Source organism: Bos taurus, chromosome 26, assembly GCF_002263795.3.
Source record: "Bos taurus isolate L1 Dominette 01449 registration number 42190680 breed Hereford chromosome 26, ARS-UCD2.0, whole genome shotgun sequence".
Lineage (NCBI taxonomy): Eukaryota > Metazoa > Chordata > Mammalia > Artiodactyla > Bovidae > Bos > Bos taurus.
The window spans coordinates 12577602-12649690 of record NC_037353.1 but is presented as its reverse complement, the minus strand read 5'-3'; positions in this window follow the sequence as shown (position 1 = coordinate 12649690).

The window sequence follows — 72089 nt, the reverse complement described above, 5'->3', positions numbered from 1 at the left end:
GTTTTTCCAGTGGTCATGTACGGATGTGAGAGCTGGACTGTGAAGAAAGCTGAGTGCTGAACAATTGATGCTTTTGAACTGTGGTGTTGGAGAAGACTTTTGAGAGTCCCTTGGACTTCAAGGAGATTCAACCAGTCCATTCTGAAGGAGATCAGCCCTGGGATTTCTTTGGAAGGAATGATGCTAAAGCTGAAACTCCAGTACTTTGGCCACCTCATGTGAAGAGTTGACTCATTGGAAAAGACTCTGATGCTGGGAAGGATTGGGGGCAGGAGGAGAAGGGGACGACAGAGGATGAGATGGCTGGATGGCATCACTGACTTGATGGACGTGAGTCTGAGTGAAATCCGGGAGTTGGTGATGGACAGGGAGGCCTGGTGTGCTGCAATTCATGGGGTCACAAGGAGTAGGACACGACTGAGCGACTGAACTGAACTGAAATAATAGAATCACGGATCAGAAGACTCAATATTGTTAAGATGCTAATTCTCTCTAAGTTTATCTGTAGATTCTTTCTGTTGGTGGGAATGCAAACTAGTACAGCCACTATGGAGAACAGTGTGGAGATTCCTTAAAAAACTGGAAATAGAACTGCCTTATGATCCAGCAATCCCACTGCTGGGCATACACACTGAGGAAACCAGAAGGGAAAGAGACACGTGTACCCCAGTGTTCATCGCAACACTGTTTATAATAGCCAGGACATGGAAGCAACCTAGATGTCCATCAGCAGATGAATGGATAAGAAAGCTGTGGTACATATAAACAATGGAGTATTACTCAGCCATTAAAAAGAATACATTTGAATCAGTTCTAATGAGGTGGATGAAACTGGAGCCCATTATACAGAGTGAAGTAAGCCAGAAAGAAAAACACCAATACAGTATACTAACGCATATATATGGAATTTAGAAAGATGATAACAATAACCCTGTGTATGAGACAGCAAAAGAGACACTGATGTATAGAACAGTCTTTTGGACTCTGTGGGAGAGGGAGAGGGTGGCATCATTTGGGAGAATGGCATTGAAATACATATAATATCATATATGGAATGAGTTGCCAGTCCAGGTTCAGTGCACGATACTGGATGCTTGGGGCTGGTGCACTGGGACGACCCACAGGGATGGTATGGGGAGGGAGGAGGGAGGAGGGTTCAGGATGAGGAACACATGTATATCTGTGGTGGATTCATTTCGATATTTAGCAAAACCAATACAATATTGTAAAGTTTAAAAATAAAATAAAATAGTCATTAAAAAAAAAAAAAGAAAACAACCAAAAAACATTTTATATTTAAAAATAGCGGAGGAGGAGCCAAGATGGCGGAGGAGTAGGACGGGGAGAACACTTTCTTCCCCACAAATTCATCAAAAGAGCATTTAAACGTCGAGTAAATTCCACAAAACAACTTCTGAATGCCGGCAGAGGACATCAGGCACCCAGAAAAGCAACCCAACTCTTCGAAAGGAGGTAGGAAAAAATATTAAAAACAAAAAAAAAGAGACAAAAGAGGGAGGGACGGAGTTCCGTCCCGGGAAGGGAAACTTAAAAAGAGAGAAGTTTCCAAACACCAGGAAACCTTCTCACTGCCGAATCTGTGCCGAGCTTTGGAAGCACAGAGGGCAACATAACAGGGAGAAAAAATAAATAAACAATTAAAACTCGCAGATTGCGAGCCCTACGGTAACTCCCTCAGCGGAGAAGCAGCGCAGACGCCTGCATCCGCCATTAGCAAGCCAGGGCTGGGCAGGGAGGCGCGGCGTGGGCTGCATCGCTGAGAGTAAGAATCTGGCCTGAATACCCTGAGCGCTATCTGAGCGAAATAATTTGGGCTAGCAAACCAGACTGTGGGATATCTACCACGCGAAAAGCCAGCCCTAACCTAAGACCGCCAGGCCCGCGCACGGAACAAAGGACTGAACAGAGATAGCCGGCTGCAGATCTTCCCTCTCCGGTGACAGGCAGCCAGAGCCGGAAGGGGGCAATCGCAGCCCCAGAGAGACATTATCTATAAAACTGTAAGCAGGCTTCTTTGCTAACTAAAACTTCTTGGGGGTCTTGACGGTCAACATCTGCCTGAGAAGGTGCGCCGGTTTTACACCCAGATAACCGAGTGGCGGGGAGGAGATAAGTCGCAGCATTGGCGCTCACCAAACACCTCATCACCTGAGCTGCTCGGACCTGGGAAGAGCACAAAACTCAGGCCCAACTGAGTCTGCGCCTCTGAGGACTACCCGAGTGCCTGAACCTGAGCGGCTTGGACCTGGGAGGTGCATGCAGCCCAGGCCCGGCCTCGGATTGTTCCCGGCAGAACAACCTAGAGTCCAAGCAGTGTGTACAGGGAGGCTACACGCGCCGTGAGCGGGGGCAGACCCAGGGTGGCTGAGGCACTGCGAGCCCACGCCAGTGTTATTTGTTTGCAGCATCCCTCCCTCCCTCCCCACAGCGCGACTGAACAAGTAAGCCTAAAAAAAAAAAAAAAAAAAAAGTGTCCTCCACCGTGCCTTTTGTGTCAGGGCGGAAACCAGATACTGAAGAGACTAGCAAACAGAAGAAGATATAACAGAGGGAAACGCCTTGGAAGCTACAGGCAATAGATCAAAACCCTGTGGTTATTACGGACTACATAGGAAGGGGCCTATAGATCTTGAGAAATATAAATCTGACCAAGGAACTAACCAAAAATGAACTGAACCCACAACACCCACAAAAAAAACAAAAAAGTCCTAGATATATTTTTATTATTTTTACGATCATTCATTCTTTTTTTTTTTAATTAAAAAAAATTTTTTTTAAGTCCTCTATTGTTCCTTTAATTTTCACTTTTATAACCTATTACTTTGCAAAAAAAAAAAAGACCCTATTTTTTTCTTCTTCAGCAAACTTCATATATATATATTTTATAATTTTTTGACCTTGTTTTTGTTTGTTTGTTTTTGTTGTTTTTGTTTTTTTTCTTCTTTTCTTTAACATTGTATTTTTGAAATTCCAAACTCTACTCTAGATTTTTAATTTTCGCTTTTTGGTATATGTTATCAATTTTGTACCTATAGTTTTTTTTATATAATTTCTGTGACTTTTTTTTTTTTCTTCTTCTCTGTTTCTTTCTCTTCTTCTTTTATATAACATTGTATATCTGAAATTCCAAACTTTACTCTAGATTTTTAATTTACACTTTTTGGTATTTGATATCAATTTTGTACCTGTATTTTCTTTATAATTTTTGTGACATTGTTTGTATTTGTTTGTTTGTTTTCTCTCTTTATTTTTCTTCTTCTTCTTCTTTTTTTTAACATTGTACTTTTGAAATTCCAAACTCTACTCTAGATTTTTAATTTTTGCTTTCTGGTATTAGTTATCAATTTTGTACCTGTACTTTCTTTATAATTTTCGCGACCTTGTTTGTTTTTGTTTGTTCGTTTTTTCTCTCTTTCTTTTCCTTCTTCTTTTCTTTAACATCGTATTTTTGAAATTCCAAACTCTACTCTAGATTTTTAATTTTTGCTTTTATGTATTTGTTACCAATTTTGTACCTTTAAGGACCCAATCTTCAGGACCCGTTTTTCACTAGGGAGTGAGATTACTGGCTTGACTGCTCTCTCTCCCTTTGGACTCTCCTTTTTCTCCACCAGGTTGCCTGTGTCTCCTCCCTAAGCCCTCTCTACTCTACCCAACTCTGTGAATTTATGTGTGTTCCAGACGGTGGAAAACACTTAGGGAACTGATTACTGGCTGGATCTGTCTCCCTCCTTTTCATTCCCCCCTTTTATCCTTCTGGCCACCTCTGTTACCTTCCTCCTTCTTCTCTTCTCTGTATAACCCCATGAACATCTCTGAGTGGTCCAGTTGTGGAGTGCACATAAAGAAGTGACTACTGGCTAGCCCACTCTCTCCACTATTGATTCACCTCATCTCATTTGGGTCACCTCTAACTCCCTCCTCCCTCTTCTCTTCTCCATGTAACCCTGTGAACCTCTCTGAGTGACCCTCACTGTAGAGAAACTTTTCATCTTTAATGTAGATGTTTTATCAATGGTGCTGTATAGAAGGAGAAGTTTTGAAACTACTGTAAAAATAAGACCGATAACCGGAAGCAGGAGACTTAAGTCCAAACCCTGACTCCAGGGAACTCCTGACTCCAAGGAACATTAATTGACAGGAGTTCATCAAATGCCTCCATACCGACACTGAAACCAAGCACCACACAAGGGCCAATAAGTTCCAGGGCAAGACATACCAAGCAAATTCTCCAGCAACAAAGGAACACAGCCCTGAGCTTCAAGATACAGGCTGCCCAAAGTCACCCCAAACTATAGACATCTCATAACTCATTACTGGACATTTCATTGCACTCCAGAGAGAAGAAATACAGCTCCACCCACCAGAACACCGACACAAGCTTCCCTAACCAGGAATCCTTGACAAGCCACCTGTACAAACCCACACACAGTGAGGAAACGCCACAATAAAGAGAACTCCACAAACTGCCAGAATACAGAAAGGACACCCCAAACTCAGCAATTTAAACAAGATGAAGAGACAGAGGAATACTCAGCAGATAAAGGAACAGGATAAATGCCCACCAAACCAAACAAAAGAAGAAGAGATAGGGAATCTACCTGATAAAGAATTCCGAATAATGATAGTGAAATTGATCCAAAATCTTGAAACTAAAATGGAATCACAGATAAATAGCCTGGAGACAAGGATTGAGAAGATGCAAGAAAGGTTTAACAAGGACCTAGAAGAAATAAAAAAGAGTCAATATATAATGAATAATGCAATAAGTGAAATTAAAAACACTCTGGAGGCAACAAATAGTAGAATAACAGAGGCAGAAGATAGGATTAGTGAATTAGAAGATAGAATGGTAGAAATAAATGAATCAGAGAGGATAAAAGAAAAACGAACTAAAAGAAATGAGGACAATCTCAGAGACCTCCAGGACAATATTAAATGCTACAACATTCGAATCATAGGGGTTCTAGAAGAAGAAGACAAAAAGAAAGACCATGAGAAAATACTTGAGGAGATAATAGTGGAAAACTTCCCTAAACTGGGGAAGGAAATAATCACCCAAGTCCAAGAAACCCAGAGAGTCCCAAACAGGATAAACCCAAGGAGAAACACCCCAAGACACATATTAATCAAATTAACAAAGATCAAACACAAAGAACAAATATTAAAAGCAGCAAGGGAAAAACAACAAATAACACACAAGGGAATTCCCATAAGGATAACAGCTGATCTTTCAATAGAAACTCTTCAAGCCAGGAGGGAATGGCAAGACATACTTAAAATGATGAAAGAAAATAACCTACAGCCCAGATTATTGTACCCAGCAAGGATCTCATTCAAGTATGAAGGAGAAATCAAAAGCTTTTCAGACAAGCAAAAGCTGAGAGAATTCTGCACCACCAAACCAGCTCTCCAACAAATACTAAAGGATATTCTCTAGACAGGAAACACAAAAACGGTGTATAAACTCGAACCCAAAACAATAAAGTAAATGGCAACGGGATCATACTTATCAGTAATTACTTTAAACGTAAATGGGTTGAATGCCCCAACCAAAAGACAAAGACTTGCTGAATGGATACAAAAACAAGACCCCTACATATGTTGTCTACAAGAGACCCACCTCAAAACAGGGGACACATACAGACTGAAAGTGAAGGGCTGGAAAAAGATTTTCCATGCAAATAGGGACCAAAAGAAAGCAGGAGTAGCAATACTCATATTAGATAAAATAGACTTTAAAACAAAGGCTGTGAAAAGAGACAAAGAAGGTCACTACATAATGATCAAAGGATCAATCCAAGAAGAAGATATAACAATTATAAATATATATGCACCCAACACGGGAGCACCACAGTACGTAAGACAAATACTAACAAGTATGAAAGGAGAAATTAACAATAACACAATAATAGTGGGAGACTTTAATACCCCACTTACACCTATGGATAGATCAACTAAACAGAAAATTAACAAGGAAACACAAACTTTAAATGATACAATAGACCAGTTAGACCTAATTGATATCTATAGGACATTTCATCCCAAAACAATGAATTTCACCTTTTTCTCAAGCGCACATGGAACCTTCTCCAGGATAGATCACATCCTGGGCCATAAATCTAGCCTTGGTAAATTCAAAAAAATAGAAATCATTCCAAGCATCTTTTCTGACTGCAATGCAGTAAGATTAGATCTCAATTACAGGAGAAAAACTATTAAAAATTCCAACATATGGAGGCTGAACAACACTCTACTGAATAACCAACAAATCACAGAAGAAATCAAAAAAGAAATCAAAATTTGCATAGAAACGAATGAAAATGAAAACACAACAACCCAAAACCTTTGGGACACAGTAAAAGCAGTCCTAAGGGGAAAGTTCATAGCAATACAGGCACACCTCAAGAAACAAGAAAAAAAATCAAATAAATAACCTAACTCTACACCTAAAGCAACTAGAAAAGGAAGAAATGAAGAACCCCAGGGTTAGTAGAAGGAAAGAAATCTTAAAAATTAGAGCAGAAATAAATGCAAAAGAAACAAAAGAGACCATAGCAAAAATCAACAAAACCAAAAGCTGGTTCTTTGAAAGGATAAATAAAATTGACAAACCATTAGCCAGACTCATCAAGAAACAAAGGGAGAAAAATCAAATCAACAAAGTTAGAAACGAAAATGGAGAGATCACAACAGACAACACAGAAATACAAAGGATCATAAGAGACTACTATCAACAATTATATGCCAATAAAATGGACAACGTGGAAGAAATGGACAAATTCTTAGAAAAGTACAACTTTCCAAAACTGGACCAGGAAGAAATAGAAAATCTTAACAGACCCATCACAAGCATGGAAATTGAAACTGTAATCAAAAATCTTCCAGCAAACAAAAGCCCAGGTCCAGACGGCTTCACAGCTGAATTCTACCAAAAATTTAGAGAAGAGCTAACACCTATCCTGCTCAAACTCTTCCAGAAAATTGCAGAGGAAGGTAAACTTCCAAACTCATTCTATGAGGCCACCATCACCCTAATACCAAAACCTGACAAAGATGCCACAAAAAAAGAAAACTACAGGCCAATATCACTGATGAACATAGATGCAAAAATCCTTAACAAAATTCTGGCAATCAGAATCCAACAACACATTAAAAAGATCATACACCATGATCAAGTGGGCTTTATCCCAGGGATGCAGGATTCTCCAATATCTGCAAATCAATCAATGTAATACACCACATTAACAAATTGAAAAATAAAAACCATATGATTATCTCAATAGATGCAGAGAAAGCCTTTGACAAAATTCAACATCCATTTATGATAAAAACTCTCCAGAAAGCAGGAATAGAAGGAACATACCTCAACATAATAAAAGCTATATATGACAAACCCACAGCAAACATTATCCTCAATGGTGAAAAATTGAAAGCATTTCCACTAAAGTCAGGAACAAGACAAGGGTGCCCACTTTCACCATTACTATTCAACATAGTTTTGGAAGTTTTGGCCACAGCAATCAGAGCAGAAAAAGAAATAAAAGGAATCCAAATTGGAAAAGAAGAAGTAAAACTCTCACTATTTGCAGATGACATGATCCTCTACATACAAAACCCTAAAGATTCCACCAGAAAATTACTAGAAATAATCAATGACTATAGTAAAGTTGCAGGATATAAAATCAACACACAGAAATCCCTTGCATTCCTATACACTAATAATGAGAAAACAGAAAGAGAAATTAAGGAAACAATTCCATTCACCATTGCAACGGAAAGAATAAAATACTTAGGAATATATCTACCTAAAGAAACTAAAGACCTATATATAGAAAACTATAAAACACTGGTGAAAGAAATCAAAGAGGACACTAATAGATGGAGAAATATACCATGTTCATGGATTGGAAGAATCAATATAGTGAAAATGAGTATACTACCCAAAGCAATTTATAGATTCAATGCAATCCCTATCAAGCTACCAACAGTATTCTTCACAGAGCTAAAACAAATAATTTCACAGTTTGTATGGAAATACAAAAAACCTCGAATAGCCAAAGCGATCTTGAGAAAGAAGAATGGAACTGGAGGAATCAACCTACCTGACTTCAGGCTCTACTACAAAGCCACAGTTATCAAGACAGTATGGTACTGGCACAAAGACAGAAATATAGATCAATGGAACAAAATAGAAAGCCCAGAGATAAATCCACGCACATATGGACACCTTATCTTTGACAGAGGAGGCAAGAATATACAATGGATTAAAGACAATCTCTTTAACAAGTGGTGCTGGGAAATCTGGTCAACCACTTGTAAAAGAATGAAACTGGACCACTTTCTAACACCATACACAAAAATAAACTCAAAATGGATTAAAGATCTAAACGTAAGACCAGAAACTATAAAACTCCTAGAGGAGAACATAGGCAAAACACTCTCCGACATACATCACAGCAGGATCCTCTATGACCCACCTCCCAGAATATTGGAAATAAAAGCAAAAATAAACAAATGGGACCTAATTAACCTTAAAACCTTCTGCACATCAAAGGAAACTATTAGCAAGGTGAAAAGACAGCCTTCAGAATGGGAGAAAATAATAGCAAATGAAGCAACTGACAAACAACTAATCTCAAAAATATACAAGCAACTCCTACAGCTCAACTCCAGAAAAATAAACGACCCAATCAAAAAATGGGCCAAAGAACTAAATAGACATTTCTTCAAAGAAGACATACAGATGGCTAACAAACACATGAAAAGATGCTCAACATCACTCATTATCAGAGAAATGCAAATCAAAACCACTATGAGGTACCATTTCACACCAGTCAGAATGGCTGCGATCCAAAAGTCTACAAATAATAAATGCTGGAGAGGGTGTGGAGAAAAGGGAACCATCTTACACTGTTGGTGGGAATGCAAACTAGTACAGCCACTATGGAGAACAGTGTGGAGATTCCTTAAAAAACTGGAAATAGAACTGCCTTATGATCCAGCAACCCCACTGCTGGGCATACACACTGAGGAAACCAGAAGGGAAAGAGACACGTGTACCCCAATGTTCATCGCAGCACTATTTATAATAGCCAGGACATGGAAGCAACCTAGATGCCCATCAGCAGATGAATGGATAAGAAAGCAGTGGTACATATACACAATGGAGTATTACTCAGCCATTAAAAAGAATACATTTGAATCAGTTCTAATGAGGTGGATGAAACTGGAGCCTATTATACAGAGTGAAGTAAGCCAGAAGGAAAAACATAAATACAGTATACTAACGCATATATATGGAATTTAGAAAGATGGTAACAATAACCCGGTGTACGAGACAGCAAAAGAGACACTGATGTATAGAACAGTCTTATGGACTCTGTGGGAGAGGGAGAGGGTGGGATGATTGGGGAGAATGGCAATGAAACATGTAAAATATCATGTAGGAAATGAGTTGCCAGTCCAGGTTCGATGCACGATGCTGGATGCTTGGGGCTGGTGCACTGGGACGGCCCAGAGGGATGGTATGGGGAGGGAGGAGGGAGGAGGGTTCGGGATGGGGAACACATGTATACCTGTGGCGGATTCATTTTGATATTTGGCAAAACTAATACAATTATGTAAAGTTTAAAAATAAAATAAAATTAGAAAAAAAAATAGCTAAAAAAATGGGATGGAGAGGGAGTTGGGATGGGAGTTCATGATGGGGAGAACACATGTACACCCGTGGCTGATTCATGTCAATGTATGGCAAAACCCACCACAATATTAAGTAATTAGCCTCCAATTAAAATAAATAATTTTTTTAAAATAGCTAAAAAATGGATCATATGTGTTAAGTTGCTTCAGTCATGTCTGGCTTTTTGTGACACTATGGACCGTAGCCTGCAAGGCTCCTCTGTCCATGGGATTCTCCAGGCATCAGTACTGGAATGGGTTGCTGTGCCCTCCTCCAGGGCATCTTCCGAACCCAGGGATCAAACCCACATCTCTTATGTCTTTTGCGTTGGTAGTTGGGTTCTTTACCACTAGTGCCACCTGGGAGGCTCCCCAAAATGGATCATAGACCTATAAATCCTGAAACTACAGAGCTTACAGGGAAAGACATGGGAGAAAATCTTTGTGAACTTACTGTTTTTTTTTTCTTTTAGTTATAAAACCAAAGCACAGTCTACAAAAGAATACATTGATAAATTGGACTTTATCAAAATGAAGAATTGTTCTTTGAATGACACTGTTAAGCAAAGAAAAAGAGAACCACAGACTGGGAGGTATGTTTGCAAATCACATGGCTGACTTCTATTCAGTATTTATAAAGAATTTTCAGATCTCAATCCCAAAGTCTATCAACAGATGAATGGACAAATAAACTGTAGTATATCCATAGAGTTAAATACTGCTCAGCACTCCAGTACTCTTGCCTGGAAAATCCCATGGATGGAGGAGCCTGGTAGGCTGCAGTCCATGGGGTTGAGAAGAGTCGGACACGACTGAGCAACTTCACTTGACTTTTCACTTTCATGCATTGGAGAAGGAAATGGCAGTCCACTCCAGTGTTCTTGCCTGGAGAATCCCAGGGACGGTGGAGCCTGGTGGGCTGCCGTCTATGGGGTCGCACAGAGTCGGACACGACTGAAGCGACTTAGCAGCAGCAGCAGCAGCAATAAAAAGGAAGGGACTATGTATATAACAAATAGATGGATGTCAATGTAATTATACTGAATGAAAAAAAGTAGTCAAACAAGAGTTGCTACTTCTAATTATGTATACTTCTCCTTATGCTTCCTGTTAGGCATGTGTCTATAAAATGGAAACGAATTAATGGGGACTGAAAGCAGATCACTGGTTGTCTCAGAGTGTGAGTGGAGAGGAGAGAGAGGAAAAAAGTAATTAAAGAAGAACACGAGGACAATTTGGAGAATAATAGATATGTTCATCCTCTTTATTACAGCGACAGTTTCAATGATGTATACATATGGCAAAACATCAAATTATTCACTATAAACTGATGCAGTTAATTCTATCTCAATCAATCTGTTAAAATAATTTAAAAATATGTTTTATTGAGATATTTCAAAAATTCACACAAACGTGAAGGATATATAGCAAACATCTGTGCACCCAACACTGTTTTGACATTTTGTTACAGTTCAAGTTAAAAAAAAAAAAAAAAAAACTATTACAGATGCAGGTGAAACTCCAGGACCCCTTTCTGATCCAATTTCCCTCCTGTCCCATCGCCCTAAGTGAAATCACTATCTTGACTTTAATGATTCTGGAGCCCATGAAGGTTTCCCCTTTTTGCTTTGTGTGTATGTCCATAAATAATACATGATATACTTTTGCACATTTGCATATTGGAAATCTTTATATAAATGCTAATGTCCTCCTGAAACATGTTCTTTATATTCAACATTGTGTTTCTTTAAATCTATCTATGTTTTAAATCTATCTATGTAACATGTTACTCTAGTTCATTCACTTAGTGGTCCACTTGACTATATACACTATTTTTAAAGACTCTCCTGGATTTTAAGATGTTTTCAATCTTCCACTCTTACAATGTTGCCCATCAATATTCTTGCACCTGTCTCCTCATGCATACGTGTGGGAGCTTTCCTAGGGTATACATCCAGGGGATTTCTGAGAATCTTCAATTTTACTAGATATAGCCAAATTGCTCTCCCATGGGGGGTATACTAACACAGCATTCCTATTGCTCCTCATCCTCACCTTCCTCATCCTCACTTCACACTTTTAAATTAGAAATATAGGATCTTCAACTCTTCCAGATGAACCTAGCTTCTGTTTTCTCCAGGATCATCTTGTACCACCCTCTCTGAAGCTAGATATCTTCCTGGAGGTAGCAGCCACTGAGTGGAGCTGGGCATACACTTCTCATGGGACACTTTCTAGCCTCTTGGAATCCACCTCTGCTGCCCTCTTTCTCTCTCTCTGACCTTGAACCTCCTTTCTCTGCCACTAAAGCTCATCATTCTAGGGCATTCAATATCATCCTTTTGTGAGTTTTGACTTTATAAAAGACAAGGAGAGCTGACAGCTCTTCAGGAAAAAATCATTCAAACAAAATAGTATGAAAAGCTTGCCTACTTGGGTGGAATCATGGGGATTGAAGGTAGGGACCAGGGTTAGGAAAAACTCAAAAGCAAAATGCAAACTGATATCTCAAAAACTAATCTACCCAGGTGAATGGTACCACTCACCTTATTATCCAGACTCCAAGCCCCACATCTTGCACTAACATTTATACAATTCTCACACCCAGCCATCACATTCTGTCAATGTTTCATTCAATATGCCTTTAGCAGTCTGTGCACTGACCTCTATGAGAGACCTTTCAGTTCAGTTCAGTCGCTCAGTTGTGTCCAACACTTTGTGACCCCATGAATCGCAGACACCAGGCCTCCCTGTTCATCACTAACTCCTGGAGTTCACTCAGACTCACATCCATCGAGTCAGTGATGCCATCCAGCCATCTCATCCTCTGTTGTCCCCTTCTCCTCCTACCCCCAATCCCTGCCAGCATCAGGGTCTTTTCCAATGAGTCAACTCTTTGCATGAGGTGGCCAAAGTACTGGAGTTTCAGCTTTAGCATCATTCCTTCCAAAGAAATCCCAGGGCTGATCTCCTTCAGAATGGACTGGTTGGATCTCGTTGCAGTCCAAGGGACTCTCAAGAGTCTTTTCCAACACCACAGTTCGAAAGCATCAATTCTTCGGCGCTCAGCTTTCTTCACAGTCCAACTCTCACATCCATACATGACCACAGGAAAAACCATAGCCTTGACTAGATGGCCTTTGTTGGCAAAGTAATGTCTCTGCTTTTCAGTATGCTATCTAGGTTGGTCATAATTTTCTTCCAAGGAGTAAGCGTCTTTTAATTTCATGACTGCAGTCATCATCTGCAGTGATTTTAGAGCCCCAAAAAATAAAGTCTGACACTGTTTCCACTTTTTCCCTGTCTATTTCCCATGAAATGATGGGACCAGATACAATGATCTTCATTTTCTGAATGTTGAGTTTTAAGCCAACTTTTTCACTCTCCTCTTTCGCCTTCATCAAGAGGCTTTTTAGTTCCTCTTCACTTTCTGCCATAAGGGTGGTGTCATCTGCATATCTGAGGTTATTGATATTTCTCCCGGCAATCTTGATTCCAGCTTGTGCTTCTTCCAGCCCAGCGTTGCTCATGATGTACTCTGCATATAAGTTGAGAGACCTTTAACTCACAGTTATTTCCTGGCTTCCAGTTCCTTCCTTTCCCATTTCACTTCCATGATCCCCAATCCTTTCTACAAATGAGCACCAGGGTACTTTTTCTTAGAACACCACCTTAAACATTTCAGTTTTCTGCTTACAGGCTTTTTTAAGGCTCCCAACTGCCTGTATTTCTTTTTCTTGGGTGTGGTCTTAATCACTGCCTCCTATACAATGTCACAAACCTCCATTCATAGTTCATCAGACACTCTATCTATCATATCTAGTCCCTTAAATCTATTTCTCACTCCCACTGTACAATCATAAGGGATTTGATTTAGCTCATACCTGAATGGTCTAGTGGTTTTCCTTACTTTCTTCAATTTAAGTCTGAATTTGGCAATAAGGAGTTCATAATCTGAGCCACAGTCAGCTCCCAATCTTATTTTGCTGACTGTATAGAACTTTTCCATATTTGGCTGCAAAGAATATAATCAATCTGACTTCGGTGTTGACCATCTGGTGATGTCCATGTATAGAGTTTTCTCTTGTGTTGTTGGAAGAGGGTGTTTGTTATGACCAGTGCATTCTCTTGGCAAAACTCTATTAGCCTTTGCCCTGCTACATTCCGTATTCCAAGGCCAAATTTGCCTGTTACCCTAGGTGTTTCTTGACTTCCTACTTTTCCATTCCAGTCCCCTGTAATGAAAAGGACATCTTTTTTGGGTGTTAGTTCTAAAAGGTCTTGTAGGTCTTCACAGAACCGTTCAACTTCAGCTTCTTCAGCGTTACTGGTTGGGGCACAGGCTTGGATTACTGTGATATTGAATGGTTTGCCTTGGAAACGAACAGAGATCACTCTGTCATTTTTGAGATTGCATCCAAGTACTACATTTCAAACTCTTTTGTTGACCATGATGTCTACTCCATTTCTTCTAAGGGATTCCTGCCCACGGTAGTAGATATAATGGTCATCTGAGTTAAATTCACCCATTCCAGTCCATTTTAGTTCGCTGATTCCTAGAATGTCAATGTTCACTCTTGCCATCCCGTTTGACCACTTTCAATTTCCCTTGATTCATGGACCTAACATTCCAGATTCCTATGCAGTATTGCTCTTTACAGCATCAGACTTTGCTTCTATCACCAGTCATACCCACAACTGGGTGTTGTTTTTGCTTTGGCTCCATCTCTTCAGTCTTTCTGGAGTTATTAGAGTTCCAAAGAATAGAAAGGAGAGATAAGAAAGACTTCCTCAGTGATCAGTGCAAAGAAATAGAGGAAAACAATAGAATGGGAAAGACTAGAGATCTCTTCAAGAAAATTAGAGATACCAAGGGAACATTTCATGCAAACATGGGCTCGATAAAGGACAGAAATGGTATGGACCTAACAGAAGCAGAAGATATTAAGAAGAGGTGGCAACAATACACAGAAGAACTGTACAAAAAAGATCTTCACGACCAAGATAATCATGATGGTGTGATCACTCACCTAGAGCCTGACATCCTGGAATGTGAAGTCAAGTGGGCCTTAGGAAGCATCACTATGAACAAAGCTAGTGGAGGTGATGGAATTCCAGTTGAGCTATATCAAATCCCAAAAGATGATGTTGTGAAAGTGCTACATTCAATATGTCAGCAAATTTGGAAAACTTAAATTTGGTCATAGGACTGGAAAAGGTCAGTTTTCATTCCAATGCCAAAGAATGTTCAAACTACTGCACAATTGCACTCATCTCACACGCTAGTAAAGTAATGCTCAAAATTCTCCAAGCCAGGCTTCAACAGTACGTGAACCATGAACTTCCAGATGTCCAAGCTGGTTTTAGAAAAGGCAGAGGAACCAGAGATCAAATTGCCAACATCTGTTGGATTTTTGAAAAAGCAAGATAGTTCCAGAAAAACATATATTTCTGCTTTATTGACTATGCCAATGCCTTTGACTGTGTGGATCACCAAAAACTGTGCAAAATTCTTCAAGAGATGGGAATACCAGACCACCTGACCTGCCTCTTGTGAAATCTGTATGCAGGTCAAGAAGCAACAGTTAGAACTGGACATGGAACAACAGACTGGTTCCAAATTGAGAAAGGAGTACGTCAAGGCTGTATATTGTCACCCTGCTTATTTAACCTACATGCAGAGTACATCATGAGAAACGCTGGGCTGGATGAAGCACAAGCTGGAATCAAGACTGCCAGGAGAAATATCAATAACCTCAGATGACACCACCCTTATGGCAGAAAGTGAAGAAGAACTAAAGAGCCTCTTGATGAAAGTGAAAGAGGAGAGTGAAAAAGTTGGCTTAAAGCTCAACATTCAGAAAACTGAGATTATGGCATCTGGTCCCATCACTTCATGGCAAATGGGGAAACAGTGGAAACAGTGTCAGACTTTATTTTTTTGGGCTCCCAAATCACTGCAGATGGTGATTGCAGCCATGAAATTAAAAGATGCTTACTCCTTGGAAGAAAAGTTATGACCAACCTAGACAGCATATTAAAAAGAAGAGACATTACTTTGTCAACAAAGATCCATCTAGTCAAGGCTATGGTTTTTCCATTCGTCATGTATGGATGTGAGAGTTGGACTATAAAGAAAGCTGAGCACCAAAGAATTGATTGGTTTTAACTGTGGTGTTGGAGAAGACTCTTGAGAGTCCCTTAGACTGCAAGGATATCCAACCAGTCCATCCTAAAGGAAATCAGTCCTGAATATTCACTGGAAGGACTGATATTGAAGCTGAAACTCCAATACTTTGGCCACCTGATGTGAAGAATTGACTCATTTGAAAAGACCCTGATGCTGGGAAAGATTGAAGGCGGGACGAGAAGGGGATGACAGTGGATGAGATGGTTGGATGGCATCACTGACTCAGTGGACATGAGTTTGAGTAAACTCTGGGAGTTGGTAATGGACAGGGAGGGCTGGCATGCTACAGTCCATGGGGTCGCAAAGAGTAAGACATGACTGAGAGACTGAAGTGAACTGAACTGAACTGCCTGTAAGACAAGGTTCAGATTACTTAACCTGGCAGTCAAGTCCCTTTGCAATCCAGTCCTACCTAGACTGACCTCCATCTCCTTCCTGTATACTAACCCTCTGTTTCCAGAAAGCTGGTCCCCTTCCTCCTCCAAAGAGCTCTATCCCTTTCCAGTGCTTCTCCTCCTTGACTGCTGGATCCCTTCCTTGCAGCTTAGCTCCAGCTCTTTCTATCCCACCCAGCATGTCCAACTCTAGTTCATCTCTGAAACTCAAGCCATTCATCACATCCCTACCAAAATATGGACAGTGAAATGTAGCTTGCTTTATGATACTTTTGTTTTGATATTTAACTTTTCACATATGTATTTATATTTCTCTTTCCATTAAGGCTATTGCTTCCCAACATACGCTGCATAGACATTTGTCCATCCAGCTGTTCAAACCTAAAAGCTAATTGTGTTCAAATAATTTTAGGAAATCTGCCTACTATGTTCCTCTTTAGAAAATTCACACTGCATGTGAGCATATTAAGAGATTTTAAAATACCTGTGCCAATGAAACTTTGCTTAATTTCTGATTAATTTGTTTGCTTAATTTTCTGGTTGATAATTATCAAGAAAAAAATTTCTGGCTTATAACAATGCTAATATTTCTTAGAAGAATTTAGTGCTCCTTGGAGGAGACTCTGGAAAGTGTGGAATTGGATTATAACCTCCTTACCCATCATGGTAACCCTACTATGGTACCTAGTCTACTGACTTAGCACTTAGTAGGGGCTCAAGAAGTATTTGGAGATTTGACAAATAATCATTAAACTTTAAAAACTTTTTATTTTATATTGGAGTATAGCTGATTTACAATGTTGTGTTAAAAGAATTGTTCATGTTTTACTCACTCACTGACCTAAATTCTAAGAGTTTCTTTCTGCACAGTCTTAAGAATGCTGTAAAACAAATAAATAACCTTGCTTCCATTTCTTATTAAATTTATTGGCAGTAGACTCTGAAACTAATGGGATTTCTAAGTCCTCTATATACTTCTGTGTCTGCCTGAGAAAGACTGTCTGTGCTTATACACAGTGGGAACCCAAACAGTGCACAGAGTTTTCCACTTATATTATAGTACAGCAGACCCAGGCTTCACTTGTTGTCATTGAAATGTCTGCCTTCCCATTTTATTTCACGTAGAGGATAATTCAGGAAGAAGCTGAGAAGTTTAGACCCCTGCAAAGAAACTGACCCAGAACTTCTACACAGAGGAGTCCCACTTCTAAGCCTCATTTTTCACATTTGTGGGTTTGGATTTACTTTCACTAGCATGTGGGATGGAAAAGCTAATGATTCTAAGATAGCAAAGGAAAAATAATAATTATTTCAATAGCCAAAGCTGTGGTAGAGTTACTGGGACTTAGAAGCCATTTTAATCTTGGGACTCAAAAATAACAGAGGACTTTAAAGATGATTGAGAATAAATGGTTTTTTAAGTTAGCAGGCCTTTTAAAAAATTTTGCTTTTACTAGGTAATATAAATATAAGTATTAGCTCAGACGGTCTGCCTGCAATGCGGAGACCTGGGTTCAATCCCCGGGTCGGGAAGATCCCCTGGAGAAGGAAATGGCAATCCACTCCAGTACTCTTGCCTGAAAAATTCCATGGATGGAGGAGCCTGGTAGGCTACAGTTCACGGGATCGCAAACAGGTGTACACGACTGAGTAACTTCACTTACTGATTTCCTGTGAAAGTGAAAGTGTTAGTCTCTCACAGTCGTGTCTGACTCTTTGCAGCCTCATGACTGTAACCCGCCAGGCTCCTCTGCCCATGGACTTCTCCAGGCAAGAATACTGGAGTAGGTTGCCACTTCCTACTCCAGAGGATCCTCCTGACCCAGGGTTCAAACCTGCATCCCTTGTGTCTCCTGCACTGGCAAGTGGATTCTTTATTTCTAGAAAGCACCACTTGGGAAGCCCCTGCGATAGCTCTTCATTGTGGTACATGGTATCTTCAATCTTTCTTGTGGCATGTGGGTTCTGACATGTGGGATCTTAAGCTGTGGCACACCAGCTCTTAGTTGCAGCCATATGGAATCCAGTTCCCTGACCAGGGATCAAACCCAGGCCCCTTGCAGTGGGAGCCTGGAGTCTCAGACATTGGATTACCACGGATGTCCCAAGGCATCCCTTCTTGAAAGATGCTTTTCAAACCTTCTCGAGCCATTCTATACATATATGAGGATATATTTAAGCAATCTTTAAATGTTATTATACAATTTATACTTCTTACCCTTACTTCTTTCACTTAATATATATTGGAGATGTGTCCATTTCAGTACATATAGAGCTGCTTCTTTCTAATGGCTTCAGTATATTGCATTGTTTGAGAGTACCATGATTTATTTTATTGTCACATTAGTGGGCATTTAGTTCATCGCAAAACTCTTTGCTATTATAAGTGATGCTAATAAATATATGTGTATTTCCTTTCACAAGTGTGTGAATAAAACCGTGTAAATAATTACTTCTTATATTCAGAAATTTGATGGTCAAGAAGTACACATACTTCTAGATTCTAACGGATCCTGCTAATTTGCTCTCCTTAGCAGCCATGTCAATTTTTAATTTCACCACCAAGGTATGATAGAGCCATTTCCCAACACCTTTGTCTACATAACTGATTATGCAACTTTTAAATTTTTTTCAATATTATAGGTGAAAACCATTGTTTATAATTTAGATTTTTTTATACAATGAGTGAAGTAAATCAAAACATTTTTATATGTGAAAAGCCTATAATATTTCCTTTTCTGTGAACTGTGCATGTTCTTTTTCCATGTTCTGTTACGGTATCATCTTATTATTGATTCCTGGGAACTCTTTATACCCTGTCTGTGATATATATGAAAATAATGGACTTTCATCACCAGTGCTAGCTCCTGAAAGAGACTCAGACCATGATTTTCAAGACTGTTGTTATCTTTAACCCTGGCTTCTTAAAGATATGACAGGGACTACTTCAGAGAAGATTGATTTCCTTCCTTCTGCTTTGGCTTTATAAACTTTTTCCCACCAAAATAAGACCACACTTACATATCAGTGCATTCTGTATCTTCTTTTTAAAATTAGCCAGTAGATTTAATGATTTTTTTTTCTTTTCTTTTTTCTTTTTGGAAACATCCTTTCATGCCTTATGTTCTGGCAGAAGTGGGCTGCAAATCTGCCATAGCTAGAGGGATTTATTTATCTATTTATTAACAGTCTCCCTAGAGCAGAGGTTACAGATTAGCCACCCAAGGGCCAAATATAGCCAACGTGTTTTTTTAAAAAAAACTAATTAAGTGACTGGCTGTGCCAGGCCTTAGTTGCAGCATGCAGGATCTTCCATCTTCGTTGTGGCATGCAAATTCTTAGTTGTGGCATGTGGGATCTAGTTCTGTGACCAGGGGTTGAACCTGGGTCCCCTGCATCGGGAACATCTCTTGAAAAGTTACAAGATCTGGCAACACCGCGTTTCCATGTGACAAGTGGCTGGAGCTTGTGGGTGTCTGCCCCTTTCATAGGCCACGTGCTTCCACGTTCTTAACCAGGTCTGCTTCACACATCTATTCACGTCACCTGCCTGGTTCTGGATGCGTTCGCCTTTATAACCTCTGACCACCATTTGATTCCAGATTTTCCTCTCTCTCCTCTTTAGGAGAAAGGAAAAAAATCAATCTCGCTCCGCCCCTCCCCCCGCCCCGCCGCCGCCCCCCAGTGTCTTATCTCACTCAGACTCAGGTCTTTTCCAGTTCTGCATTCCAGCTCCCCTCCCCTTTATTCTGTGAAAAGTTGTCTCCTTGCAGCCCGTGGAGTATTTCCTTGCACTTTGCATCCTCACATTGCCCTTTCAGCATTTCCCTCAGCTCTCAGGGCTGTTTCCTGGGAGGCCTTCCAGATGGATTTGGAATGATAAAAGACTGCTCTACTAGGGCATGAATTTTAAGACACAGTTCAACAGATTTTAGCAAAGTTTTAAGAAAGATGAACGAAAGCATATTTCCCAGGCTTCCCCTGGGAACTAACAGATGCTTTAACCTGAACATGTGAACATGTTTTCTTGGATGGCGTCTATGACCCAGGACTGGCTTGTTCCTCTCCATTCCTACTACTTCTCAGTTCTGGATGTGTTCGCCTTCATAACCTCTGACCACCATTTGTTCCCAGATTTTCCTCTCTCTCCTCTTTAGACAAAAGGAAAAAAAAAGAATCCTGTTCCGCCGCCCCTTGAACTTCAAAGTCTTTTCATCAGCATCAACTACTGCCCCAACTTCAAAACTGGTCTCTGCTGCCAGTCTCTATTTTTCAGTTTTATTCTCCAGAAATAATCTTCTTAAATGTGGATCTTACTCCATCAGCCTCCATATCCTTCAAAAGCCTTCGGTGAGTGCCTGTTGCTTAGATGCGTCGTTGTCAACAAAGCTTCTGAGGTCCCTTATGACTCAGGCTTAGGGCTTCATCTCCCACCAGCTCACTTACTCATAGCCTAGGACTCTTGGCTCGTCCCTGAACACGTCTGGAGCACGGTGTTCCCATCTGATACAAATAGTGCTCTCCTTCATTGAAACACTGAATCCCTGCTCTTTTATAGCCAATGCTCTGTCCTCATCCTTCAGGATCCAAGACACTATTACTTCCTCTATATCTTCCATTTTCTTCTACTTGGTCTCTCTCTCTTGTCTATTTCTATGGTACTTAACACACAATTATCTTAAAGACTCTTTCTCCCCCATGAGATGTTAAAGTCTTTGAAGGTATGAAACATCTTATTTATCTTTATTTCCAAGATCAAACATGGTGTTTGATATATCATGGGTGTTCACTAAATGTTTGGTGAATGAAAGAAGGAACCATTCATACCTTAACTTGTGTTAATTAGCCAGTCATTTGGTAGCTTCTAGAAAATGTTTTTCTCCCTTTTCAGCCAGTAGTAATTCCTGTCTATAAACTTGAGCCAGTCACTATTTTCAGTGGTTTTCAAGTGAACTCATGATAAGGAAAGTCTCACACTGTTCTCCAGTACTGTGTACCTCACTGCCCATCCAGCTTTAGCTGTTGTTATGCTCCATCTCTTCTCCAACATCATGGAAACACTTCAGTGTCCTAAAAGAACCCTGCTGTTTAGATATGGATCTTAGCTCCTCACTCAGCTTGGGAAATCTTCCCCTACTTCTTCCTCTTCTTCATGGCAAGGCATGAGGACAGTTTGGAGGAGGTTTCCCTGACTTCACCCGCCTTGGACTATGTTAGATACCCACCCCCTACTCTGCGTGCTCCCGTGTCCATGTCTTTCAGTCACTCGGTCGAGTCCGATCTTTGCAACCCCATGAGCTGCAGCACACCAGGCTTCCCTATCCATCACCTTTCCCTGAGCTTGCTCAAACTCAAGTCCATTGAGTCAGTGATGCCATCTAAGCTCCCGTGTTGATGTTGTTGTTTAGTCACTAAGTCGTGTCAGACTCTTCTGTGGCCGCATGGACTATAGCCCACCAGGCTCCTCTGTCCATGGGATTTCCCAGGCAAGAATACACGAGTGGGTTGCTCTTACCTTCTCCAGGGGATCTTCCTGACCTGTGTTGGGAAGATCAAACCTGTGTCTCCTGCATCGGCAGGTGCATTCTTTACCACTGAGCCACTATGGAAACCTTGTGTGCTCCCACAGGTCTTATCGTACTGTGATCTTTGTCTCTTCTGCTGTCCCAGCCCCACCCTGACTCTAAGCTCCTCAAGGATAAGAATTGTCTTTTTCATCCTTTTACCAATGGTGGGAGCATAGGCTCTGGTCCAAACTAGATGTTCAATAAATGTTTGATGAATAAAAAGAAATCATGATAAAGAGAAAGGAATCTGACATATATAATTCTCATGACTATGTGAATGTTTAACTCTATCATTTGTATTTAAAGAGATACTTTTAAAATTCATATTTGTATAGACAGGAAAATCATTTCAGTTCAGTTGCTCAGTTATGGCTGACTCCTTGCGACCCCATGGACTGTAGCACACCAGGCTTCCCTGTACATCATCAACTCCTGGAGCTTCCTCAAACTCATATCAATGAGTCAGTGATGCCATCCAACCATCTCATTCTCTGTCGTCCCCTTCTCCTCATGCCTTCAATCTTTCCCAGCATCAGGGTCTTTTCAAATGAGTCTGTTCTTTGCATCAGGTGGCCAAAGTGTTGAAGTTTCAGCTTCAACATCAGTCCTTCCAATGAATATTCAGAACTGGTTTCCTTTAGGATGAACTGGTTGGATCTCCTTGCAGTCCAATGGACTCTCAAGAGTCTTCTCCAACACCACAGTTCAAAAGCATCAATTCTTCAGCAGTCAGCTTTCTTTATAGTCCAACTCTCATATCCATACATGATGACTGGAAAAACCATAGCTTTTACTAGACAGAACTTTGTTGGCAAAGTAATCTTTCTGCTTTTTAATATGCTGTCTAGGTTGGTCATAGCTTTTCTTCCAAGGAGCAAATGTCTTTTAATTTTATGGCTGCAGTTACCATCTGCACTGATTTTGGAGCCCCCCAAAATAAAGTCTCTCACCGTTTCCATTGTTTCCCCATCCATTTGCCATGAAGTGATGGGGCCAGATACCATGATCTTAGTTTACTGAATGTTGAGTTTTAAGCCAACTTTTTCACTTTCCTCTTTCACTTTCATCAAGAGGCTATTTAATTCCTCTTCACTTTCTGCCATAAGGGTGGTGTCATCTGCATATCTGATATTATTGATATTTCTCTCTGCAATCTTGATTTCTTCCAGCTTGTGCTTCATCCAGCCTGGCATTTCTCATGATATACTCTGCATATAAGTTAAATAACCAGGGTGACAACATACAGCCTTGACGTACTCCTTTCCCAATTTGGAACCAGTCTGTTGTTCCATGTCCAGTCCTAACTGTTGCTTCTTGACCTGCATACAAATTTCTCAGGAGGTAGGTTAGGTGGTCTGATATTCCCAACTCTTTCAGAATTTTCCACAATTTGTTGTAATCCCCACAAAGGCTTTGGCATAGTCAATAAAGCAGAAATATATGTTTTTCTGGAACTGTGTTGCTTTTTTGGTGATCCAACGGATGTTGGCAATTTGATCTCTGGTTCCTCTACCTTTTCTAAATCCAGCTTGAACATCTGGAATTTCATGGTTCACATACTGTTAAAGCCTGGCTTGGAAAATTTTGAGCTTTACTTTACTAGCATGTGAGATGAGTGCAATTGTGTGGTAATTTGAGCATTCTTTGGCATTGCCTTTCTTGGGATTGGAATGAAAACTGACCTTTTCCAGTCCTGTGGCCACTGCTGAGTTTTCCAAATTTGCTGGCATACTGAGTGTAGCACTTTCACAGCATCGTCTTTCAGGATTTGAAATAACTCAACTGGAATTCCATCACCTCCACTAGCTTTGTTCATAGTGATGCTTCTTAATGCCCACTTGACTTTGCATTTCAGGATGTCTGGCTCTAGGTGAGTGATAACATCATCATAGTTATCTAGGTCATGAAGATCTTTTTTTGTATATCTCTTCTATGTATTCTTGCCGCCTCTTCTTTATATTTTCTGCTTCTGTTAGGTCCATACCATTTCTGTCCTTTATTGTGCCCATCTTTGCACGAAATGTTCCCTTGGTATTTCTAATTTTATTGAAGAGATCTCTAGCCTTTTCCATTCTATTGTTTTCTCTATTTCTTTGCATTGATCACTGAGGAAGGCTCTCTTATCTCTCCTTGCTATTCTTTGGGACTCTGCATTCAAATGGGTGTATCTTTCCTTTTCTCCTTTGCTTTTCACTTCTCTTCTTTTCTCAGCTGTTTGTAAGGCCTCCTCAGACAACCATTTTGCCTTTTTGTATTTCTTTTTCTTGGGGATGGTCTTGATCACTGCCTCCTGTACAATGTCACAAACCTCCATCCATAGTTCTTCAGGCACTCTGTCTATCAGATCTAATCCCTTGAATCTATTTGTCACTTCCACTGTATAATCATAAAGGATTGATTTAGGTCATACCTGAATGGCCTAGTGGTTTTCCCTACTTTCCTCAATTTAAGTCTGAATTTGGCAATAAGAAGTTCATTCTCTGAGCCACAGTCATCTCCTAGTCTTGTTTTTGCTGACTGTATAGAGCTTCTCCATCTTTGGCTGCAAAGAATATAATCAATCTGATTATATAGTATATAATCAATATAATTATATATTAATTACAATTATTATATACAATAATATATAATTATATAATATAATCAATCAACCTGGTGATGTTCATTTGTAGAGTCTTCTCTTGTGTTGTTAAAGAGAGTATTTGCTATGACCAGTGCATTCTCTTGGCAAAACTCTGTTAGCCTTTGCCCTGCTTCATTTTGTACTCCAAGGCCAAATTTACCTGTTACTCCAGGTATCTCTTGACTTCCTACTTTTTCATGGCAAATAGATAGGGACACAATGGAAACAGTGACAGAATTTATTTTGGGGGGCCACCAAATCACTGCAGATGGTGACTGCAGCCATGAAATTAAAAGACGCTTACTCCTTGGAAGAAAAGTTATGACCAACCTAGACAGCATATTAAAAAGCAGAGACATTACTTTGCCAACAAAGGTCCATCTAGTCAAAGCTATAGTTTTTCCAGTCTTCATGTATGGATGTGAGAGTTGGGCTATGAAGAAAGCTGAGCACCAAAGGACTGATGTTTTGAACTGTGGTGTTGGAGAAGACTCTTGAGAGTCCCTTGGACTGCAAGGAGATCCAAGCAGTCCATGCTAAAGGAAATCAGTTCTGAATATTCATTGGAAGGACTGATGCTGAAACTCCAATAATCTGGCCATCTGATATGAAGACCTAACTTATTAGAAAGGACCCTGATGCTGGGAAAGATTGAAGATGGGAGGAGAAGGGGACAACAGAGAATGAGATGGTTGGATGGCATCACTGACTCAATGGACATGAGTTTGAGTAAACTCCGGGAGTTGGTGATGGATAGGGGGGCCTGGCGTGCTGCAATCCATGGGGTCACAAGGAGTTGGACATGACTGAGTGACTGAACTGAATTGAACCAGTTATCTCTTGACTTCCTACTCTTTCATTCCAGTCCCCTATAATGAAAAGGACATCCTTTTTGGGTGTTAGTTCTAGAAGGTCTTATAGGTCTTCAAAGAACCATTCAACTTCAGCTTCTTCAACATTACTTGTTGGGGCATAGACTTGGATTACTGTGGTATTGAATGGTTTGCCTTGGGAATGAGCAGATCATTCTGTTGTTTTTGAAACTGCATCCAAGAACTGCATTTCAGACTCTTTTGTTGACTATGAGGGCTACAGAAACCAGGATAGGCATTTTGAACAGAGGTGTATTAATATGCGGAATTGTTTCACAGATGTTGTAAGGCTGGAAGAACAAAACAGAAGTTGAGGTAACCAAGTTATTAATCATTATTGGAAGAAGCTGTTGATCCCAGGATAGGGGTAAACCAGCTATCTGCCTCGGGACTGGGCAAAAAGGGGAAAATGTGGACTCAGAATGAAGAAAGGAAAGAAAATCAACTGTATTAAAGACATATGTGTGTCATATTTTAGGTCCCACATATAAGTGATATCATATAGTATTTATCTTTCTCTGTCTTATTTACTTCACTTAGTATGATGATCTCTAGATCCATCTATGTTGCTGCAAATGGCATTATTTCATTCTTTTTATGGCTGAGTGACATTTCATTGTATATATAGCCCACATTTTCTTTATCCATTCATCTGTTGAATGGCAACCCACTCCACTATTCTTTTCTGGAGAATCCCATGGATAGAGGAGCTTGGTGGGCTACAGTCCATGGGGTCACAAGTGTCAGATACAACTTAACGACTAAACTACCAACCACCAGTATTCCATTGTATATATATATTTATACCACATATTCTTTATCCAGGTCTTCCCACGTGGCATAGCAGTAAATAATTCGCCTGCAATGCAGGCAACGCTGGTTCAATCCCTGGGAGGAAGATCCCCTGGAGGAGGGCATGGCAACTCACTCCAGTGTTCTTGCCTGGAGAATCCCATGGACAGAGGAGCCTGGTGGGCTACAGTCTATACTGTTGCAAAGAGTTGAACACGATTGAAATGACTGAGTACAAACGCATTCTTCACCCATTCATCTGTTGATGAATATTTAGGTTGTTTATATGCCTTGGCTATTGTAAATAGTTCTGCTGTGAACATGGAATACAGCATGTATTTTCTGAACTATGGTTCTTTCTGCATATATATGCCCAGGAGTGGGAATGCTGGATCATATAGCAATTCCATTTTTAGTTTATTTTAGGAACCTCCATACTGTTTTCACAAGTGAACTTGTCTATGAAGCAGAAACAGACTCACGGATAGAGAACGGGCTTGTGGTTGCCAAGTGGTAGGGGGGAGGGATGGATTGGGAGTTGGGGATTAGCAGATACAAACTATTATATAAAGTGGATAAACAATGGATCCTACTGTATAGCAGGGAACTATATTCAATATTCTGTAATGAAACATAATGGAAAAGAAAAAAAAAAGACACACCTGATTGCAAAATGCATCCTAAAGTTGAAAATGTCAAAATGCGAAGAAATAAAGAGACATGATATAAGATCTCTAATTGACAGACTGTGGAGAATGTGAAAGAAATCCAGAGTGGCTAAAGAGATTGGTTACATTTAACTGGTCTCTCTCAATGAGAATTCAGACCATGTTATCAGACAGTGTATGTGCCCAATTAAACGAGTCTATGATTCAAAGGGTCGATGTGTCTAAAACTCATATTTGGTAATGAACCTGTGTCCAGAGAAATCCACTTCTAGCCATGATGATGAGATTTAAAAAAAAAAAAAAAGAGAGAGAGAGAGAGTTTGGGGCAAAGGACATCTCCAACCACCCACTGGTGCTACATCAGATTGAAAAACAGACTTCAGATCTTGCCTGGGTAGGAAGGGTAAATCCAGGGAGTGCTAACTTTGGCTAAAGATAATGCGGGGCTTTCTCTAGAGGAGGTGGGTAAACGTTAGCTAAGACAAAGAGTCAGCAAGGAGGGGCTAAAGTCTGAGGGCCAGTGAGCTGAGTCAATGTGAGAGAATCAGGGGAAGGACCTCATCCTAGAGAGAGATCCAAGTCTTCAGGTTCCTTCCTGTGAAACTCAAGAAACTTAAGTTGATGGGCCCTTTTACCTCACCAAATGCAGGGATCAGTGTTAGAAGGGAATTCGAATGAAGGAGGGGATGCTTAGCTGTGATTCCCTCCTGGAAGTGACTCACTGTTCAGTATACTTATGTGTTCATGTCTGCCTGAAGTGGAGACTGAAAAGGCAGAAAATGGAATACTGCCCACCGGTATCCTCACTGGATCCAGAAGAGATGGTGCCTATCTTCCCATCTCCTTTTCCAAAGGATTCTGGCTGGAAGTCCTGAATGAACTGGGCATTTGGAAAAGAGATGCCTGGCAGAGCTGGTAGAAAGAGCAGTCCAGAGCAGGCAAACTCGAGAAAGGTGTCGAATCAAATCTTTTTCTTACCCCATAGTTTGGACAAGCTGCCTCCTGAAAGACGACTGGGGAGGCTGGACCTCCTGGTAACAACTGACTGCCTTGTCTCTAAGGTGGCATCCCAGACCCGCACAGACAGATGTCTGAAAGTACGGAACACACAATCCCAAAGACATGGGGCTTCAGGAAACAGCTCATCTCTCATCTTCAGTGACGAACCAGTTGGTCAGTATCCCTAGCTGAGCTCTCAGTATACTCAGAGCAGGAAGACACCTCTGTCAAGGTACATAACAAGAAGACATTAGCTACTCTGGGACACCTGCCCACAGGCCTTGTGGTTGGTATCCGTTTTGTTTTTAATTAGTGACTTTCCCTGCGGCAGTCCCCTTGAGAGATTCCGGAATCTGCTCATTTTTTAACTACTTTCCCTCCAACCCCCACTGCGTTGCTAGATAAAATCCAGGACACTCTATTAACTTGGAAGTTCAGATAAACAATGAATAACTTTTTAGTATGAGTGTCCAAAAACTCACAGATTATCTGTGCATCCTATATTCGCTAAATCCTACCCCCAAGGGATTCCCTGAGGCAGCAGATATCTAATTCTGGCCCTGTGGGCAGTGAGTTTTGGTCCTTTCTCCTACACTGAGATTGCTCAGTGAGCACTGATTTTATTACATATGAAAACTTCCTGTGTGATCTTTAAGGAGGTGAGAGATAAAAGAAGTGACTATTTCTCAATGCTGTGGGCATACTTTTGTTTGCCGAGCACAGCAGTCCAGTATGGAAACCGGGAACAGAAATGTAGGATGACTGGGTCTCTGTGAAGCCCCCCAAGTCTTAAGTACACAGTGCTGGGGTGTAAACTGGAGGCACGCAGGGAGAGCACAGAGGTGACCAAGTCCCTGTGAGCTGAAACTGTCAAGAGGATTGTTTGACAACACCCCCTCCAAAGATGCCTTGGTCGATTAGTTGTGAGTGGGTTTTTTTTTTTTTTTAAAGCAGTGCTACTGTACTCTGGTTTTGAGAAAGCAACTTGCCCTGAGCCAGAGTGAGAATTAGATAAATGACTCCCCTCACATCAGATTTTTAATGACTGAAACTGCCTGAAGATTTTTGAAACTTTGATGAGTATAAACTGGAAAAACAGTCATTTAGCGCGACAATTTTCTACTTCATAGGAAGTAAAGATTTCAATCATCCTTTCACAGCAGAATCTTTCTTTATTAGACCCTGTCAACAGCCCCCTTTATTTCACACAAATGTAAAGCCAGTATAGACCCATTGCTTCTTGCTGAAAAGTGTAAAGTTACCATTAATCTGAAGGCCATTTAGACTGGAAGCTAATTGTTCCATCTGGAAATAAAAATTCTTGTTTGCCCAAATCAAAGCTGCCTCTGCGTACACTTTCTTTGGTTCTGGGCATTGCTTGCAGAAACTGAGGATACTGGGTAGAGAAAACAGAAGAAAAACTTGAGATCCAGATCTTATGCTAGAGGAATTCAATGGAGTTTGGCACAGATCAGCCCATCCATACTGGGCCATAGCTGTCGTACACACACTGTTATTTAAAACTGAGTTATACAGAACATACTGAGGTTGGGCTAAACTAACGAAGTAATTGTCATGTTGAGGCATATAGGGCAAGTTCACCCCCTAGTGGTAGGGGTTGGGATTGTTCCTTAAGGAATGAGAAATTCACTATGTCAATCATTCCAAGAAAGACCAAATATTAATATATCAGGATTAGGTTAAACCCCAATAATGTGTATCTTAATAATGTGTGTATCTTAAACACACAATGAGTTGTTTAATCTTTCTAAAAGAAAGGCTAGAAGTAGACAGAGCTATTAGAGTAGCTGCTCAGCCGTAATGAATGGCTTCCTCAGGGTCACAGGATGGCTGCTAGAGTGCCAGTCATCATATTCACATTGCAGCCTGGAAAGAAGCATAGTGGAAGAGGAAAAAATAGTGTGTGTAAGGGAATGTGTTTTAGAGTGAGGTCTCTGAGCTGATTCTCCTTTAAATAGCCTTTATAAAGTCTCCCAAACACTTCCAAAGCTGACTGAGGGGTTGAAGAATATTCTTTTACCTGGGCACTTTGCCACCCTCAATAAATGAGGGTGCTAGTACTGAGGCCAATATTTGGCTACCTGATGCAAAGAACTGGCTCACTGGAAAAGACCCTAATGCTGGGAAAGATTGAAGATAGTAGGAGAAGGGGATGACAGAGGATGAGATGGTTGGATGGCATCACTGACTTGATGGTCAGTGTCTTGTGGTTTGGCTGCTTTAGGAGATACCCCCTGAGCAGAAAAACAAAAGCAGGAAGGACAGACTCCCAGTCACTGTCAGGATGACCACCTTGGTTTGCCCTGGGCTGAGGACTTTCCGGGGCCATGAGACATTCAGTGCTAAAACGGGAAATTCTGGGCAACTGGGTGAGCCGGTCACCTTAATAACACACGTAAGAAAGCATCTTGTAGGGAACCTTAATTTGCCTGGGGACAGGGCTAATTGCCTGAGATGCAGCAACTGTAGGCCCAGAGTCCTGGGGCTTTTTAAAAAATATTCTATAGAGGAGTTTTATGTTCACAGTCAAAATGTGAGAGGAAGGTAGGGAGATACCATACTGCCCCCCATATGTGCAGCACCTCCCCCATTTTCAACTCCCTGCAGACACAACATTTGTGACAACAGATGAACCTACGCTGACACAGCATCACCACCCAAAGCCCATAGTCAATATTAGGGTTCATTCTTGGTGTTGTACATTCTGTGAGTTTAGACAAATGTAGAATGACATGTAGCCACCATGATAGTGTCACACAGAAGAGTTTCACTGCCCTAAGAATCCTCTGTGCTCTGCCTACTCATTCCTACCTCCCCAAACCTTGGCAACCACTGGTCATGGTTTCCTTTTTCCAGAATGTCATATAGTTGGAACCATACACTACACAGCCTTTTCAGATCGACTTCTTTCACTTGGTAATATGCATTTAAGTTTTCTCCATGCCTCCAATACTTTGGCCACCTGATGTGAAGGCCAACTTACCGGAAAAGACCCTGATGCAGGGAAAGTTTGAGGGCAGGAGGGTAAGAGGGTGACAGAGGATGAGATGGTTGGATGACGTCATTGACTCAATGGACATGAGTTTGAGCAAACTCTGGGAGATAGTGAAGGACAGGGAAGCCTGGTGTGCTGCCATCCATGGGGTCACAAAGAGTCGGACATGACTGAGAGAATTTAAGTGCTGAATAATACTCCACTGTTTGGATGTACCACTGGTCTTTTACTGGTGTGAACTGTAGGAAATTAGTTCTGATGATGCCTGAGGTTTATGATTCCACAAACTCTAGCCCTCAGAATAAAGCTGTATCTGCACTAGAGTACAAAAGAGAAATAATTAAACAGGTCAAAACAAACATGGCAATAAATGAAGGAAAAAATAAATCAGTTCAGTTCAGTTGCTCAGTCATGTCCTACTATTTGCGATCCCATGAACTACAGCACATGAGGCCTCCCTGTCCATCACCAACTCTGGCAGTCCATGCAAACCCATGTCCATTCTCTCGGCGATGCCATCCAACCATCTCATCCTCTGTTTTCCCCTTCTCCTCCCATCTTCAATCTTTCCCAGCATCAGGGTCTTTTCAAATGAGTCAGCTCTTCACATCAGGTGGCCAAAGTATTGGAGTTTCAGCTTCAACATCAATCCCTCCAAAGAACACCCAGGACTGATCTCCTTTAGAATGGACTGGTTGGATCTCCTTGCAATCCAAGGGACTCTCAAGAGTCTTCTCCAACACCACAGTTCAAAAGCATCAATTCTTTGGTGCTTAGCTTTCTTCACAGTCCATCTCTCACATCCATACATGACCACAGGAAAAACCAACACGCCTTTGTTGGTAAAGTAATGTCTCTGCTTTTTAATACGCTGTCTAGGTTGGTCATAACTTTCCTTCCAAGGAGCAAGCGTCTTTTAATTTCATGGCTGCAATCACCATCCACAGTGATTTTGGAGCCCCAAAAATAAAGTCAGCCACTGTTTCCCCATCTATTTGCCATGAAGTGATGGCACTGGATGCCATGATCTTAGTTTTCTGAATGTTGAGCTTTAATGGAAAAGTCCAAATCGCACAGCACTGTGTATAGACTTCCTCACACAGTCTGTGCTTGCTCGCAGCACAGCCTCATCTCCCATCCATCGCTCCTGCTGCCATGCCCTGCCAGGTCACCTCTCAACTCTGTCGTGTCCTGAATCTATCGCTCTGCTTCCAATGTCTCTGCCTGGAATTCCTGCCCCCCACTTCATGTGCCTGGTGGACCCCAACTCTTCCTTCAAGTTATCTGTATGGCACCTTTGCTGACCCTCCACAGACAGAGCTGGGTACTCCCTCCCTGCAGCCACCTGCTCACCCTGGCATGTCTCTGCCATGCTAAACCCAGTGGCAGTTGAGTAACAGTTTGCTTCTCCCACTGACCAGTGAGCTCCCTGAGGCCAGTAAGCCCTTCTTATGTAGCAAAACTCAAGTACATGATACACAAAATAGATGCTTAATTAATGTTGGTTAATTAAAAGTGTTAATCAGCATATATTTATTCATTTTTTTCTATGTGGGGCATCAAAATATTGACTGCAATTTTCACTGGATCCTCTCTGTTCAGATTTATTTGTTAAAATACCTAAAGGATTTATTTCAGGTGGGGACTTTATAAATACACACCAAAAAAAAGGTTCACTGGAAACATCACCATTGAGAATAAGTAAAATCTATAAATACAACAAAAGGATTTATTAGAAATACTATTTAATTGGAAATAACTTAATCTACAAAATGGGATAAACTATGTTATCCTTCCTTAACAACTTAAACAGACATAAAACTAGCAACAAATATTTATAGTGCGTTCAGATATTAATTCATGTTGCTTCTCCCTCTGGAATTAGACAAGTTTTGAAAAAATATAGCTAATGCATTAGATAAGACAGGGTAAGCCAGGGCTTGGTAAGAAAACATATCCACAAACCAAAACAAATCCGAAATCTCAGTGCTTTAACGCAGTGAAGGTTTATCTTCTACTCATGCAAGTCTCCTCTGTCTACACCACCTCTCACACATTGAACACCCCTGAAGGATCCCTGGGCTACCTCACTCTGCTCACCTCCCATTGGTCAGAACACAATCACATGACCCTGGTGTCTTCTGGGAATTGCAGAGAAAACCACAGCTTTTCCAGGGGAAAGTCCTGGGTCTACTGGGAGGGAGATTCTGAGGTGGACATTCGCACACAGAGCTTCTCTGAGGCAGTGCTCTTGGAGTCCACATCTATGGAAGGAGTTGGGCGGAGAGACAGATCAGGCCTCAACGTAGTCACCTCTGGAGTCTTGGCTGACTTTGTGAGGGGTTCTATAGACCAGATACCTTCAGGACTGTCCTGAGTTGGGGCAAAAGGGCTAGACTTCTGTATCCCTACATGAATACAGGCACTGGATCAGGTGTCCTGGGAAGGAGTGCGACCCTGAGCGAGGCCCCTCCGCCAAGGCAATTCCAGAGGACTGAGCCCTGAGGGCTATGTGCTGGCAGCTGGGAATAAGCCAGCTCACATCTCTGTCGGGAGTCTGGGAGCCTCATTCATCACAGCCCTCAAACAGTGAGCTCAAGAGCCCCTTCCAAGCAGATGTCTCTGCATAGATGACATTTGAATCCTTTTTCGTCATCCTGGCTCTAAACCAATCATTGGCTTGACCTGTGAACCACACCAGTTGTCTCCCCTAGGAATTCCTCTAAGCTTAGGCATAAATTACATTCTTCATCCCTAACTGCTTTAGCTATCCCTGCTGGCTACTGCACAGGTTCGGGCACTGCTAACCCTCCCTCGCCCCCAAATGTTCTGCAAAATTCCTGCTGCCCACTTAACTAAAGAACAGCTTGTCCTCATCTGCACCAGCTCTTTGCCAAGATCACTATAAATCAGGGGTATCTGTCTCTCTTTGAGCTGCTTCTGGCTACCACAGGCCAGGACTCTTCTACAGTAAATAACCTCTTCCAGACTAGACTTCCTGTTTAGCATTATCAGACATCTATTCCTCCAGCAGTGGGAACCAGACTTGATTTTTCTGTTTAACCATTTGATGCCCACTATGCACTGATTACACGGAAAAGAGCACAGCCCTGTTGCGGAACGTGTGTGCAAATCCAGCATTTGTTTAATGGGTATCCTGTGGTAAAGCGTGTAGACCTGAACCCCCATGTTCCAGAGGATGCTTCTGGGACCCCACTTTACTGGATCTAACCACGTTTTTTCTGTGGAGACAATACTAATGACTGACATTTATTATAAAGTACTTTATACTTGATAATAAACTGAATTTTCACAACTAACCTACGTAGAGATACTATCATTTTTTCTGACTTACATATAAGGAAACCAAGGCACAGACTATTGTAGACACTTGCACAAGGTCATATGAGGCATAAATAGTGGAATCAGTATGGACTACCCTGGTAGGCCAACTGTGAAATTCAGGCTCGTTATCACTATGTCATACAGCTTGTCAATGCCCAGGGTCTGGGCCCATAAATCAGCAGGACATATTTCTTACCCTCTCATAAGAATCATTTAACCCACTGAAGTCCAAGGCCTGCATGGAAAGTCCAATAGGGAATGAAGTCCTAGCTAGGTACTCCCTTGACAAGCCAGAAAAACGAATTAAAAGTGAGTCAAGTTAGGAAGAGGAATTCCTCATAAAAGCTTGGATCTAGTCAGTCAGTTTAGTCCCTCAGTTGTATCCAACTCTTTGTGACCCCATAGACTGCAGCACTCCAGGCCTCCCTGTCCATCACCAACTCCTGGAGTTTACTCAAACTCATGTCCATTGAGTTGCTGATATCATCCAACCATCTCATCCTCTGTCATCCCCTTCTCCTCCTGCCTTCAATCTTTCCCAGCATCAGGGTCTTTTCAAATGAGCCAGTTCATCACATCAGGTGGCCAAAGTACTGGACCTAGTAGTAAATTATAAATGTATGGACTTTGAGTCAGATATGCTAAGTGCTAAGTTGCTTCAGTTGTGTCCTACTGTGTGTGACCCTGTGGACTGTAGCCACCAGGCTCCTCTATCCGTGGGATTCTCCAGGCAAAAATACTGGAGTGGGTTGCCATGCCCTCCTCCAGGGGATCTTCCTGACCCAGGGATTGAACCTGCATCTCTTATGTCTAACCTTCATTGACAAGAAATGGCAACCCACTCCAGTACCCTTGCCTGGAAAATCCCATGGACAGAGGAGCGTGGTAGGCTGCAGTCCATGGGGTCACAAAGAGTCAGACATGACTGAGCCACTTCACTTTACCACCAGCACCATCATATGATATTGCTTATATGCAGAATCTTTACAAAATGATATAAATGAACTTATTTACAAAACAGAAACAAAATCACAGACTTAGAGAATGAATTTATGGTTACTGGGGGAAAGGGAGAGGGGGAAGGATAGATTGGGGTTTGGGATTGACATCTACACACTGCTATATTTAAAATAGATAGCCAACCAGGACCTACTGCATAGCACAGGGAACTCTGCCCAATATTCTGTAATAACCTAAATGGGAAAAGAATTTGAAAAAGAATAGAGACTTGGATATGTGTTACTGAATCACTTTGAAGTACACATGAAATGAACACAGCATTGTTAATTAATAATACTCCAATGCAAAACACAAATTTTTTAAATATATGAGCTTTGATGCTTTTAGTATGGGACAACTAATGAGTAGCTTTGTGAATCTGAATTGTGGCACCATGAAGCAGTAAGGTAGTAAGATACATTTAGATTTGGAGGAGAGATGGCAACGACAACTAGTGGGTATGGTCGGGCAGGGCTGGAAGAGCAAGCTGTCTCCTAAGACGTGGAGACTTGTGTCTGTCCCTGAAGAGCCATGGCAGACTGAAGAGCCATGTGACTACTGCCCCACCATTCTCACCCGCCTCTATTTGCACAGGAAGCCTGTCTCTAAGTTACAAGGTGGCCTCCTTTACATGAAATTGCCAGGTGAGAGTCAGGAGACGCCCTAGGAACATGATCTCAAAGCTGGACAGATCACTCCTTCTTCTTCAGGTGTGATGACATGATAGAATCTGTCCACACTGCATCGCCTGGAAAATGGGGCTGGAAGGACGCTGGTGCTGGGGTTTCTTTGACAGGAATGCCAACCTGTCATGTCGGCTCCAGTGTCAGGATACAAATAGCTGTAATGAGGCCGTCAACCGAGCTTAGTGAGTCCTGCCCGGTGATGAAATGTGCTAGCAATAGGCAGGGTCTGAAGGTGATTTGGGCCTGACAGCTCAGTCTCCAAACCACATTTTCCATGTCTCAGGAAAATGAACACGATGTCCACTGCATACGGTTTTAGCAATTAGACCTTTACTAATACCGCAGAGCAGCTGGAACTAGAAATAGTCTCAAGTGCTCACATTCTTTCAACATACAAATTTCCAGAGTGGTGTCAGCTGCAGAGGCCAGGTTTATTCATCTTGGGCCAAAATTCTCATGCTCTTGACCCCAGGTTTTGGGGCCTGAACTTTGTGGCCCTGTGAAAATATGGCTGCAAAGTGCCGCTCTGGGGAATCAGATCTTCCTCATAAAAGTAAGTGTATTCTCCCCCCATGCCTTTGTTTCCCCCATTGTGAGTGGTTTGCCTTTTAGAAAGGAACTCCCCTTCCTGTGTTGGGGTTTCATTTCTCCCCCATAGGAGTGCTATTGCTCATAACGCTCTTCCTCTAGGCCTCACCCATACCCCACCAAGGTTTCTCCCTGGTGGGGAGAATTGGTCTAACCCAATAGCCTACCCAATGAGACCCTTCTGTGGTTCTGCCTCAATTTCCCCCAGGGATGCCCTTACCTGAGGGTGCAGAGATGATTTCCATTAGAGAACCACTCTGGGTACATGCAACTTCTTTCTTGAATGCCCTACATCTACTCACTTCCTCTGGTGTCATCTGCTGTATCCCAATTTATATTCACTGCATGAAATAAAGGGCTTCCCTCAGATGATAAAGAACCCACCTGCCAACAGAGGAGAAGCAGGTTCAATCCCTGGATTGGGAAGATCTCCTGGAGAAGAGAATGGCAACCCACTCCAGTATTCTTGCCTGGAGAATCCCATGAACAGAGGACCCTGGTGAGCTACAGTCCATGGGGTCACAAAGAGTTACCTTCTGAGTGTCCTGGTCATTCCAGATCATTCTTTCCCCCATATTAATCCAAAGAAATAAAGGAGGGAGTTGTGAAGTTAACTCTTCTTCCTGACAAAGAATGAAGACAACTTACACTTCAAGAATGAGATTCAATGTCACCTCCTCCAGAAAGTGTCTCCATTTATTTTCTCCTCTCCTGTGAAATCCTGTCATGTTAAGTACAGTTATCCCTTGATATCCTCAGGGGATTGGTTCTAGGACCACTTCCCATACCCAAATCTGCAGATACTCAGTTCAGTTCAGTCACTCAGTGGTGTCTGACTCTTTGCGACCCCATGAACTGCAGCACGCCAGCCCTCCCTATCCATCAGCAACTGCCGGAGTCTACCCAAACCCATGTCCATTGAGTCGGTGATGCCATCCAACCATCTCATGCTCTGTCATCCCCTTCTCCTGCCGTCAATCTTTCCCAGCATCAGGGTCTTTTCCAATGAGTCAATTCTTCACATCAGGTAGCCAAAGTATTGGAGTTTCAGCTTCAACATCAGTCCTTCCAATGAACATCCAGGACTAATCTCCTTTAGAATAGACTGGTTGGATCTCCTTGCTGTCCAAGGGACTCTCAAGTATCTTCTCCAACACCACAGTTAAAAATCATCAATTTGACGCTCAGCTTTCTTTATAGTCCTACTCTCACATCCATACATGACCACTGGAAAAATCATGGCCTTGACTAGACGGACCTTGTTGACAAAGCAATGTCTCTGCTTTTTAATATGCTGTCTAGGTTGGTCATAATTTCTTCCAAGGAGTAGCATCTTTTAATTTCATGGCTGAAATCATCATTTGGGAGCCCCCAAAAATAAAAGTCAGGCACTGTTTCCCCATCTATTTGCCATGAAGTGATGGGACCGGATGCCATGATCTTCGTTTTCTGAATGTTGAGCTTTAAGCCAAATTTTTCACTCTCCTCTTTCACTTTCATCAAGAGGCTCTTTAATTCTTCTTCACTTTCTGCCATAAGGGTGGTGTCATCTGCGTATCTGAAGTTATTGATATTTCTCCTGGAAATCTTGATTCCAGCTTGTGCTTCATCCAGCCCAGTGTTTCTCATGATGTACTCTGCATAGAAGTTAAATAAGCAGGGTGACAATATACAGCCTTGATGTACTCCTTTTCCTATTTGGAACCAGTCTGTTGTTCCATGTCCAGTTCTAACTGTTGCTTCTTGACCTGCATACAGATTTCTCAGGAGGTAGGTAAGGTGGTCTGATATTCCCATCTCTTTCAGAATTTTCCACAGTTTATTGTGATCCACACAATCAAAGGCTTTGGCATAGTCAATAAAGCAGAAATAGATGTTTTTCTGGAACTCTCTTGCTTTTTTCGATGATCCAGCGGATGTTGGCAATTTGATCTCTCTTACATAAAATGTCATAATTTGCATATAACCTTAAAACCTCCTGTATACTTTAAATCACCTCTAGATTACTTATAACACCTAAAGCAATGTAAATTTTGTGTAAATAGTTGAAAATACAATGTAAATACTATGTGAAATATTGCCAAAGTGCAGAAAATTCAAGTTTTGCTTTTTGGAATTTTCTGGATTCTTTTTTCGGAATATTTTTTACTGTGGTAGGTTGAATCTGTGAATATAGAACCCACTGGGTTACCATATTCAAATACTTCTCAAAAAGTGCGAGAGAGAGAGAGCCCTGGAAAAGCTTCTTTCCTCACAGACCTCTGAAGGAACCGACCCCACGCAGACCTTAATCTCAGTCTTCTAGCCACCAAATCTGTGAGACCACAGATTCCTCCTGTGTAAGCCTCAGGCTTCCCAGTTTGTAGTCCTTCCTTACGGCACTTCTAGGAAACTAGTACAGGTGTACTAAGAGACCTTCTGTTTTCCACAATTTTTCCCTAAAATGTTTAAAATAGAAAAGTATAAAGAAGAAAATAAGCCAGAAGAAAAAAAAAATGGTTTTCAGTTACCCTGCACAGAAAACTCCTGCTGTGTATGTATGTAGAATGCATTATCCCGTTGGCTTCCCTGGTGGCTCAGTTGGTAAAGAATCTGCCTGCAATGCAGGAGACCTGGGTTAGATCCCTGTGTTGGGAAGATCCCCTGGAGAAGGAAATGGCAACCCACTCCAGTATTCTTGTCTAGAAAATCCCATGGACAGAGGAGCATGGCAGGCTCTAGTCTATGGGGTCACAAGAGTTAGACAAGATTCAGTGGACTAAATCACCACCACCATTCAGTTATATATATAATTTTCTGTTCTCTATATAATATAGATTGTATATAACATGTATAATCCCAATATACTATATAGTACATATGTTATACATATGTATGCATACATACATACACATAAGTATATGACATTCATATATACATGTATGTATGGAATATTTCCCCACTCCAGTACTCTTGCCTGGAAAATCCCATGGATGGAGAAGCCTGGTGGGCTGCAGTCCATGGGGTTGCTAAGAGTCGGGCACGACTGAGCGACTTCACTTTCACTTTTTACTTTCACGCATTTGAGAAGGAAATGGCAACCCACTCCAGTGTTCTTGCCCGGAGAATCCCAGGGACGGGGGAGCCTGGTGGGCTGCCGTCTATGGGGTCACACAGAGCCGGACACGACTGAAGTGACTTAGCAGCAGCATCAGCATGGAATATTTGTTCTGAATTACCCAATTCAGATACTTCAAAATAGTTTCAAAAAAAAGAAAGAAGGAAAAAGAAAGGTTTTACTCCTTAGTCCCTTGTCCATGTCTGTTAATAACCACTGTGAACACTTAACCACCGATTCTCCCCATTCTCCAATTGTTTCTACTAACAACTATACATTGATCTATCTTCTTAAAATTTATGCAGAAGAAATCATATTTCATGCACCTTTCTTTCCCTTTCTGTTGTCTTTAAATGACATGTTGGTTGTATATTTTTGAGATTAGTTGTTTGTCAGTTGCTTCATTTGCTATTATTTTCTCCCATTCTGAAGGCTGCCTTTTCACCTTGCTAATAGTTTCCTTTGATGTGCAGAAGCTTTTAAGTTTAAGTAGGTCCCATTTGTTTATTTTTGCTTTTATTTCCAATATTCTGGGAGGTGGGTCATAGAGGATCCTGCTGTGATGTATGTCGGAGAGTGTTTTGCCTATGTTCTCCTCTAGGAGTTTTATAGTTTCTGGTCTTACGTTTAGATCTTTAATCCATTTTGAGTTTATTTTTGTGTATGGTGTTAGAAACTGTTCTAGTTTCATTCTTTTACAAGTTGTTGACCAGATTTCCCAGCACCACTTGTTAAAGAGATTGTCTTTAATCCATTGTATATTCTTGCCTCCTTTGTCAAAGATAAGGTGTCCATATGTGCGTGGATTTATCTCTGGGCTTTCTATTTTGTTCCATTGATCTATATTTCTGTCTTTGTGCCAGTACCATACTGTCTTGATAACTGTGGCTTTGTAGTAGAGCCTGAAGTCAGGTAGGTTGATTCCTCCAGTTCCATTCTTCTTTCTCAAGATAGCTTTGGCTATTCGAGGTTTTTTGTATTTCCATACAAATTGTGAAATTATTTGTTCTAGCTCTGTGACGAATACCGTTGGTAGCTTGATAGGGATTGCATTGAATCTATAAATTGCTTTGGGTAAAATATACAAGCAACTCCTACAGCTCAACTCCAGAAAAGTAAATGACCCAATCAAAAAATGGGCCAAAGAACTAAAGAGACATTTCTCCAAAGAAGACATACAGATGGCTAACAAACACATGAAAAGATGCTCAACATCACTCATTATCAGAGAAATGCAAATCAAAACCACTATGAGGTACCATTTCACACCAGTCAGAATGGCTGCGATCCAAAAGTCTACAAGCAATAAATGCTGGAGAGGGTGTGGAGAAAAGGGAACTCTCTTACACTGTTGGTGGGAATGCAAACTAGTACAGCCACTATGGAGAACAGTGTGGAGGTTCCTTAAAAAACTGGAAATAGAACTGCCTTATGATCCAGCAATCCCACTGCTGGGCATACACACTGAGGAAACCAGAAGGGAAAGAGACACGTGTACCCCAATGTTCATCGCAGCACTGTTTATAATAGCCAGGACATGGAAGCAACCTAGATGCCCATCAGCAGATGAATGGATAAGAAAGCAGTGGTACATATACACAATGCAGTATTACTCAGCCATTAAAAAGAATACATTTGAATCAGTTCTAATGTGGTGGATGAAACTGGAGCCTATTATACAGAGTGAAGTAAGCCAAAAGGAAAAACACCAATACAGTATACTAACGCATATATATGGAATTTAGAAAGATGCTAACAATAACCCTGTGTATGAGACAGCAAAAGAGACACTGGTGTATAGAACAGTCTTATGGACTCTGTGGGAGAGGGAGAGGGTGGGAAGATTTGGGAGAATGGCATTGAAATATGTATAATATCATATATGAAACGAGTTGCCAGTCCAGGTTCGATGCACGATACTGGATGCTTGGGGCTAGTGCACTGGGACGACCCAGAGGGATGGTATGGGGAGGGAGGAGGGAGGAGGGTTCAGGATGGGGAACACATGTATACCTGTGGTGGATTCATTTTGATATTTGGCAAAACTAATACAATTTGTAAAGTTTAAAAATAAAATACAATTTAAATAAATAAATACCCACAAAAAAATAAATAAATGACATGTTGGAAACCCACTCATATCGGCACACACTGAACATCCTTATTTCTTTATGGCTGCACCATGTTCTGCCAAGTGGATGTGCATTGATTCGTGTAACCACAACTCCCAAGAGCCTGGACTTTCTGCTCTCCTAGGGTGGGTTAGGAATGTGTGGGAGTACCTTAGGAGCTGGTAGGACAAGGGAATGGTACGGAGAATGGAAGCGTGTTCCCTGAAGTGACACAGAGAACTAACAGAAATGGTTCTAGCTGTTAGGGCTGTCAAGACATTTTCTATAATTCTGTGATCATTTGTCACCAAAACAAGGTAAGGATGTCACTTCTGTAGGGGAAACACCTCGTAGCTGTGCATTTACAAAAAAAGAACAAACACAAAATTTGGACACAGAAGTTCCTAACCTGTTTACAGCTCTTACAGATAAAGAGTTTTAGTGAGTTAAACACGTATGTTAAATGCACAAAAATGCAACAAGTTCCAAATAGTTGTAAAAGTAATTGATTGACATCAGGAGAACTAGAAATGTAATAACAGAATTTAAATAAAACTTTTACGTAATTGACAAATGGGAATAAAAAATGAGTATTTTGACTTATAAGAGCTACTACTGTTGCCCCCATTTGTATCCACAGGGGTCTAGATTTTTTGTTCTTGCTATTAGCTGTTATAATCCCTAAAACTAAGTTTCAAAATAAGCCAAACATGTAACCAGATCTTCCTATTGCTTTATTTTAGAGCATGTTAAATCAAGTGTCAATCAAGATATTTAAAACCAATGAAGCATATATTTATCCATACTTAATTACTTAAAGTATTATTAATTATAACTATTAATTTAGTAAAAGAAAAATGCTTTTTATATATTCGGACAAATTTAGCTTTTAAATTATTTCTTTCATGTATGCAGTCTGTTTGTCTTTTATATATGTTGTATTTTGTACATGCTGCTGCTGCTGCTGCTAAGTCGCTTCAGTTGTGTCCAACTCTGTGCAACCCCATAGATGGCAGCCCACTAGGCTCCTCTGTCCCTGGGATTCTCCAGGCAAGAATACTGGAGTGGGTTGCCATTTCCTTCTCCAGTGCATGAAAGTGAAAAGTGAAAGTGAAGTCGCTCAGTCATGCCCGACTCTTAGCGACCCCATGGACTGGAGCCTACCAGGCTCCTCCGTCCATGGGATTTTCCAGGCAAGAGTACTGGAGTGGGGTGCCATTGCCTTCTCCGATTTTGTACATACTAGTACATTAATACATATAAACTTACTAATATACACAGTAATATATGGGGCTTCTCCAGTGGCTCAGCAGTTAAAAAAGAATCCGCCTGCAATGCAGGAGATGTAGGGAACACAAGTTCAATCACTGGGTTGGGAAGATCCCCTGGAGGAGGAAATGGCAACCTATTTCAGTATGCTTGCCTGGAAAATGCCATGCACAGAGGAGCCTGGCAGTCTACAGTCCCTGGGGTCACAAACAATCAGACATGACTGAGGAGGACATTAATATATATTATGTGTATTTATATATTACACACACACTAGAGGGGTGGAATCAAAATTGGTTTTATTTATAAAGTTGCAAAATCAAAAACTGTTTGGGAAACCATAAAGTAAACTGCTGGCTAATTTATTAATAGCAATAACAGAAAACTAATAAAAATATAAAAATATAAAAAAAAAATAAAAATAACTTCAAAATGCGGAAGGAAAATAAATGACCCTTTAGAATTCTATTCTCAGCTAAACTAAAATTCAGAGTGAAAGCAAACTAGACATCGTCAGGTAAGGTTGAAATAATGGCCAGTTCACAGGCCCCCTGCTGAAAGAATTCTGAAATCCCTCCTTCTTTGAGAGAAATCATGGGAAGCCAGAGCCAAAGGCAAATGGAGTGACTGATAAATAACTGTGGAAGTCTAAATGAACAATGATCACAAACCAACATAATGATGCTTTGCTTGGGGGATTATAAAAACTAAAATACTAGACAAAATATAATACTAGACAAAAGCATATAATACAAGAAAGAATGGTTAGAATGAAAGGAGGTAGGCAATGCTCAGGAGGCAGGTGAAGATACTGATTCACTTGAGGTTTCATTGTGTTGAAATTCTGGTGTGAAGATGACAGCAAAAACTGGTGTTTTCTGCATCCCAAAGCATCAAGAAGAATGAAAACTAAAAGTTGACCTCCAGTTTTAGCAAAACAGGGAGACAGCTAAAAGTTGAGTCATAAAATAAGTGGAAATGCTCCCCCAAAGCTGTGGGCCGCAAGCAATGGGGTACATGAGTGGAATCATAAAGAGTATTAGTGGCTGCAAATCTCAATAAAAGTGAACAAAAGCTTCTCAGAGGTACAGTCTAAATCTTAATCCTAGAACAGTGGGAATGTGTATGGGCAATGATGGCAGAATCCTCTGGACTGGTTTAGCTCCCAGAGGAAGGAGTGGAAACAAAGGAAGAATTACTATACAGATAGGCCAAGAATTGTCCATCAGAAAGATCAAAATGTTCTGAAATTGTTGACTTTTAAGATGATAGTCTCAAAATATATGAACCAGAAATGACCATAATGGCAAAAATAAAATCAAGAAATCCACAATCATAATGAGATATTTTAACACAATGCTCAATTTTAAATAGCTCAAGCAAACAAAATAATTAGTAAACTTACAATGCTTTTGAATTGTGCTGAAGAAGACTCTTAAGAGTCCCTCAGACTGCAAAGAGATCCAACCAGTCAATCCTAAAGGACATCAACCCTGAATATTCATTGGAAGGACTGATACTGAAGCTGAAGCACCAATACTTTGGCCACCTGATGCGAAGAACCAACTTTTTGGAAAAGACCCTGATGCTGGAAAAGATTGAAAGCAGGAAGAGAAGAGTGTAGCAGAGGATGAGATGGTTAGACAGCATCATCAATCCAGTGAACATGAATTTGAGCAAACTCTGGGAGATAATGGAGGACAGAGTAGTCTGGGCTTCTACAGTCCATGGGGTTGCAGAGTTGAACACAACTTAGCAACTGAACAACAAAATAAAAAATTTAAACAACACATTTAATAACTTCAACATGACATTTCCTATATCTAACAATTAGAGGATACAGATTGAATTTATTTTTAAATGACCACATGCTTGACCACAAAGCAAGTATCTAACAGTAATAAATGAATCAATATCATACGAAACACATTCCCTTTCAAAATACTACTAAACTGAAAGCAAATTACAAAAATGTAACTACAAAAAATGGAAGCAGATGCTTGGAAAATTTCAAATACTTCTGAACTATTAATAGGTTAAAATAGAAGTCATAAAGAAAAATTTAAAGTATCTAGAGTTGCATGATCAGGGAAAAACTGCATATCAAAACTGTGAGATGTAGCTAAATAAGTGCAATGAGAGAGAACATTATGGATGTGGCACAGTGGTAAAGAACCTGCCTGCCAATGAAGGAGATACAAAAAGATGTGGATTTGAACACTGGGTCAGGAAGATCACCTGGAGTAGGAAATGGCTACCCACTCCAGTATTCTTGCCTGGATAATCCCATAGACAGAGGAGCCTACTGGGTTATAGTCTATGGAGTGGAAAAGTCGGACACAACTGAGCAACCAACACTCTCTCTTACACTTCAGGTTGCTCAGTGGTAAAGAACCTGCCTGCCAATGCAAGAAGATACAGGAAACAGTGGGTTCAATTCCTGGGTTAGGAAGGTCCCTTGGAGAAGGAAATGGCAACCTACTCCAGTATTCTTGCCTGAAAAATCCCATGAACAGAGGAGCCTAGAGGACTATAGTCCATGGGGTCCAAAGAGTCAGAGACACACATATACACACATACTAAACCTGAAAAGAAGAAAGTTTGAGGAATAACGAACACATCTAATTAAAGAAGTCAGAAAAAAATTATGTGTGAATCCAAGAAAAGACAAAGGAGAGAAGATACAGATAAGGACAAAAATTAATGAAGTAGAAAAACAAACAACTGAGGCAGCCAATAAAGGTAAAAGATCAGGAGGAAAAGGAAGATGGTATAAATGAACCATTCTGGGAAAGAAAAAATAAAAAGATGTAACCATAGACATAATATATATTTGCCAAGGCATGGGACTACTATGTTTGACTTTATTATAATAATACTGATATTTTAGGTGAAATGGAAACACATCTAGAAAATATAACTCAAAAAAAAAAAAAAAGAAAAATGGAATGGACATATGGCCTTTTAAGTATTTAATCAGCAATTTAAAAATCTATCCCCCCCACCGCCCCGCCAAAAAAAGAGTTGACACCTCAGGTAGTTTTATGGGTAAATTTTTTTCCCAACTTTCAAGGAAAATTGAATTACTATCTTTTGCAATCTGTTCCAGAAAAAAAATAAAATAAAAAAGAGAGAGAGAGAAATGTTTTCCAACTCATTATGTGATAATAATATAAACTTGACAACAGAAATTGGAAGAAACATTACAAAGAAACACAAAATATAGGAGAATTTCATTTGTTAAAAAATATATACAATTTTGAAATCAAACATTAGCAAACTGAACCTAGCAGTGTTAAAATAATACATCATAATCATGTTGGGTTACTCAAAGAATGAAAACTTAAAAATAGACTACAATAGGAAAGCTATTCATGTAATTTGCTGCACACATGATGAATAAGAAATAACATGTGATCACCTCAAAAGATGCAAAAAATATATTAATAAAGTTCAATACCTATTTATAAGCAAATTCCCTTAGCATACTAGGAATAAAAAGAATAACCCAGTAAACTTCATCTACTATTAATCTATAGTGGAAATTTTACTCAACACATCTCTAAAATAATTTCACTCATGTTCAGGAAGGAGACAAGGATAACTATTCTCAAAAGTCCTTATTCACTGGTACTTTTAAAGTACTATCTGATGAAGTAATGACAATAAGAAGAAATAAAATTAATGAAGATTCACAATGAAAAATGAGTATCATTATTTATGGATATTATCTTCAAAATTTCAAGAGAAGAGAATAGGCAACTATTAGAAGAAATAAGGAAATTAACAAGTTATCTAATTTAAAATGGATTTTAAAAAAATGGTTCCTGAATATCCGCAACAAATGTTTGTGTGTACGGTGTTAAGTCTTCAGTTGTTTCTGACGCTATGGACTGTAGCCTGCCAGGCCCCCCTGTCCCTGGGATTCTCTCGGCAAGAATACTGGAGTGGTTGCCATGCCCTCCTCCAAAGGATCTTCCTGGCCCAGGGATGGAACCCGCCTCTCAGTCTCCTGCATTGGCAGGTGGGTTCTTTACCACTAGCGCTGCCTGGGAAGCCCACAACAAATTTAGAAAACACAATTTTCAAAAAGATACTATTTATGGTATTCGTGAGCACTATAAAAACTCCACAATACAGCTAACAAAAATGTATACAGTCTTTATAGGGAAATGTATAAATCTATTAAATAATATAAACATATCATTTATCAAGAAGGCCTATGTAGAAAGATGTATTTCTGACTGGGAAGACTCCATTTTATACAAATGGCCGCATTTCCTCCTATTAATCTATCGTGATGCACTACTGTTATCGATTCCAATAGCATTTTTCATAGGAATCAAATAGCTAATCCTAAATATTGGAAGAATAATGACTAATGGAAGTCAAAACAAATTTGAGTCTATAATCAACAGTGTTGTATTATATATCTGAAATTGCTGAGAGTAAATCTTAAATATTTCAACACACACACACAAATGGTAGCTATGTGAGGTGATGGATGTGGTAACTAATATTATTGTGGTAATCATTTGACTATATGTGTATATACACACACATATATATGTAATCATCATGTTGTACAACTTAAAAATATTATCAATTATATCTCAGTAAAGCTGGAGAACAAACAAAAAAAAAAGACAAATTTGAGGACAAAGAGTGAGGGACGCACTATATCAACTGCTAAGTGTAGTTATTAGCTATAAAAATGTTAAAATTACTTTATAGCACAGGGATAAACAAATGGACCAAGAGAATGATACAGAGAGTCTCGGAACTGACCCATTTATGCATGGGAACTTGTATCTAACAGAAATGGCATTTCAAACACTGAGAAAGGCTGGACTATCCTTACGAAGTGCTGAAACACTCAACTTTCTATTTGGAAAAAGATAAAATTAGATTCCTACTTCACCATATAAGCAAAAGTAAATTCCAGATGGACAAAAATTTAAATGCGAAGAGCAAAATTTTAGAATTTTAAAGAAACAATATGGGAGAATATCTTGGATGTAGAATCATGAACAGATTTATTAAACAAATAACAAATACCCCCAAATCTTTAAAAGATCTATGATTTTGATTACATTAAGTTTTAGAAATTATTTATAACAGAAGATATCATAAACAAAATAAAAAGGCTAGATACAGTTCAGGAGAAGATATTTGCAATTCAAATAATAACCAGAGTAAATAAAGGACAGTTATAAATGTATAAGAAAAGGATAAACCAGCATTTTCAAAGGAGCAAAAGATTAGAACTAGTCTCTCCCTTTCTCTCTCTCTCTCACTCACACACACACATACATGCAGACACATTCCTGGCTAGCAAACATATAAAAGTGCTTAAGCCTATATATAATCAGGGAAATGTAAATTAAGACAATAAAATGCCTTTACATCTGTCAGACTGGAAAAACTTAAGTCTCACAAAGGATGGTGAGGATGTAGGAAAATAGAAATTTGGAATCTGGTAGGAATGTGAATTGGTATAACCACTTGGGAGGCAATTTGTCAATATCAAGGAAAGGAAAGCATATATTCCCTGCTACTTACCAATTCCACTCCTGGGTATTGGCACTAAAGAAACTATGCACAGGTGCACAAAGATACATGCAGAGGCACGTTCACACCAACAACCACAGCAAAGCAACTGACTGTCCCTCGGAAGGAAAATGGAGAAATTGTGGTATGCTCAGCTGTGGTTGTGAACAGTATGAAAAGGCAAAATGATAGGACTCTGAAGGAGGAACTCCCCAGGTCAGTAGGTGCCCCATATGCTACTGGAGATCAGTGGAGAAATAACTCCAGAAAGAATGAAGGGATGGACCCAAAGCAAAAACAATACTCAGTTGTGGATGTGACTGGTGATAGAAGCAAGGTCCGATGCTGTAAAGAGCAATATTGCATAGGAACCTGGAATGTTAGGTCCATGAATCAAGGCAAAATGGAAGTGGTCAAACAAGAGATGGCAAGAGCAAATGTCGACATTCTAGGAATCAGCGAACTCAAATGGATTGGAATGGGTGAATTTAACTCAGATGACCATTATATCTACTACTGTGGGCAGGAATCCCTTAGAAGAAATGGAGTAGCCATCATGGTCAACAAAAGAATCCGAAATGCAGTACTTGGATGCAATCTCAAAAACGACAGAATGATCTCTGTTCGTTTCCAAGGCAAACCATTCAATATCACAGTAATCCAAGCCTATGCCCCAACCGGTAACACTGAAAAAGCTGAAGTTGATCAGTTCTATGAAGACCTACAAGACCTTTTATAACTAACACCCAAAAAAGATGTCCTTTTCATTATAGGGGACTGGAATGCAAAAGTAGGAAGGCAAGAAACACCTAGGGTAACAGGCAAATTTGGCCTTGGAATATGGAATGTAGCAGGGCAAAGGCTAATAGAGTTTTGCCAAGAGAACACACTGGTCATAGCAAACACCCTCTTCCAACAACACAAGAGAAGACTCTACACATGGACATCACCAGATGGTCAACACCGAAGTCAGACTGATTATATTCTTTGCAGCCAAAGATGGAGAAGCCCTATACAGTCAGCAAAAACAAGACTGGGAGATGACTGTGGCTCAGATCATGAGCCCCTTATTGCCAAATCCAGACTTAAATTAAAGAAAGTGGGAAAACCACTAGACCATTCAGGTATGAGCTAAATCAAATCCCTTATGATTATACAGTGGAAGTGAGAAATAGATTTAAGGGCCTAGATCTGATAGACAGAGTGCCTGATGAACTACGGACAGAGGTTCATGACACTGTACGAGAGACAGAGATCAAGACCATTCCCATGGAAAAGAAATGCAAAAAAGCAAAATGGCTGTCTGGGGAGGCCTTACAAATAGCTGTGAAAAGAAGAGAAGCGAAAAGCAAAGGAGCAAAGGAAAGATATAAACATCTGAATGCAGAGTTCCAAAGAATAGCAAGGAGAGATAAGAAAGCCTTCCTCAGCGATCAATGCAAAGAAATAGAGGAAAACAACACAATGGGAAAGACTAGAGATCTCTTCAAGAAAATTAGAGATACCAAGAGAATATTTCATGCAAAGATGGGCTTGATAAAGGACAGAAATGGTATGGACCTAACAGAAGCAGAAGATATTAAGAAGAGGTGACAAGAATACACAGAAGAACTGTACAAAAAAGGTCTTCATGACCCAGATAATCATGATGGTGTGATCACTCACCTAGAGCCAGACATCCTGGAATGTGAAGCCAAGTGGGCCTTAGAAAGCATCACTACAAACAAAGCTAGTGGAGGTGATGGAATTTCAGTTGAGCTATTTCAAACCCTGGAAGATGATGCTGTGAAAGTGCTGCACTCAATATGCCAGCAAATTTGGAAAACTCAGCAGTGGCCACAGGACTGGAAAAGGTCAGTTTTCATTCCAATCCCAAAGAAAGGCAATGCCAAAGAATGCTCAAACTACCACACAATTGCACTCATCTCACATGCTAGTAAAGTAATGCTCAAAATTCTCCAAGCCAGGCTTCAGCAATATGTGAACCGTGAACTTCCAGATGTTCAAGCTGGTTTTAGAAAAGGCAGAGGAACCAGAGATCAAATTGCCAACATCTGCTGGATCATCAAAAAAGCAAGAGAGTTCCAAAAAAAACATCTATTTCTGCTTTATTGACTATGCCAAAGCCTTTGACTGTGTGGATCACAATAAACTGTGCAAAATTCTGGAAGAAATGGGAATACCAGACCACCTGACCTGCCTCTTGAGAAACCTATATCCAGATCAGGAAGCAACAGTTAGAACTGGACATGGAACAACAGACTGGTTCCAAATAGGGAAAGGAGTACGTCAAGGCTGTATATTGTCACCGTGTTTATTTAACTTCTATGCAGAGTACATCATGAGAAACGCTGGGCTGGAAGAAGCACAAGCTGGAATCAAGATTGCCAGGAGAAATATCAATAACCTTAGATATGAAGATGACACCACCCTTATGGCAGAAAATAAAGAGGAACTAAAAAAATCTCTTGATGAAAGTGAAAGAGGAGAGTAAAAAAGTTGACTTAAAGCTCAGTATTCAGAAAACTAAGATCATGGCATCTGGTCCCATCACTTCATGGGAAATAGATGGGGAAACAGTGGAAACAGTGTCAGACTTTATTTTTTTGGGCTCCAAAATCACTGCAGATGGTGATTGCAGCCATGAAATTAAAAGACGCTTACTCCTTTAAGGAAAGTTATGACAAACGTAGATAGCATATTGAAAAGCAGAGACTAGTTTGCCAACAATGGTCCGTCCACTCAAGGCTATGGTTTTTCCAGTGGTCATGTATGGATGTGAAAGTTGGACTGTGAAGAAAGCTGAAAAAAAAAAAAAAAGAAAGTTGAGCGCTGAAGAATTGATGGTTTTTAACTGTGGTGTTGGAGAAGACTCTTGAGAGTCCCTTGGACTGCAAGGAGATCCAACGAGTCCATCCTAAAGGAGATCAGTCCTGGGTCTTCTTTAGAAGGACTGATGCTAAAGCTGAAACTCCAATACTTTGGCCACCTCATGCAAAGAGTTGACCCATTGGAAAAGACTCTGATACTGGGAGGGATTGGGAGCATGAGGAGAAGGGGACCACAGAGGATGAGATGGCTGGATGGCATCACCGACTCGATGGACATGAGTTTGGGTGAACTCCAGGAGTTGGTGATGGACAGGGAGGCCTGGCGTGCTGTGATTCATGGGATTGCGAAGAGTCGGACACAACTAAGCAACTGAACTGAACTCAACTGAAGCTGTGGTTAGAATGAATGAATGAGGTATATACTGTATCCTTACAAGTTGACCAAATGTCTGAAATAAATCCTCAAGTAAGAAAAGCAAGATGCAAAAGAATACAGACAATATGATTCCATTTAAGTAAATTCTGAATGTACATAAAATGATAGTAATTGTTGTTTTGGACCTACAGATGCTTAGTAGAAGTCCAGAATCAAACACGGGATCAACGTATATCAACTGGAGGCAGAGATACCTCTACAGAGGGAAGAAGGGAAGGGATAAGAGTGAAGGGGGAGTACAGACAGTGGGTAGTTACATATATTTTTTTAATCTGGCTTCTGTTATAAGTGGTCTAAAGTAAATGGGAAAATGTTAAAAGCTATTTAATCTGGATGGAGGGCATATGGTGGTCTTTTTTTTTTTCTACCCTGTCAATATGTTTGAAATAGTTCTTAACTGTAAAAAATAAAATATAGAAACATTTAAAAAAATCTGAGAACCAGAATTCAAGTCTTTTCCCTCTGAATTTTCTTCAATACAATTTTATACAACAAACATTTATGCGTATTCCTGGGCTAAGTATAGGCAAGTCAGTTGTCAGAGACATGTAGTCCCAAAGTCAAAGACAACATGTCCTAATGAGGATAACAGTAATAATGATTCCTTAGCTTTTTTTTTTTTTTGCTATTGTTTGGTACCTGCCACTGAGGGAAACAAATGTGGCTTTTCATTTGAGCTAAATATAAATGCAACAAGGAAAGGCCCATCTGAAGGGCTTTCCCCAGGGCCACACGCTTGGCTGTCAGGTCTACAGATGACAGTCACAAGCTCCCTCTGATTGCTGAGGTGTCACGGGATGGCAGCGCCTATCTGTGCATGTGATGTAACCAGGGCCGCTGTGATTCCAGGTGGTTCACAGGCTTCCACGGAGGCCATGTACTCCCAGGATGACCCCAGATGATCGGTTTACTGGGCAAGAGAGGGAAAAAACGAGCTCACTATGCACATAGTAAAAGGATCAGTGACTAACAAGGTTTGGGGGGACCGGGAGGAAGATAAACAGGCAGAGCACAGAGGGTTTTCTCCGGCAATGAAACTACTCTGTGATACTACGATGGTGGATACATGTCTGTTACACATACAAACCTATAGAATGCAGAGCAGCAAGAGTGAACCCTAATGCAGACTATGGACTCTGGGTGACCTAATTTATCAGTGTAGGTTCACTGATTGCAACAAATGTAGCACTCTAGTGGGGCATGTTGATTAAAGCTAGTGGAGGTGATGGAATTCCAGTTGAGCTATTCCAAATCCTGAAAGATGATGCTGTGAAAGTGCTGCACTCAATATGCCAGCAAATTTGGAAAACTCAGCAGTGGCCACAGGACTGGAAAAGGTCAGTTTTCATTCCAATCCCAAAGAAAGGCAATGCCAAAGAATGCTCAAACTACTGCACAACTGCAGTCATCTCACACACTAGTAAAGTAATGCTCAAAATTCTCCAAGCCAGGCTTCAGCAATATGTGAACTGTGAACTTCCTGATGTTCAAGCTGGTTTTAGAAAAGGCAAAGGAACCAGAGATCAAATTGCCAACATCCGCTGGATCATAGAAAAAGCAAGAGAGTTCCAGGAAACCATCTATTTCTGCTTTATTGACTATGCCAAAGCATTTGACTGTGTGGATCACAATAAACTGTGAAAAATTCTGAAAGAGATGGGAATACCAGACCACCTGACCTGCCTCTTGAGAAATGTGTATGCAGGTCAGGAAGCAACAGTTAGAACTGGACATGGAACAACAGACTGGTTCCAAATAGGGAAAGGAGTTCGTCAAGGCTGTGTATTGTCACCCTGTTTATTTAACTTATATGCAGAGTACATCATGAGAAACACTGGACTGGAAGAAGCACAAGCTGGAATCAAGATTGCCGGGAGAAATATCAATAACCACAGATATGCAGATGACACCACCCTTATGGCAGAAAGTGAAGAGGAACTAAAAAGCCTCTTGATGAAAGTGAAAGTGGAGAGTGAAAAAGTTGGCTTAAAGCGCAACATTCAGAAAACTAAGATCATGGCATCTGGTCCCACCATTTCATGGGAAATAGATGGGGAAACAGTGGAAACAGTGTCAGACTTTATTTTTCTGGGCTCCAAAATCACTGCAGATGGTGATTGCAGCCATGAAATTAAAAGACGCTTGCTTACTCCTTGGAAGGAAAGTTATGACCAACCTAGATAGCATATTCAAAAGCAGAGACATTACTTTGCCAACAGAGGTTCATCTAGTCAAGGCTATGGTTTTTCCCATGGTCATGTATGGATGTGAGAGTTGGACTGTGAAGAAGGTTGAGTGCTGAAGAATTGATGCTTTTGAACTGTGGTGTTGGAGAAGACTCTTGAGAGTCCCTTGGACTGCAAGGAGATCCAACGAGTCCCTTCTGAAGGAGATCAGCCCTGGGGTTTCTTTGGAAGGAATGATGCTAAAGCTGAAACTCCAGTACTTTGGCCACCTCATGCGAAGAGTTGACTCATTGGAAAAGACTCTGATGCTGGGAGGGATTGGGGGCAGGAGGAGAAGGGGACGACAGAGGATGAGATGGCTGGATGGCATCACTGACTCGATGGACGTGAGTCTCAGTGAACTCCAGGAGTTGGTGATGGACAGGGAAGCCTGGCGTGCTGCAATTCATGGGGTTGCAAAGAGTTGGACATGACTGAGCGACTGATCTGACCTGATCTGATACATGTGTGGGGGGTGCAGGGGATATATGGGAAATCGCTGTACCTTTCTCTCAGTTTTACTGTGACCCCCATAATGCTGTAAAAAAATAAACTCTTTAAAAAAAAAGAAGCTCACAGTCTTCTTTTGGGGAAGATAAAAGATGGGGAAGATAAATATACAGACCAAGAAACATGGTCCATTAAAAAAAAAAAAGGTAGAAAAAATATATTAAAAGAATTAGGGGCAGGGGAAGAAATGAGATTGCAGAGGATTTCTTGGAACTACCAAAATTTCAGATCAGCCTTCTTTCTGGTCAATGACCATGTGAAGACTGATCTTCAAATCCCTATCTGAAGGTTCATATAGTATCATCCCAAGTTGCTATTGAGTGAGGATGCCTTATAGAGGTGACAGGAATCTGATAATTGGGCTTAAACGACTATTCCACTCCCCTCCCTTGTCCACTCTGTCCACACCCCAGGCCATAGCATGCCTAAGAATGTTATTCCAGCATAGAACAGACAACCACCAAGGTGACTGAAGACACATAATTTGGTGGGTTAGAGGGGTAGAAAGGAAGAGAGGGAGAGAGAATGAGTTCTAGCACTAGCAGGTAAGAAGTAAGAATTACTGTTGTTTAATAATAAAAGCCAGAATCAAGAAGTAGGTTTCCCCAGAATTGAAAAAGACACATGTACCCCAGTTGTTGAGGTCCTTTAATGGACCAGAACCTGGTGGTCTGGAGTCGTTCGATAAGAAAGTAAAGGAGAGAGAAAGAGGCTGATATTCCTTGGTTTATGCAGAAAACCAATAAAGCCCCTGCATGGGGGTTGCTCTGGTTCACGAAGGCCTCAGGCGCCCTCTCAATGGGGTGTAGGTGCAGAGCACCTTCTCGAGAGGGTCTTAGAAGCCCGGGCAGGAAAGTGAACTCAGAGGGCCTCTGCTCCAGGGGATCAGCCTGAAAAAGAGGAGAGAGAGAGAGAGAGAAAGAGAGAGAGAGAGAGAGTGAAAGACACAGGGACCAGAGCTCTAATGGAGCAAAGGTGTTTTATTCAACATTGTGTGAGTATTTATACTGTCTTACAAGGCAGCTATTTTCAGCAGAGATAAAATCAAAACTTACAAGTTATCAAGGAACCATGAGGTCATCCATATGAAAGAGAGAGAGTTGTAAATAATCACTTTTACCATATAGTTCATAAAAAGGAAGAGGGTACTTATTACTGTATAGAAAAACTAATGAAGGAAATGCCTGGATTCCTCAGCCCCTGGGAGAGGCTTGCCTCTCCTCTTAATTCCTGGGTATTCAAGAATTAATCGGAGAAGGCAATGGCAACCCACTCTAGTACTCTTGCCTGGAAAATCCCATGGACAGAGGAGCCTGGTAGGCTACAGTCCATGGGGTCACTAAGGGTCAGACATGACTGAGTGACTTCACTTTCATTTTTCACTTTCATGCATTGGAGAAGGAAATGGCAATCCACTCTAGTGTTCTTGATTGGAGAATCCCAGAGATGGGGGAGCCTGGGGGGCTGCCGTCTATGGGGCTGCACAGGGTCGGACACGACTGAAGCGACTTAGCAGCAGCAGCAATTAATAAGAAACAGAGAATTCCTGAACATCCAAAACAGCACACAGGAAGCCTTCTGTTAAATGCTTCCTGACACCCAGCGTTCACTGCAGCACTATTTACTACAGCTAGGACTATTGTCGCAATGGAATAATGTACAATGGAAGCAACCTAGATGTCCACTGACAATGAATGGATAAGGAAGTTGTGGTACATATACACACAATGGAATATTACGCATCGATAAAAAGGAACACATTTGAGTCAGTTCTAATGAGGTAGATGAACCTAGAGCCAGAGTGAAGTAATACCACTTCAGAGCCAGAGAAAGACAAATATCATATATTAACACACACACCTGGAATCTAGAAAGATAGTAATGATCACCCTACTTGCAGGTTGGCAAAGGAGACACAGACATTTTGAACACAGTAGGGGAAGGAGGGGTGGGATGATATGAGAGAATAGCATTGGAACACATACATTACCATATATAAAACTGATAGCCAGGGGGAGTTCCACGTATTCCACAGGGAACCCAAAGCCAGTGCTCTGTGACAACCTAGAGGGGTAGGATGGGAAGGAAGGTGGGAGGTGGGGTTCAAGAGAGAGGGGGCATATGTATACCTAATGCCAATTCATGTTGATGTATGGCAGAAACCATCACAGTATTGTAAAGTAATTAATCTCTAATTTTTTAAAACGAAATAGTTTTCCCAGCTGAGACCAGGCTAATTGGAACAATAACAAATGGACTGCAAAAAGAAGATCTGGAGGCCGCCTCACTTTCAAGTAAACAACTATAAACTACACATCAAAATCAGAGTGTGTGTCCCCCAGGGTTTACTCAATGATTCTGTGCAGGCTAAACAATGACCTACAAAGATATCCAGGTCTAATCCCCAGAATCTGTAAATGCTGCCGTGTATGGCAAGAGAGACTTTGCTGTGGGCTCAGATTTAGGCTCTTGATGGGAGATTATCTGGGATTATCCAGCTGGGCCCTAAATGCAGTCACAAGTGTCCTTATAAGAGGGAGACAGAGGGAGCTCTGACACAGAGGAGAAGGAATGTGACCACTGAAGCAAGATGCTCTGTGGCTGGCTTTTGAAATGGAGGAAGAGGCCTTGGGCCAAGGAATGCGAAGAATTCAGTTCTTGAAACTGAAAAAGGCGAGGAATGGATTCTCCCCCAAGAACTTCCAAAGGGAGCCCAGCCCTACCAACACCCTGCTTTTGGCCCAGTGAAGCTGATTTCCTGCTTCTGGCTCACCAAGTTCATTGTATTAATAATTTGTTACGGCAGTCATAGGAAACTAATGCAGATTTCTTTGGTTGTTTTGATCAAAAGAGATTTCTAGGCATTTTGATATGGCCTAGATGGTGACGGCCATTTGACAAGGGTCAAGATTCTGGCCCAGAAGAAGGTGACAGGGAGTGTATACTGATATTCTGGGACAAAAATTTGCTTGTAAATCTGGGGGGTTGGGGGGGCCCTCTGGGGAACACCACTGTACAGGGGTGAGGGAAGCAGGCTGGGCAGAGGGGGGAATTGTACTTTGGGGCAGTAGCACAGAGGACCCAGCCATCCCACAGGGAGCTGTGGAGTTGGGGTGGCCCTGCAAACATGTCCTGAATTGAGCAAAAGGGCCAATGCTTTTTACCCCCAATAATGACCAGCCATCAGACGCAGGTTGTTGTAATCTTGAGTGATTATCAAAAGATAATCCCTGGGGAGGAACTCAGCTGTGGCCATCTACCGCCAACACTGCTCATACCTCCGGGAGGATGTGCCTTGGTCCTGAGGTGAAGATTGGAGCAGCATGCGTGGCATCTGCTGGTCCATGAGAGCAGCCCCCACCCAGCACAGGTTTATCTGATTAAGCCCCTGGTGCAGAGACGCACAGGAAAGTTTCCTATAGAGCCTGGACTCAGACCATTCCTTCAGAGACAGTCCAAACCCTGAGTCTGTGATTCTTTGAGAAGCTTGCTGAAAGCAGCTCAGGGACACTTTGAGCAAAGAGGCTGACATAACTCTGAGTGCTTTGGTCTTGGACTGAGATTTGAAAATAAATCTCCCCATGCAATATTTGGAAAGCCTTCTGAGAAAGCCCCTGAATAAATACCGTCACCCCTTGCGCCATTGGTCACAATTGTTTTGGCCTGGTTTTCTGGGACTCGCACTGTGTCCTGGCTGATAAATGAAGCCATGTGGAAAGCACGGGGAGCCCAGGGCCAAACCCTGTCCCCACCATCACACCACACCGGGCACCAGCCAGCTCTGGCTTCACACACCAAGGCCTGAGGCTCCGGGACAAAGCAGAGTTGAGGTTGATTTGCTGTGAGCCTGCCCTCTGGAAAGACCTGCTGTCAGAACAACCTTAAACAAGCCACAGGCCTTTGATTCCAGCTTTTGTTGCTCTACATCCTGCTAAAAGGGCCTGACTGCACTCATCTGCTTAAGTACTGCCCTGAGCATAATTTAGTGGTACTTTAGTGACTTGGAACCAGTCAAGGGCTCAGAGGTATCACTCCGAACTGACTGTGGTGTCTGAAAGTCTGGGGTCTGGTCTTACTTCTGACACTTCTTACCTTGGATAAAGCACTGCTCTCTGCATCTCTTCCCACCCCCACCCTCCAACAGAATGGGTGGCACGAAATTATCTCTAGTCCTGTCTCATCTTCATGCTCAGGGAATCTGTCTCCTATGGGCATGGAGGTTGCAGAGAATGACATGCATTTGTACAGATGCTGGTACATGCAAAAATCTGAGAATTTGGGAGCAAATTCCTGCCATCAGCTTTCTTTCAAATGGATGAATATATGAATATTTCATGTTGACTTGCATCGGCTGCTTTTGCTCAAAATCAGCAGCTCAGTATTTACTTTCATCACCGAAATGGACCCCTGTCATTAGCCTGTGAATTTTCCAGGGGCTTGTGCATGAGTGGCCATTACATTTTCTTTTTTAATCCACAGGATTATTTTAGTTTAGTGGAGTGGCAGAATAGAAAGCCAGCTAACTTATTTGTCAGAATGTTTGCATTGCAAGCGGTGCCAATGACTCACCTTGTGACACTGGCAAGTCATTTAATCCCACTGAGCTGCTGATAGGGAAGCTGGTCAAGGTCACCCCTGCCTCTTTCACGTGGTAACTGCAAATATCAAATGAAATGGAGCTCAGAAGAGAACTCTGGAACCCTTATCAAAATTTAAGCAATTTCTATTATTCCATTAACACCTTCAAAGCCACATGACAGGAATCTCTTTCATCAGTTGCCTTTGTTTGGGATAAACCTTTCCTCTTTAAAGGAGAGGTTTTTAGTCAGTGTTATCAGAATATAAACAGAGCACAAGATTTACTTTGCCAGCTTCTGAGGTTCCCAAGAGAATGATTCCCAGCAGTGAAAGTTGCTAAAATGGTTTGTGAGGTCACCTGCTCTTAGCAACTGAGATTGGTGGGGAAGGAACCAGCTCCGAATCCACCCAAAGGACCGATGCTCACGCTTGGCCCTCCAGCTGTAAGGGCAATTGCTTATGCAGCCTGCAGCGCCCAGAGCCACATTGGAATAGGCAGTTCTATTGGCGCCTTCAGAGCACACATTTGTCAAGTGGCTCTTCTAGTTATGAGAAAGACTGCAAATGTGAATATGGTCACAATACAACAGTCACGATCCTTCAGACTTGAAAGCATGATTCCTTCCAGTTTGCAGCAAGGTCACAGAGCAACACTTCACCTGCTCTCTTCTCGCCAAGATGGACTCTGAGAAAAACCCTACAAGTGAAAAGACAACTCCAGCAAAAGGTATCACGGCCATAAATGTGGCACGATGCTGCGTCTAGATCTGAAAACATCTTGAATCAACTGCCGTTCAAAAAGACTATTGCAAAATATGTCACTGCAAAGCAATGATGGCCGATTTCCTAACCTCGCTGTAAGCTTTCAAGAACCTAGATAAGGCAATGGTGAAGGCAATACGAACTGCGCCAAGATTAGAATGACTTAGAAGCTCTCCTTTTATTGACATTTACTGATTCTCCATTTTCCTCTTTGCACCCGTGGGAAACACTGATGCTCAGTGCTGGTGTCTGGGTGGGGACAAGCCTGGGCAGGCTGAGGGCTGGGCAGAGTCGGGGCAGATTGGCAGGTGGCCTAAACTCAGAGTGAGAGGAAACTCTGGGGGCACGGGGTCTGTTGTTATAGAAACCAGGGTCTTCCTGGGTGCACACAGGCAGGGGCAACAGGTCTCTGGGAACACAGAGCAGATAGTCAGGCCTGGAACGGGGTGGTAGGATTCAGTGCCAGCTGACAGGCAGACCCACGCACAGTGCACCTGAGTGTGATGGCAGAGCACAGGTGAGGGGCTGGCACTCCTCTGCTGGGTTGCAGTCCTGTCTTCCTTCCTCCAGGCAGATACTGGCTGCCAGGTGTACCCTGCTCGGTCCTCAGCCAGGCAGAACTTTGCAGGTGCTTGTGATTACAGAGCCAGCAAACGTTAGGTCCTCTGGGAGGTTCTTAATGGCCCTAATGTCAGTTCCCTGTAGGTTTCTTTTTACCTTCAGCCAATTAACTAGAGTTTCACATGATTTAAGGTAAAACTTGGAGCCACTTGAGTTACCTTCCTCTCTCCTGGTCTGGATTTCACAAACATGCAGACACACACATGCAGCTACACAGAGTAACACAAATACACACAATGAACCAGACACACACTCTAACACAGTCACATTCTCATAAACCCACTGTCATGGGCCCCCCTACACAGACACATTTCTGAGGTTAGCCAAGGCTTCTACTTCAGAGGATAGGGCTTAGCTTTGTTTAAACATCGTGGCTGGCAAGGGAGGTTTGTTTCAGACTTGAGAGGTTGCCAAGTTCACAGGAATTTGGGTTTGAAGTAATGAAGCTCCCGCCCTATTTAGAATAGCTGGGATGCCTCGGTTATTGTTGTTTGTTTTTTAACTGCCCTGAGATTTGTCTTGGTGTGTGGTTTTAGAATAACTCTGCCAGGGACTCTGCGTTTGATGCCTGCTCACTCACTCGTTTTTCCAGGCTTGAAGAGAGGTATGTAGCACGGCACATAGGAATAAATCTGCCCAGGGTGGCCATCCTGAAGGCGAACCCCTTCTTGCTCTGTGTCCTGGGCCGAGAATCTTAACCTCAGTTGTAAGACTCTCCCTGCCCAAACACCTCATGTTAGAAATACCCAACATGGTTCTTTAACCCACGACCTTATAAATGGCCAACTGAGAATGACTGACTCCAGTTATGAAGTGAGAAGGATGTGCAGTTTGTTACAAGTCTCAGAGTCATCCGTAATAGACAGCCTAATTACGGAATCTGTTTCCACATTCTTTTTCACCAAAGATTTGTCTGTGTATCTCTATCTGATTCTGTTCAGATCTTTTTTCTTTTCATTGTCTCAGTTCTTGTCTATGTGGTGCCCTCTTCAGTGTCCTTTACCATTGAAATTCTAAGATTGTTTATGTTGATAGGGCACAGAGATTGCTGTGTGTGTGTGTTAATCGCTCAGTCATGTCTGACTCTTTGCAACCCCACGGACTGTAGCTCGCCAGGCTCCTCAGTCCATGGAATTCTCCAGGCAAGAACACTGGAGTAGGTTGCCACTTCTTTCTCCAGAGACTGCTGTATTTACCCTAATTCTTCTTTTTCTCCCAAGCACACTGGAAAACTCATTTCCTAGCCTCCCAAGCAATGGAAACCATTCACTGAGCCCTGGTGATGACATCACCTCTGTGATCACCAGGAGTACAGTCCCCCAACCCCCGCCCCACACAGCTACTATCTCACAGTGACAGAGGTAGGTGTAAGGTTGGAGGCTAGCTTGTTACAGCACTCAGAACAGACTCTTTCATAGACCAAGGTTAGAAATACTAACTTTGAAGAATTCGTTAACTGTGTCTACTATGGCTCAAAGATTAGCCTGAGTAAATCCCTTGTTGACCAAATATATACACACAGTTACTGCATCGGTACAATGGCTATTGTCTGGTGACCCCAGAATGGCTTGCAGTGCTGGAGTTGTTCTTTTCCATGCCACCCTGCATTGCATTGCATGGCAAGGGTTTTAAGTAGCTCAAGCATTTTCGTGCACATAATATGAAAAAGTGTTTCCCGTGGTGCAAAATCAAAATTCATTCCCCTCTGGTTCCTCCTGGGTAGTGGTATCAACCAAAGCTCAGACTTACCTTTTATTCCTGAGAGATCCTTTCTGTTCATCTTCAGCATAAGGGAGCATCAGGGCAAAGTTATAAACAGTGAGGCAGTCGTTGGCCACCTATAAACTGAGACCTCTCCCAAGCCCAGTATGTTCAGAACAGTTCCTTTATTGCTGAGAGCTGGATAAATAGGACAATACAGATTAGTGAAAAGGCACAGAATTAGGTTATTGAGCTTAGTTATTTTTTTTTAATGTGGACTTTTTAAAGGTCTTTATTGAATTTGTTACAATATTGCTTCTGTTTTAAGTTTTTTTTTTTTTTTTTTTGCCAGAGGCATGTGGGATCTTAGCTTCCAGACCAGGGATAGAACCCACATTCCCCTGCACTGGAAGACGAAGTCTTAACTACTGGACTCCAGGGAAGTCCCTATTATTATTTTTAGCCTGAATCTTAATCCAGACTCTCCCACTAACTTGCTGGGTGACATCAAACTAGCTGCAATTTCACTTGGCCTCTATTCTTTTATTTTCTTACCTCTCATAGCATGTAGTCATTTTCTCTGGATAACTTAATGGGGTTCTTGAATTATTATAGGACAAAACAGATAACATATATAGAAATATGAGGAAATTATATTGGGGAAAATGTAAGGAATTATTTAAGGAAAACACCTGTATAGTCAGGCAGTTATAGACTGACCAGACTGCTGTCAGAAAGAGCTTCTCTTTGCAAATGGACATTATTTCTGGGGTTCACTTGATGGTTTTCCCACTTTATTACACATACAGAAGTGTGGTGCATTGGTTTATGAGTGGGATACATATCACCACTTTTCTGGCTAGCTTGTCAGATTAGAGATCTTACTCAGTTCCAGTGTCTATTGAAGAGTACTAAAAGTTAAGGACTTCCCCGGTGGTACAGTAGGTAAGAATCCACCTGCCAATGCAGGGCACGTGGGTTCGATCCCCGGTCTGGGAAGATTCTACTTGCCACAGAGCAACGAAGCCTGTGCGCCACAGCTGCTGAATGTACTGCAGCTACTGAAGCCCATGCACCAGAGCATGTGCTCTGCAACAAGAGAAGCCACCGCAGCGAGAAGCCTGTGCACTGCAGCAGAGCTGTCCCCTCTCACCACTACTAGAGAAGGCCCAAGTACAGCAACGAAGACCCAGTGGAACCGGAAGAAAATTAATTAATTTTAAAAAGAGTATTAGAGTTAAGTTTGCCTATGTTAAAAATGATTAAAACCATGGTTAGATAATTCCATGTTTGGGAATTTACTCTTAGCAACCCCATGGACTGCAGCCTACCAGGCTCCTCCGTCCATGGGATTTTCCAGGCAAGAGTACGGGAGTAGGGTGCCATTGCCTTCTCCGATATACAGGTGAGAAATGAAACATATTAGAGGTTCTTTAGTGTTTGGGATAGTAAAAGGGTAGAAACATCTAGATTTGCACTCTAAATGAGGACTAATTAAATCAACTGTGAGCCATCCATGCATGGCAAAATAGGTAGCTATGAATGCTGGAACTCTGATATGCTGATCTGAAATGCTCCTCAATAAATTTCATTAAGCTGAAAAAGCAAACTGTAGAGCAGTGTAAGTTTGATACCATTTGTGTCAAAAAAAACCCACTTTTTTATAAGTATTTGCTTGTGTCTGCATAAAATATCTCTGAAAGAATACCAAAATGCTGGTATTTATTGTTTGCCTCTGGAGAAGAAAATGAATTGGCTCAGAAAGACAGAAGAGGTGCCATTTCGTTTTTTAAATTTAAAATCTTGTGAATATATTAACTGTTCAAAATAAAGCAAAACAAAAACTAGGATTAGATTCACTTTGTCCATTTGTTTGCTTTACAACAGTAAAAACATACATAACTAAAATTTACCATTTTAACCATTTTTTAGTGAATGGTTCAGTGGTTTTAAATACATTTATATTGTTGTGGAACCATCACCATCATGTCCAGAACTTTTAGATCCAATTTACTTTTAATTCAGAGCTTCTGTACATTTCCATAAAGGACAAGAAACTTGTATTCCTTCCCCAGGAACAGAAAGCATCAGTGGAAGGTTTTTCTGAAGACTTTCCAACTCTTTACTCCTCCTCCCCAAGGGTAGATGAATGAATAAGCTGATTGATGATTTGGGAGAAGACTGAAATTCAGCCTTCTCTGGATATTCTCTTTCACAGTAGCCTGCCTCAGGACATGCACATTTTCTGCTGCACTGACAAGTAAACTCACTTAGGTAGACCTTGCCCCTCCCCAAGAAGGCCTGCAGTTGGGTGAGGCTCAGAAAGATATGTCTTAATTTGTCTGAGACTGATATTTACCAATCAGCCTGCTAGAAAAGGAGTTGGCTGCAAAGATCTCAGGAAGCAATTTACAGCCCCGGGCTGAAAGCAGCCAGTCCTAGGTAATCTCTAGGCTTGGATGCAGCCTCCAGAACAGGCCAGGAGAAAGGTCCTGAATCCTGGGCTGCTACAGCTGCAGAGGCAAAGCCTGAACCCACCCCTCCCCAACACCCAAGAGCCAATTATTCAAAGGGAAGGGCCAGAGTCAGGCTTCTACTATACTAGAAACTTGTGTTGTAGTCTGACCACCAAATACTCCAGAGGACGGCTTGGTGTTTTCTTAATAGTGTAAATGAAAGTGTTAGTCGCTCAGTAGTGTCCAACTCTTTGTGACCCCATGGACAGAGGAGCCTGGCGGGCTACTGTCCACCAGGCTCCTCTGTGCATTCTCTTCTCCAGGGGATCTTCCTGACCCAGGGATCAAACCCAGGTCTCTTGCGTTGCAGGCAGATTCTCAACCATATGAGTCACCAGGGAAGCCTGTTTCCTTAAAAAACATATCTTTAAAAGTTCACAGCCTAAGAGTCAGGGTCTGTTTTCCTGGAATCTGACATCTGGCCCACTGATCATGCCTAGAAGGCAGAGGGCAGTGGGCACCCATGTCTTCTACGGCTTCTGTCTCTGTGTTTTCCTCCAAGGAATACTGCCCCTGCAGGGCTGGTGCATCTGCTGTCTGGTCATTTGCCGTCATTTGCATGCAACATCCAAGTCAGTGCTGGTGACAATGGGCTGATATTTTCGTATTTTGACCCCTATGTCTAAATCTCTATCCATTTCAAATTTGGAAGAGGGATATGGAATTGCTTTATATGACCTACTTAAACCCTAACACTTTTTATTAAATTGCTGAAGTACGATTTTTGGCCACTGGCTTCTGTAGAATCTCTCCCAGTTATTTCAGAGAATCCCTTACAGGGTATCTGATGTCTCGTGTCTAATAACATCCTTGGAAAACCACCAAGCTCCCACCCTGCTGCCCATGGCCCCAGGGATCGCTGTGCTGTGGCACGTGGCAGTTTTGTATAATGCTTTCATCACACTGGCCTCTGAGAAAGGCCCTGTTCTGCCCTTCCTCATTAGGACCCAAACATGTTCCAGCGCATTCTTCTTTCCCCACTACCTTGCTTAGCCTGAACTTGACTTAAGGCTGGGGGAAGCACAGGAAGAAGACTGAGACTTTCCTCAACCTGAGGGGACTAAGAGATATGGTTTCTCTGAATATACAGGCTGATATACTGACTTATAGTTGTTTAAAATTTGACCTGCCTACAAAGCAGTCATCACACCCATCTGTGGAAGTACTCAAAGCATGCAGACCCATCACCCAAGTCCCAGTGAATGAAAGGAATTTCTCCTCTTCTCTAGTCTAAGATCAACCTTCCCAATCCTTATTTCCTGTTCTACGATCTAGCTCTTCCCTGGGTGATTGACAGCAATGATATTCATTCCTTTCAAGAGAAACATAGCTTTCCTCTGCAGGAGGATTTCTGGACAACCACATCATAATACAGTACTCTTATAATAGTACTTTCTGGGCTAATCGATCTTCATTGATATGATGGGCAGGAGACAGAAGTTCAGACCAGGTTAAATCCTGCCAAACTCAAACCAGTCCCCTTGGTAAGGTGAAGTCATTTTCCACTCACCATTCCCACCCTTCTGCCTTTGGCCTCCTATGAACATTGCCTGAACAAGAACACATCCATCCAAATAGAACACAAGCATCTGCCAGTGGGTGTAAGAAACCATTTTTCTGAGGGAAATATCTGCAGAGATGCAACTCTTTCTGCACCCTCAGCAGTAACCTGTTCCCTTGTCTTACAGAGGAGCTTAGCCTCTGGAGTTAATACCATCTTCATTTTAGACAGCCACACATTTTACACTTTTGTAGTATAAAGACCCATTCAGATGGCTTCCCAAGAAACAGAAGTCTGTACTTTTTTAAGTTTCTACTTTTTGAGTGACATGAAACTAGTAGTGGTTTTAAAATTTCAGTTTTTCCAGGTTGTATTCATTAAGACTTCAAATAAAAGTCACAGCCTGGGCACCACATACATGCTGCTAATTTCAGCTGGAATCCAAACTCCTTAGCACAACCTTCAAGGCACAGCACACTTGGGCCTCTCTCACCAACACACATGAATGTATCTCCCCATAGTCTCAAACATGCATATCTCTGCCCAAGTTGGGGAAAAGTCTTCCCAGAAGATGCTACACTTACATCTTTATTCATGCCACACTCCCATGGAAAATCCTCCTGATCACTCACATCCTCCCTGCCCCACATCATTGGGTGAAGTCTTTTACTTCATTTGATGAAGTTTATTTCTACGTTTGGATTTCTGTAAGACTGCTCCCATTAGTCCACCCACCCACCTATCCAACAGGAGTGCCTCAGGGGCCTACTTGTGCCAGATGCCATATTGGCTCTATAGGGTTTCTGGAAATGGGTATCACAGGCTCATCCCTCAAAGAGCTTACAATTTTGTAGAAAAGTATACAAGCAGCAGACCACCCCTGTGGCTCAGTAGTAAGGAACCTGCCTGCCAATGCAGGAGACACAGGTTCGATCCCTGGGTTGGGAAGATTCCCTGGAGAAGGAAATGGCAACCCATTCTGGTATTCTTGTCTGGACAATCCTTTGGACAGATGAACCTGGCGGGCTATTGTCCATGGGTTCACAAAAGAGTCGGAAACGACTGAGTGACTAAGCAACAAAAACAGTACAAACAGCAAAGCCGTGTTGCCTTTCCACTCAAGAGCTATTTACGTTTCTTTTTTCACCTCAAATCTGCAACACTTTTTTCTCTTGTTCCTCATCCCCAGTAGTCAGAAGAGAAGAGCCCTTCTCTGACTCCAAATGTCCATGCTATACAGAGAAAATAGATGCGATCTGATGAGGACACCTCAGTGCCCAGCACCAGATCCATCCTCAACCTGCATTGGTAACCACACTCTCCACCATCCCTCCATCCTGGCTCTCACTTAAGCTAAATGTTTCCATCTGGACCCAGATTCCTCAGCAATTATCCCCATTCTTTCCTGCATCATCAGTTTTCTTTTCTACTGGTTCATTCCCATCCACACACAAATATGCCTGAATATCACACATTTAAAGTGAAAATCCAACTGCATTCCTTTGGGCCCATACTCCTCTAGCTACTGTTGCCTTCTTCTGCTCCCATCACAGCTACACTCTTTAATAGGGATGTCTCCAGGCATCTCCATAGCTTCCTCATCGTCCACACTCTTCCAAACTCTCCACACCCAGTTGTTCTTTATCCACCACTTTAGGGAAATGACTCTTGTCAGAGTTACCAGTGGCCAAAACCCTGGGCCAGCTCCATCTTTGTCTTTCTTGGCCTTGCAGCAGAGTTTGGCCTGACTGACCTCCCCATTTCCATGGAGTCATTTCCTCCAGGCCTCTGGGCTCCCACTTTCCTGGCTTCCCCACTCAGCTATTGCTGCCAAGCCTCTTCTCTTGAGTCTTTTTTTTTTTTTTTTAACTAAATATCTAAACATTGATGACCCGAGAGTTCTGTCAGGAACCTGCTTCTCTTCCATCTCTATAAACTCCTTCCCCAGCTAATTTCATAGACTCTTGGGCTTTAAACACCAGCTGTGCATTAATTATGCTCAATCTGATGTCTCCAACCCTGAATTCTTGAGCTCTAGACCTATTGATTCAATTGTCTAGCTCCATTTGGATGTCTAATGATCATTTCTAACTTAACCTAGGCTCATCCCTTCCAAAAAACAAAAAACAAAAACCACTACTGAGAACCCATCCAATACCACAGCCCCCAAAACAACAACAATCTTCTGCTCCCTGCCAAGACTTCCCCATCTTGTAAGTGATGCCACTAGCCAGGGGCAGATTTTTTAGGCCTAAAGCTTAAATGATTTGCAGACCCCTCTTTACATAAATAATACAAAATTAAAATACAAATTGAGTGTGACAATAAATATTCATTTAGGCTGAGAAATAACAATGAATTGCAAATTTAAAAATGCTGACAAATACCATAATCATCGCAAAAATCAAGAAAGGTCATGTAACATTTTAATCATCACCTTCCTGACACATTTCTATCATACTTCTTCCCTTACATTTTGGCTGTGTGATCTTTAATCGCCTCTTTGTGTAACAACATTTTTATACTATTTTCTATAGTGAGAAAGATCAGATCATTTCTCTTACTAGGTTGATCAAAATTGTTTAAATTATGGATAATTTTGAAATATTTATTTTACTTTCAAAACTCCTATTTGGTAATAGTTACAGAAAATTCACGGCATATACTTTGAAGAACTGTGGCAGTAAGAATCCCCCTTCAAAAATGGAGCTAATGTTCAGAGATTTTATGCGGCAGTTTTCATGCCCGGTACATGGATGGTGATTTGGAGCAAAAAGCCACGAGTAGGATCCACATCGTTGCTTATCCAGGTAGACTTCCAGGCTGGTGCTCTTGGTCACTTAGTCATTGTTCAGTCACTAAGTCGTGTCCGACTCTTTGTGATCCCATGGACTGCAGCACACCGGGCTTCCCTGTCCTTCAGGTCTCCTGGAGTTTGCTCAGATTCGTGTCCACTGAGTTGAGCCCCTTCATGGATCACAGTCTTGTGGCAAAGGGGCTTGCATAACTCAATGAATCTATGAGCCATGTCATTCAGGGCCACCCAAAACACACGGGTCATAGTGGCAAGTTCTGACAAAACATGGTCCACTGGAGAAGGGAATGGCAAACCACTTCAGTGTTCTCCCCACAAGAACCCCATGAACAGTATGATAAGCCAAAAAAAAAAACAAAAAAAAAGCAGTCAGTGCCATGACACAAATAGCTGCCCAGCACCACTGGGTTCAAATTTTCTGATGTTGAAATATGTCATAGACATAGTTAAGTAATCCCACTTAATAGAATTTATCCTACAGGTAGATTCTTTCCCTTTCTTTACACTCTATATTCATCAGTAATTCCTGTAGGCCTTTTCTACAAAGTATTGCCCTAATTCAACACCTCTTATAGCTCTATTCTTCCTCCCCTATCCTGAGACTCTGTTCTTCCCCTTGCAGACAGTTAGTTGCCTTAGTCTAAGGCCATATGCCTTAGTCTAAGGCCACCAGCTGTTTGCTGGTTTTATTCTTACTTCCGTGTCATCCACTGCCTCATATCTTAGTATCTGGAATGATCTCTCTAAAACACAGCTCAGCTCCTATCATTCTCCTGGTAAACTTCGAATGGCTATGGACTGCATTGAGAATAATAGGCAGCTCCCTCAGGGCCCTACCCAATCTGGCCCTGCCCATTTCTCTGGCCTCACTTTGCTCCACACCTCCCCCGTCCACTGTGCTCCAGCCATACCAGCCTAATTCCTGCCACTCATGTGCACCCAAGCGTAACCCCAGTGGGACCTGTGCACTTGCTGTTCCGCCTGCTTAGAACGTGCTTCCCCAGCTCTGCACGCTGCCTGTGCTTGTCCTCGGACTTCAGTGCAGTGGCACCTGTCACAAGGCCTCTCCCATGGTCTTTCTCACACAGCACCCTCCCTCTAGAATTTTACCACTGGCTGCTTCTTTATAGTACTTTTTAGTAAGTTCCTATATTTTAATAAAATGTTTTCTTCTTCACTAGAACATTGACACTCAAACTGAGATGACTATTTCATTTCTTATGTTTAATAAGTACCTTTCTAAGGGATGAGGGTATAAAGAGTGAATTTTAAGGGCACCTTTTTCCAGAGCCTTAATTTCCACGTGAGTATCGACCTGCAGAGGAGACAGTGTGCCCGTCCTTTCCCTGCCCCCATCACAATTGTGCTTCTCTGCTCTGTGTACCACTCACGCATCCTGAATCTCACAATGGGTGTAGAAGTCCAGAGCTTGAAAAAAGGGGCAACTGAAATTGATAGCTTTGAGCAAGTAAATGGCCTTAGTGATAGAATTTAAAGACTAATTTTCTAAATATTATGATGTCTAATGCTTTGCTTTCAGCTAAATTAAAGGAAGGCCAAGTAATTTTTTCAAAGATCACTAAAAATTATCTTAACATGGAACATAATGTGATTTTCTGAATATAACATAGCAGAACAGAATATATAGGAATCAAATATTTGAATATATAATGTTTGTTGCTGTTATTCAGTCATTAAGTCATTTCTGACTCTTTGTGACCCCATGGACTGCAGCACGCCAGGCCTCCCTGTCCCTCACCATCTCCCAGAGTTTGCCCAAGTTCATGTCCATTGAGTCAGGGATGCTAGCCAATCATCTCATCCTCTGCTGCCCTCTTCTCCTTTTGCCTTCAATATTTCCCAGCTAATATATTATATATATAACATATTATATAGTAATTGTATGTTATATTAATCATAAGAATATATATATGAGCTTAAAGTCCAAAAATATAAATAAATGACTATAAATTAGAATATAATTGAGTTGAATTGAGAAAACAAAATTGTTTCCATTCCCATCTAGTTATGTGAGCCAGGTTGATCAATGCTCATATTTATAAAAACAGAAAGAAGAACTAGAACTTCTGTTGAATCCTGTCTCATTCTAACAGTAAGTAATATTCATCCATGCATATACAAACTACTGAAAAAAGTCCCATCGATCTCATCAAGAGGAACCTATTTCATAAAATGTTATTTCTTATGTTTAAGTATGTATTATAATTTGTAATATAGTTATGTTGTTTTGATCAATCACATATTAATATCTATTGTAATGAATAACTGAATCCAGTTGAAAATTTTAACACTAAGAATTTTATAGTCACAAGAATTAAAAAATTAATTTCAATTTACAAAGTGTACTTGAAGATAAATATCAGTAAAAGACTTTCACATATAAAAATATATTACATTAGAATGAAATTCTATGGAGGAAATGGAATGGAAATACAAATTGAGGGAAAGGAATACATTAAAATTTGTGCCTATTAGAGATGAACTTATTTGTACATTAAAAAAATGGATAATGACCATATAAATAAAAAGAGTTGGTAGGACACTGCTGAGCTGCACCCTGCAGGCCTATAAGGCCTGCCCTTGCCCAGCTTCAGGATCAAAGAAAGAGCTTGGAGTTGGCAACAGAAACATCAGTGGTTTAGTGGAAAGGGGAGCTTACCCATCAGAAAGGTCCTGAAGCAACACTCCACTGTGTGCAGCTGATGGCAGGCAGGACATGGCAGCAGTCTTCACTCCCACAGAGGAGGGGAAGGAATAAGGAGGTTGCTAATTACAGGGGGAACTGATTTCAGGTGGGCTCACTAGTTACCACGGAAACCAGCAGAGGGCATGCCCCTCACACCCCCTTGATAAGAACAGTCACCAGCTGGGGTCTGGGGCAAATAAGTGGGAAGGTCAGTTGCATGCACAGAGTGCAGGGGGAGTGAGCACTGGTCAGGCAGGGGGTGTTCAGAGAGCAAGAGCCATCCTGAGCGGCCTGACCATACAGACACATACAATACTAAAAACCTAGCTTCCAAGATTACATCCAGAGAGTGAAGTGTTACTAGGGATTTTATAGACTTCTCCGTCTCAACAGGAGCAGAAAACCTTTATTAGATAC